General features: G+C 47.0%; 2 protein-coding genes across 2 annotated transcripts in view; one reads left to right on the top strand and one right to left on the bottom strand.

Annotated features, from left to right (window-relative positions):
• LOC140393694 (pepsin A-like) overlaps positions 1-5,892 on the bottom strand; it is a 16,082-nt gene extending 10,190 nt beyond the window's left edge. Inside the window, exons 1-2 of the mRNA XM_072479989.1 lie at positions 5,816-5,892; positions 4,144-4,303 (exon numbers count right to left, since the gene is read on the bottom strand). Coding sequence (XP_072336090.1) covers positions 4,144-4,303; positions 5,816-5,871 — 216 coding nt within the window. The 5' untranslated portion in view covers positions 5,872-5,892. The remainder of the gene's footprint in view (positions 1-4,143; positions 4,304-5,815) is intronic.
• A 28,980-nt stretch (positions 5,893-34,872) lies between these two features.
• LOC140393693 (pepsin A-3-like) lies at positions 34,873-50,703 on the top strand. Its single transcript, XM_072479988.1, has 9 exons — positions 34,873-35,005; positions 38,413-38,575; positions 39,811-39,928; positions 43,468-43,586; positions 46,160-46,359; positions 47,506-47,625; positions 48,701-48,845; positions 49,067-49,165; positions 50,248-50,703. Exons 1-9 carry the CDS (start codon positions 34,950-34,952, stop codon positions 50,404-50,406), a joined length of 1,179 nt encoding a protein of 392 aa, XP_072336089.1. The 5' UTR covers positions 34,873-34,949; the 3' UTR covers positions 50,407-50,703.
• Positions 50,704-72,089: the final 21,386 nt, after the last annotated feature.

Genomic DNA, 72,089 nt, shown 5'->3' with positions numbered 1-72,089 from the left:
CACCTGTAATATTCTAGATACTGCCAGACTAATACCGAAAATTCACAGAGACTGCTGAGTTAGGTAAAATGCTAACTTTTATTGGAACACATCTAACTGTGGCTGCAGGTTACCACGAGGTTGCACAAGAGAGAGAACAAGATCATGTGATCTTATATCACCTCATATGAGGATGCACACAGTAACTGATTAGCATAAAGCACAGTTAGAATGAACCCGTTATGCCACATCCCCACCCTATAAAGTGAGAGTACCCAATTCTTTTTTTCCCAATTAAGGGACAAATTAGTGTGGTCAATCCACCTAGCCAGCAGATCTTTGGGTTTGTGGGGGTGAAAACCACGCAGACACGGGGAGATTGTGCAAACTCCACACGGACAGTGACCCGGAATTGAACGCAGGTCCTCGGCACCCTGAGGCAGCAGTGCTAATCACTGCGCCACCGTGCCATCCATCCTTTGTGCTCACTCTGTGCAGGTCTCTTGCAAACAACCTGGAGGTGGACCTTCTTTCTGTATAAAATGGCAAGCTTTGCACTTATGTTTCGCTACTGAACCCACCATAGTTAGCTGGGGCTATCGATGGATGCCCTTCCTGATACTCTGGATTTCTCACAACTGCTATTCTGTGTTTAAATTTAACATACTCTTATTGAGGCAGCACCTGATCCCCCTGAAGGTTCAATTCACCGATCGATTTTGCTTCCTGACTTCTGCTTGTCTGCTCAGTTGGATTAACCTTTGTTAAGTTTAGACCATCTCTCGCCTGCAAGTGGTCAGACCAGGCCACATCCAACACACCACAAACAACTCTGGCTCTGATTCGGTCATCTTTTAAGTCACTGTAATCACAGTCTCTACACTTCCCTGCGTGTCTTTTTTAAATGCTCCCCCCTTGTTATTGTGTGCGCTCAACAATGGTATTCTCCCTCAGATTGGAGTGGTCAGTCCAAGTGCTCTGACTACTTCCTTGTATGTGGCCTTTTCCTCCTCGATACCCTGCCTGACTTGGATTTGTCCGCACAAGCACCCATCACATATAACAGCGTACTGCCCTGCTTACTGCTCGTCTTTGCAGCGAGGTTTGATGTGGTGCGATATCTGGTGATTCCTCAGCACCAGCTCAACCATGGTTCTGTTGGGCTGAGCCCCATGACCTGATGACGGGTTTCCCATTGGCACGGGGGTGCCCACAGTGGGAAACCCTATTGACTGGCTGCCGGGATGGAGAATCCCGCTGCCAGCGGGGGCACGCCGCACCAGAAAACGGGTGCGGCGGGACGGAGAATCCTCACCCAGAATCTTCGCCAAACTGCTGGGCTATGGAAAACACTAACTTTTATTGCAACACGTCTAACTGTGGCCATCTCTTACCACGAGGTTGCACGAGAGGGGGTATGTCCATGTGATGTTATCTCACTTTCTGTGATGATGTGCACAGTATCTAGTTAGAATTAACCCCTTCTACGAAGCCACCAACCCGCTGTCGCTTACTGCTAGAAATGGCCAAGCATCCGAGCGTCATCCAAATGTGTAGCACTCATTAAAATCCATCTGGCCCTCAATCCATACCTTTGCGCAGGATTGCCAACTATGCCCAACAGTTTACTGCCGAGGATTAACACCAGCCCGAAAGGATCTTCTTTCGATCCTTTTATTCCAGTTCATTGATGGTCTTTGCCCAAAACCTCTTTGTCTCCCTATCCCGCTCCCAAAAAGCAGCACGGAAAAGCTGAGCTCTTCCACTGTGACTTTGGCCCCCTGCTGTTTCTCTCCCTGTCTCAATTATTCGTCAATGTTCTTCTACGTCCTATGTTCTGGGGCTGGTTTAGCACAGGGCTAAATCGTTGGCTTTGAAAGCAGTCCAAGACAGGCCAGCAGCACGGTTCAATTCCTGTACCAGCCTCCCCGAACAGGCACCAGAATGTGGCGACTAGGGGCTTTTCACAGTAACTTCATTGAAGCCTACTTGTGACAATAAGCAATTTTCATTTTCATTTCATCTGTACACAGCTGTATAAATGCAAAATAATGTCACTGCCTTGATTATCGACTTCTAGAGATGAATTTATAAATATAGATTAATGGTCACTTGCCACAAACAAAACATATTCTAGCAGATATTAAAAGCTGTTTACCTACTCTCCTTTTTACAACCGTGAATTTTAATTTCAATTATATTAATGCAATATTTCATCCAACATTTTTATTTTTTATCCAATTCGTTTTTTTCCAATTAAGGGGCAATTTAGCGTGGCCAATCCACCTAGCCTGCACATCTTTGGGTTGTGGGGGTGAAACCCACGCAAACACGGGGAGAATGTGCAAACTCCACACGGGCAGTGACCCAGAGCCGGGATCGAACCTGGGACCCCGGCGTCGTAAGGCAGCAATGCTAACCACTGCACCACCGTGCTGCCCACGCCCTTCCTTTTATATGGAGAATCCCGCTGCAAGCGGGGGCACGCCGCACTGGAAAACGGGTGCGGCGGGACGGAGAATCCTGCCCAGAATGTTCGCCGAACTGCTGGGCTATGGAAAACACTAACTTTTATTGCAACACGTCTTACTGTGGCCATCTCTTACCACGAGATTGCACGAGAGAGAGCTGGATCATGTAATGTTACCTCATTTTCCATGAAGATGTGCACAGTACCTGATGAGAATTAACCCCATCTACGATGCCACCAACCCGCTGTCGCTTACTGCTAGAAATGGCCAAGCATCCGAGCGTCATCCAAATGTGTAGCACTCATTAAAATCCATCTGGCCCTCAATCCAGACCTTTGCGCAGGATTGCCAACTATGCCCAACAGTTTACTGCCGAGGATTAACACCAGCCCGAAAGGATCTTCTTTCGATCCTTTTATTCCAGTTCATTGATGGTCTTTGCCCAAAACCTCTTTGTCTCCCTATCCCGCTCCCAAAAAGCAGCACGGAAAAGCTGAGCTCTTCCACTGTGACTTTGGTCCCCCTGCTGTTTCTCTCCCTATCTCAATTATTCGTCAATGCTCTTCTACATCTGTACACAGCTGTATAAATACAAAATAATGTCACTGCCTTGATTATCGACTTCTAGAGATGAATATATAAATATAGATTAATGGTCACTTGCCACAAACAGAACATCTTCTAGCAGATATTAAAAACTGTTCACCTACTTTTCTTAATTTTCCTTCGGAATTTTTACAATGCTACATAATAATTTCAATTATATTAATGCAGTATTTTATCCATTTTTTTGACCCAATTTGTCTTTTTTCCAATTAAGGGGCAATTTTGCGTGGCCAATTCACCTGCGCTGCACATCTTTTTGGGTTGTGGGGGCGAGGCCCACGCAGACACGTATTTTGTCTATCATGACACATAACCTAACTGTGAGCCTGGAGAATTCCTCTGCGCTGACAATTGCCTTCAAGATCGTACAATGTGATGGTGGTACGACACTAATTTCAATATTGGCCGATAGTTTAAAACAATGTTAATTTCTATTGCCTTCAGCAGAATAAAGAATCAGGCGAGCTGTATAATCAGTCGCCGTGCTCTGAAGAACAAATGTAAAGCTATGGAGGTCGACAGGCATATGTGATCAAATGTTCGGGCATTCAAGGGCTTTGCAGCATTAAATGTCTATGGTTCCTTTGATTACATACGAATTAGGAGCTGGACAAGGCCATTCGGCCCCTCGAGCCTGCTCCGCCATTCAATGGGATCATGTCAGATCTGATTGTAACCTCAATTCCGGATTCCCGCCGTCCCCCGTTAACATTCCCCCCACTTGTTAGTCAAGGATCTTTCTCCCGCTGCCGCACAATATTCAAAGATTCTGCTTCCATACTCTTTTCAGGAAAAGAGTTTCAAAGACTCACAACCCTGGGAGCGGAAACATTTCTCCTCCTCTCTGTCGCAAATGGGTGGCCCCTCATTTTTAAACAGCGGCCCCTTCGTGCTAGATTCTCCCACGAGAGGAAACATCCTCTCCACACCGTCCCTGTGCAGACCCCGCAGGATCTTATGTCATATGATGTGATCACGTGTAATTTCCTGCATGATCCTGACTCCCACTGGGATTGGTGCAGTTACCCCGAGTTCTCTTCTTCAGTTTGGTCTTTTTGTCTCGCCATAAATCTTCAGGATTACTTACGTCCATGTAGTTTGAAAGTGGCTCTGAAGCCAAGGACTGGGTGTTGAGGAGTCCAGCATATTTCCAATATGGATTGCGTGGGTGATTCTTGAGGAATTCACCAAGAAGTCCACGTTCTTTCAGAGCCTGACGGGCAGATTTCCCTTTCCTCAAGGGGACCCTGCGAAGATCAACAAGACACATAGTAGGAGCGGAATCAACATTCTGAACAGCCCGCACTATCGGCTTTTTCATTCAAACAAAAAATGTAAAGTAGCATTGTAACAATGGTTAGAAATATCAGAGTTGCTTGCTTGAAAACAGTACGCGAGCTGGAATGTTTCCACCAAGATCAAAATGTTAAATTGGGGAGGAATCAGGGCATTGGACTGGGGGAATCTGAGGAGAGTGACAAGCCCTCATGTCGAGGCCTGGAGGGGGAGGAAGGGGGTCTGCTGGGTGGGGGGGGGGGGGGGGGGGTCATCAGTCATGTGGTGTTCAAAATCTGGAGAAAGGTTTCGGGAAAGCCCAGGGCAAGAGGGGGTCAAGGACTCTCGGTGGGAATTGGAAGAGCAAACTTGATTCTGGATCATGTGGACAGTTAACAGGCAAGACTCTACCTTCCTGGGCCTCTGCCCCTTGCTCCAGTTCATGGCAGGACTTGATCTGACCACTCACATCTGACCACCTCTCGCTCATTCAGACTTCAAGTTAAAATGGCCGATTTGACGGCCGATGATGTGATTGGAGTTCAGCCTGCATATTTAAACAGGATATCACCCGCTAGGGGAGGGCATCCTCGCCACTGGCATTTAAAATGGCATTTGGTCAGATTCGGACCAGCACTTTCCGTATTGACTACCCCACCACCAAAACTCAGTTTCCACCTGGCAGCAAAGGAGGGGTTAAAATCGAGGCACCGGTGGTAAAATTCCACAGCAGTTCACAAATACGGTGTCGGTGTGTGAAGAGCCATCACGGTTGTCCAACTGGCCAACACAGCAGTCCACTCTGCGCATAGCAAGAGCCCACAAACAGCAGTGGGAAAGAAGGCCAGTTATCCCATTTCTGATGCTGAAGGAACAATGCCAGGAGAACGCACTGCCAGAACCTGGCGTGTGGTTCAAAGCTGGCGAGGGGTTTCTAATTTAGTGCTCATGCTATACTTTTCTCTGCAACAGCTTTGGATGGAGGTTGTCAGAAGCAATAAATGAAAGGTAGGTTGATAAAGATACGTTGGATTATTTAAGAGGATAATGGGGAAATATTTAATCCGGAAATGATGAAAAGGAAATGGAACCAAAAACCATCAACTACTGGTCCTAGTGTAAAAGCAAAATCCTGCAGATGCTGGAAATCTGAAATAAAATTGTACAAAACATTTGATAGAAAATGCAAGAGAAAGAAACAATACATAAGAATGGAAATTTGGCTGCGTAGGTACAGGTGAAATGAATGGCCCAAATCTTCTGTTCTCCAGATGGTCGGACACAGAACGTATGACCGAGGATGCGCTTCGGGACTCTGTGGAATCTTCACACGCTGACCCACCTCAGCTTCAACTTCCAGTGGGCAACTCCCCCTACTTTCTGTGACCCTCCACCAATGTCCCCGGCTCTTGGCGAGAGTTGGAGATTTCGGGCAGTTGCATGGTGCATACCTGCCCTTTCATTCGAACTGCCCATTTGCCTACCTGATCAAGCATTCAGAGAGCTGGATGCAAGCGAGAGTAATCAGCAGCCACTTCATCTTGTCAGGTACCTGTCCAGGTGTCTGTGACATTTGTGAATGCTCTGGCTGTTTTTATACTGTTCTGCATCGACCTCTGTCACTGTTCAAAAGTCAAATAATGTAGATGGCTAAAAACATCACAAGATCATCGTAACTAAGTCCTGATGCAAGGGCACACAGATTGTACGTTATATTTAATAATCATCAGCTGATATTTTGACGATTAGACATTTTAGGTGTCAAGCTTAAAGAGTAAGAACTGATAAAAGGCCACGTGTATATTTGTAAAGCGAGATAACATTGAGTTCTTGTGGTCTGAACTTGTTCCATAAGCTGGTCACATTTAGCTCTTGGAATGTACGCCGATTATAGAAACCTGGAACATGTTTCAAGCATAAGGAACATGGATAGCAGATTGTTCCCTTATTTAGAAAAAGATTAAAAAGAAAAGGAGCTGCATTTTATAGCATCTTTTGTCTCAGCCAATTAATTACATTCAGCCAAAGTCACTGTTGTAATGTCAGAAACATGGGAGCCAATTTGTACACAGCAAGATCCAGCAAGAAATATTACAGAAAATGTTATTCCTGTCTCAGAATTACAAAGTCAATGTGCAGAGTGGATGGCAGGAAACCCGTCCGTTTCCTCTCCCACCATGCCCCTTAGATTGGAATTTGGACAATTATTTGGACATCCCCTGCTTGCTCCAGTTCAAATTCTACATGGAATCCACCTCATGGTCCCCACAAAAGAAACATACTTGGTCCAAGTTGACAAGGACAAGGTCTTGGCCTCTTAGCGGAGAGCAACATCTCAGAAAGATGGGACAACATGCACATTGACACGCATGCTGCAGCCTGGAGCTATGCATGGTGATAGAAATAGACATAGAATTTACAGTGCAGAAAGAGGCCATTTAGCCCATCGAGTCTGCATCGGACCTTGGAAAGAGCCAAATGATGGTAAAGGATCCAATTTCTTTTCAATACATGGCTGACCAGACATCTCTCACACTTTGCCTTTGCTGTGTGTCAGAAGGATTTAGCAAATTGATAATTGACCTGTTTGGCCACATTGTGAATGCACCGTCCTCAACCCTCACGCCCCGGAGTGGGAATTGACGCCAGAGCCTCAGACTCGGAGGCAGGGTCACTGCCCTCTGCCCCACACGGTCTCCATTCCTAGTCAGCTATCTGAAGTTATTTCCAACTCTAAAGTTCCCCGAAAAGAGCTGGATTGCTCACGATCAAAATTGTCCTCTCACAAAGTCATTCCACCAATTATTCACCCATGTTCCCGATGCACCTCGATAGACAAGTGATTTGCATTTGAGAGAAATTACCAATTCTCTTTTACATGTCTCCATTCTTATTAATTCTTCATTTTAATTTCACTTTCTAATCACTGGTCTGGGTGAGTTAAAGCAAATGAAGCCCAGGAAGGAAGGATTGATTATATTCCCCCAATAGTTTTTTTCAAATGACACAACTAACCAAAGTTCTATTTTAAAAACAAATTAAATCACAAAGAATGTAGAGTGTGAAATTCTCCTGGTGTCTTGATCAACATTCTTCCCTCAACCATTCCCATTAAAAATAGATTGTCCATTTGTTAGTTTGCTGTTTATGGGATCGTTCTGGGGCGGGATTACTGGCTGCACCTGTGTGAGTGACGACAGTGACTGCATTTCAGAAAACAATTAATTGGCTAAAGCACTTTGACAAATCCTGAGGATGTGATAAAATGGCAGGTAAATTTAAATTCTTTCATTTTGGGCAGTGAACCGTTTGATAAAATCTCCACCAGTAAAGTTAGTGGAACTTAGTGCAAGTGAGCACTGTACCCTCTTGCCGATAATTGTCCAAATTGCACTCTAAGGGGCATGGTGGGAGAGGAAAAGGACGGGTTTCCTGCCAGCTGCATTGGTGGATTTTGATGCTGTATTGTTCGTTGCAGAGCTCATTAAATACTCATCCATGGGAAAAATGTTAGTACGCTGGCAGGTCGCTTCTGATTGTCTCACCATGCTGGGACCTCACCACTGCATCGCTCCGGGCACCATACTTAAAGCTTAATCACGCGAGGGTGGCACGGTAGCGTAGTGGGTTAGCCCTGCAGCCTCACGGCGCTGAGGTCCCAGGTTCGATCCCGGCTCTGGGTCACTGTCTGTGTGGAGTTTGCACATTCTCTCGTGTTTGCGTGGGTTTCACCCCCACAACCCAAAGATGTGCAGGGTAGGTGGATTGGCCACGCTAAATTGCCCCTTAATTGGAAAAAGGAATTGGGTACTCTAAATTTATAAGAATAAAGCTTAATCGCGCGCACCAGGACTGAAGCAGAGCAAGGAAATGAAAATGAAAATCGCTTATTGTCACAAGTAGGCTTCAAATGAAGTTACTGTGAAAAGCCCCTAGTCGCCACATTCCGGCACCTGTTCGGGGAGGCTGTTACGGGAATTGAACCGTGCTGCTGGCCTGCCGTGGTCTGCTTTCAAAGCCACCGATTTAGCCGAGTGTGCTAAACAGCCCCTTAGTGCTAAACCAGCCCCTTTACAGTGCAGAAGGAGGCCATTCGGCCCATCGAGTCTGCACCGGCTCTTGGAAAGAGCACCCTACCCAAGGTCAACGCCTCCACCCTATCCCCATAACCCAATAACCCCACCCAACACTAAGGGCAATTTTGGCCACTAAGGGCAATTTATCATGGCCAATCCACCTAACCTGCACATCTTTGGACTGTGGGAGGAAACCGGAGCACCCGGAGGAAACCCACATACACACGGGGAGGATGTGCAGACTCCGCACAGACAGTGACCAAAGCCGGAATCGAACCTGGGACCCTGGAGCTGTGAAGCAATTGTGCTAACCACTATGCTACCGTGCTGCCCTAACTTGTTCAACAAAATACAACAAGTCCTGGGTGAACATAAGCTTTCACTTGAAAATATCCGTGGTCAGTCCTACGATAATGCATCTAACATGAAGGGCTCGGAGAAAGGTCTGCAAGCACTCTTTAAAAACATTAACAGGTATGCAGACTATGTACCATGTGCAGTTCTCTAGCAGTATCGAACCACAATTACCAGCTGGTCAACATGTGTCACGTCAGGCATAGAGTCAACAATAATAGAGTAGTATTTGGTGTCTAGGTTGTTGATTTGATTCACAATTTCATCTTGCACATGTTTTCCCATGATTTCTATCAATTCTTCATACACGGGTTTGGATAGGTAAGTAGCATTTACGTTTTTATTTTTACATTTCTCGAGATGTTCATGTAAAAATGGGTCGAACTCTGCAATAAGTTCAATGGCCCCCATGAAATTTCCATTATTTGGTGAGCCCCACATCTCATGATCTCTAAATGCCAAACCTCTTTCACTTAAAAACTTTATAACAGCTACAACTCTTTTCAGTACTTCAAAATAATACTGTATGGTTTCTCTCATCTGTTCTTCAAGTTGCTGATCCACAGTATTTTTATTTGACTTTCTTGTTATCCAACACAACATCGCCCTCTTATGTTCCATGCTGTCTTCATGATTCTCCAGAGTTCTGAGTACATTCATCCAGCCAGAAAACCCACCTGTTGTAAGTGATGTTTGGCATTTAGAAAAGAGTTTGCAAACAAAACAATTTGTACAGTCTTTGCTCTTTGAGTAAACTAACCAGGATCTCATCACAGTCTGGCCATTTTTCAATCATTTTTCAAAATATTTGTTTGAGAAACTTCTGTTTTTTTGCTCCTTGTAAACCCTGCTTGATTCGGTATATACATCATCTGGTTTTATATTTTGAAAAAACCTATGTCTTGCATTAAACAATTCTGTAGGAAATCATTATCAACTGTTATGGGCCAGTTTTCGAGGTCACTGTAATCTTTGAAATCACTGAATTTGCTTCCTGTTTCATGGTTCTGCTCAGTCTCTGCTTGTTCCGCGGTACTTTCATGTTGACCACTGTGATCGTCATCTGTATCAAAAGCGTCAACAGTGGGTTGAATATTGCTAGAAAGAGCTCCCATGGTTTGTGCACTATCACTGGCTTCAGTGGTGTTTGCTTGGCTTGTTTCAACTGTAGGTGTTGACAAACTTGACATTGAAAAATAGTTTGCTAGTTTTTGACATTTAGAAATTTCATCAGATCGCTTTTCATTGAGTTTGCGTTTTTGGTATCCACTTAAGTACTTTCGTGAACTCATTGTTATTCCTCTAGGGTCTTGACCTCTGTTAAAAAGGGAAACAAATTACATTAGCCACAGCAGAACAGCCAACTTACCGCAACACTCCACCTTTACAACATCTGTGCGACTGACTCGCAAACTTTGGGATTGTTGAAGTATATTCAACAAAAAATTAAGCAATTTGAGTGGTACAACTATTGTCGCGTGCTTTGAAAGGAAAAAATTTTAGGTCTACTTTCTGAGAAAGGTTTTTTTTTAAAAACCCTTCTCAAAAAGTAAAGCGCCATTTTTTAAGATTTATAATAAATAAGCTAAATAGGCTAAACTAGGCTATGTTCAAGCTAGCCTACGCTAGGCTAGACTAAGTTAGGCAAGACTAGACCACCAAAACTCATAGGCTAAGGTAATGTAACACAATTTTACCATTATTTCTACACTTTTCATAATAAACATCTGGGGCGAAATTCTCCCCCAACGGCGGGATGCCCGCCGACTGGCGCCAAAGCCGGCGCAAATCAGACGGGCATCGCGCCGGCAAAAAGGTGCGGAAGTCTCCGCATCTTTGGCGGCCTAGCCCCAACATTGAGGGGCTAGGCCGACGGCGGAGGGATTTCCGCCCCGCCAGCTGGCGGAAATGGCGTTTGTTGCCCCGCCAGCTGGCGCGGAAATGCGGCGCATGCGCGGGAGCGTCAGCGGCCGCTGTCAGTTTCCCCGCGCATGCGCGGGAGCGTCAGCGGCCGCCGAAAGTTTCCCGCGCATGCGCAGTGGGGAGAGTCTCTTCCGCCTCCGCCATGGTGGAGGCCGTAGCGGAGGCGGAAGGGAAAGAGTGCCCCCACGGCACAGGCCCGCCCGCGGATCGGTGGGCCCCGATCGCGGGCCAGGCCACCGTGGGGGCACCCCCCGGGGTCAGATCGCCCCGCGCCCCCCCCCAGGACCCCGGAGCCCGCCCACGCTGCCTGGTCCCGCCGGTAAATACCAGGTTTGATTTACGTCGGCGGGACAGGCAGTTTCTGGGCGGGACTTCGGCCCATCCGGGCCGGAGAATCCAGCGGGGGGTCCCGCCAACCGGCGCGGCTGGATTCCCGCCCCCGCCCAATCTCCGGGAGCGGAGACTTCGGCGGGGGCGGGGGCGGGATTCACGGCGGCCAACGGCCATTCTCCGACCCGGCGGGGGGTCGGAGAATGACGCCCCTGTAGTTTAACACAAATTCACCCTTTTATTACTTTTTCATAAATACTTGTAATATAGTATTAGCCTCGGCTATGCGGTCGGAGCCTACCTTCCGTTCACCTCTTCATAAAAACAATAGGCTTAGGCTAATCTAACCCTATTTCACCTTTATTACTTACCTTACTTTTCTAAATATAACATTTATTTTTGAGTAAGGGTAATTAAAATATTGCATCCTTATGAACACTTTATTGAAAAAAAAGTCTTGTCTAGATCGCTATCACCGAGTGCTATTAAGTTGAAAATTCACGTTAGCATCGTGATTGCCTTTTCAACGGCTCCCCTTTGTTGTTACAACACGTCATCTACTGTTTGTATTTCTGTCATAAATGTTAATAGTGTTTTAAATTATTTATAATTATTTTATATTAAATATATTTAGAATGAAACATCCTTAATTTGAATGTTTTTTCGTTTACGGCTAGCCTACATGATACTTTAATAACCTTAAATTTTTTATTTTAACTGCTATTTTATATTGAATTACACTATATTATTAATATTATTATTTTTTTAAAACCCCTTCTCATTCTGTAGACCTCAAATTTTTAAGCAATGTGGACTAAAGCCGCTTCTGGGGCCCTTCCGGGATTAGGGGCCCTGAAGCTTAAGCTTCATTAGTTTCATAGTAGATCCGCCCCTGCTTGAAGCTGGTGCTGCTGGACTACAGAGCCACTGGTCAAAGTTGGTAAAGTGTAGAATATACAAATAGCACAAGTAAAAAAAGGAACATTTATGTAACATTGACCTGCATGTTAATTGTGTTTGATGCTGCATGACCTGATCGGTATTTCCAGAATTTTCTATTTTTATTGGTTAAAAGAACCATCTCCGGTAGAAAAGGTTCAGCTGCCAAGAGCTGATCTGAAGCATTTCTCTGCCCTTGGTGGGTCAGGTAAATTACACTCAATGCATTTGAGCAAGAAACAGTTCAATAATTTCCACCCCATAATGGGACCACAGGTTATGAAGCAATAAACAGTTGATAGTCATGAGTAAGGGCAATTGTTCCTCCTATAGGAGGCAGCACGGTAGCATTGTGGATAGCACAATTGCTTCACAGCTCCAGGGTCCTAGGTTCGATTCCGGCTTGGGTCACTGTCTGTGCGGAGTCTGCACATCCTCCCCGTGTGTGCATGGGTTTCCTCCGGGTGCTCCGGTTTCCTCCCACAGTCCAAAGATGTGCAGGTTAGGTGGATTGGCCGTGATAGATTGCCCTTAGTGTCCAAAATTGCCCTTAGTGTTGGGTGGGGTTACTGGGTTATGGGATAGGGTGGAGGTGTTGACCTTGGGTAGGGTGCTCTTTCCAAGAGCCAGTGCAGACTCGATGGGCCGAATGGCCTCCTTCTGCACTGTAAATTCTATGATAAATTCTATGATAATCTATATGGGAAAAAGGAACTGCTCAATGGGAAAAAGGCACGGCTAGGGCAACAGAATCAAACAATGTCATAAATTGCATCCCAAGTAGATGGTTTATATCTGAAGAATCAGGAGCAAAACTGAGATTGAAAACTTTGCTACATCTGTACATTTGCCTGAATGGAATGTGATTGGAGATACCATCCAATCCCCTATGGTTTTTTTGTCAATGAGCCCATTTTCCCTTTAAATCTGTGGAGCATGGGAGTCACGGTGGCACAGTGGTTAGCCCTGCTGCCTCACAGCGCCAGGGACCTGGGTCGATTCCGACCAAGGGTGACTGTCTGTGTGGATTTTGCATGTTCTCCCCGTGCCTGCGTGGGTTTCCTCCGGGTGCTCCGGTTTACTCCCACAGTCCAAAGATGTGTAGGTCTTGCTAAAATTACCCCTTAGTGTCCAAAGTTAGGAAGTTAGGTGGGGTTACAAGGATGGGGCGGGGGACTGGGCCTGGGTGGTGTGCTCTTTCAGAGGGTCAGTACATACTCAATGGTCCGAATGGCCTCATTCTGCACTGTAGGAACTCTATGGTTCTATTCTATTCTATGATTCATGTCAACAAATTTTGGGTTTCGCTTCCATTGGCAACTGATGAATTCACCCAAGTGGCCATTCTTGGCTTGAACGTTTGCGATGAAAGCAAATAGATATTCACAACTGAGCCTGTCCTTACCCAACATCCACACAGATACAATCTCACAACATAGTCTATTGGATAATGAACAGGAGTGGGAATCCTGTCATTGTTCCGTTGCATAGACTGGGAAATGCTGGAATCAGCATGTTTGAAATCAGCTGATGTTCAAGTGTAGACACAATTGTCGGGTAGACATATACAGCAGTCAGTTTGCAAGTCAAAATGTCCCACAAACAACGATGAAATGAATAGCCGGTTTGGGGCGGTTTTGATTGATAGATGTGAATATTGAAGGGTACCCTTGTGAAAGTTTACTTGAACGGGCAGAAAGCCCATGAATTAATATAGCACTGAAAGGCATGATTTACAAAGCAGCAGTCCCTCAATGCTGCACTGAAGTGTAAGTCAAGGTTAGGCACTTAAGCACTTGGATAGAGGCTTTTGAAGCCAGTCATGGCTCTTTACCAATATCTACACTTGACAAACTGTCTTCTTGCAGTCAAATGGATCTGCTAGGTCAGCAGAACATTGCCCTTACTGAATTACCTCAATTAAGGTGTCATATTGCACATTCCAGATATTCAATGAAGATGTTTCAGACTTTGTAGCAGCGAGATTTAAATGTTGTATCCAGCAATGAAACAGTCAATTTACTTTCTGGTACACTGGTGATATTGCTATCTTGTGATTCTGATTGGAATGTTTATAGCTTGATTTGTAAGCATGTTTGTCATTGTTTTATTAGTCATGAGACTAATATTTAATACTACGATAGTGAATAACTTTTATTATAACCCAAATGTTCTCAATTGCTTGTCACTGCAGTAATCTAGTGCCCTTACCAAAAGCGATTAAGTTTGAGATAAACAAATCAGGAGTACATTAATATTTACTTCTTGAGGGCGGCACGGTGGCGCAGTGGCTAGCACTGCTCCCTCACGGTGGCGAGGACCCAGGTTCGATCCTGGCCCTGGGTCACTATCCGTATGGAGTTTGCACCTTCTTCCCGTGTCTGCGTGGGGCTCACCCCCACAGCCCAAAAAGATGTGCAGGGTAGATGGATTGGCCACGCTAAATTGCCCCTTAATTGGAAAAAAATTTAGTTCTCATATTGAATGATCTGATCTGATGTGACAATCATTGGGCGTCATTCTCCGACCCCCCGCCGGGTCGGAGAATGGCCGTTGGCCGCCGTGAATCCCGCCCCCGCCGAAGTCTCCGCTCCCGGAGATTGGGCGGGGGCGGGAATCCGGCAGCGCCGGTTGGCGGGACCCCCCGCTGGATTCTCCGGCCCGGATGGGCCGAAGTCCCGCCCAGGAATTGCCTGTCCCGCCGGCGTAAATCAAACCTGGTATTTACCGGCGGGACCAGGCGGCGTGGGCGGGCTCCGGTGTCCTGGGGGGGGGGGGGGCGCGGGGCGATCTGACCCCGGGGGGTGCCCCCACGGTGGCCTGGCCCGCAATCGGGGCCCACCGATCCGCGGGCGGGCCTGTGCCGTGGGGGCACTCTTTCCCTTCCGCCTCCGCCACGGCCTTCACCATGGCGGAGGCGGAAGAGACTCTCCCCACTGCGCATGCGCGGGAAACTGACAGCGGCCGCTGACGCTCCCGCGCATGCGCTGGGAAACTGACAGCGGCCGCGGACGCTCCCGCGCATGCGCTGGGAAACTGACAGCGGCCGCGGACGCTCCCGCGCATGCGCCGCATTTCCGCGCCAGCTGGCGGTGAAACAAACGCCATTTCCGCCAGCTGGCGGGGCGGAAGTCCCTCCGGCGTCGGCCTAGCCCCTCAATGTTGGGGCTAGGCCGCCAAAGATGCGGAGCCTTCCGCACCTTTGGGCCGGCGCGATGCCCGTCTGATTGGCGCCGGCTTTGGCGCCAGTCGGCGGGCATCCCGCCGTTGGGGGAGAATTTCGCCCATAGAGTCATACAGCACAGAAGAACCGTTCGGCCATTGAGTCCATAGAATCCATGGAATCCCTACAGTGTAAAAGGAGGCCATTCAGTCAATCAAGCTAGCACCAACCCTCTGAGAGAGTACTCTACATCGGCCCATTTCCCTGCCCTATACCCATAACCCTAACCAACCTGTACGTCTTTGGACACAAAGGGGAGATTTTTGCATGGCCAATCCACCTAACCTGCACATCTTTGGACTGTGGGAGGAAACCGGAGCACCCGGAGGAAACCCACGCAGACACGGGGAGAACGTGCAAACTCCACACAGACAGTCACCCAAGGCCGGAATTGATGCCGGGTCACTGGTGCCGTGAGGAAGCAGTGCTAACCACTGTGCCATCGTGCCGCCCGTAAAATCTGCACCAACAAAACTATAAATCTACACTAATCCCACATTCCAGCACTTGGCCCATAGCCTGGAATGTTATGCTGTTTCAACAGCTCATCCATGTACGTTTTAAACCTCTACTCCCCTCCCAGGCAGTGCATTCCAGACACCGACCTACCTCCAGGTGAAACTTTTTTTTTTCCAATTGCCTCGAAACCTCCTGCCCTTCACCTTAAAATTATGTCCCCTCATTATTGACCCTTTAACAAAGGGGAACAGCTGCTTCCTAGCCTCCCAGCACCCTATCCCTCATAATCTTATACACCTCAATCAGGGCCCTCCCCCCAAACTTTCCTAGTCCAAGAAAACAACCCGAGTCTATCCATCATCCCTTCGTAGCTCAAATGCTCCATCCAGGCAACATCCTGGTGAATTTCCTCCGCATCCTTTCCAGTGTACTCATCTCCTTCCTATAGTGTGGCGACCAGAACCACAGTACTCCAGCTGTGGTCTAACCAAAGTTTTGTCCAGCTCCAACACAACCTCCCTCCTCTTATAATCCATGCCATGACTGATAAAGGCAAGTATCCCGTCTGCGTATCCTATTAGCCTGTCCTGTCGCCTTCAGGGATCTGTGGACAAGCACCCCAAAATCCCTCTGTTTCTTTCAGCTTCCTAGTGTCCTGCCATTCATTGAGTACTCCCTTGTCTTGCTACTCCTTCCAAAGAGCATCATCTCGCACAGTTCACGGTTAAATTCCATCATCCACTGATCCGCCCAACTGACCAACTGTCTGTATCTTCCTGTAACCTAAGACCTTCTTCCTCACTATTAACAATCTTGCCAATCTTGTGCCATCCCTAAACTTACTTCCCCGCACTCTCAATGGAATGGTTTGGTCAGCGTGAGTCTAAACGGGTGTTCGTTAGACCACAAACATTGGGTTCTGAAGAGTCTAGGAACCGATCAAGATGAAATGGCTGTTCAACACTCTCGCTTGCATTCAGCTCTCTGAATGTACAATTAGGTCAGAAGTCATCACAGTCAAAAGAGAAAAAGAAATGTCAGCAAAGGACAGTAAAACATGATGGAATTTCTAACTTAATTTATTTCTTTGCAGAATGCCCTTGTTTAAGGGCAAATCTGCTCGGGATGTTCTTCAGGAGAAAGGGTTGCTGGAAGACTTCCTGAAGAATCACCCACATGATCCCTGCTCCAAAGTTTGAAGGACCCTTATTCAGCCAAGCCCTGGATACAAAAAAAGCAATGATTAACGACCTGGATGTCAGTGACCTGTCAGTTTGCCAAACAAAAACTAAAGAGAAGAATGCAAAACACGTTGACATTACATGAAATTGCTTCAGATATACAGCTCAGACACAGGCCCATTGGCCCTACCAGTCCACTCTGCCAATTATGCTGCACTTGAAGATTCTCCCATCATTCCTCATTTAAATTTGTCATTGTAATCTTTTCTTCCCTTCTCCATTCAAATGCTCATGTATATTCCCCTTAAATACATCTATCCTATTTGCATCAAACACTCCCTGTGGTAATAAATTCCACATTCTCACCACTCGCTGGGTAAAAAATGAAATCTTCACAATTCCCTATTGCATTCCTCGGTGACTCTCTTATATTGACGGCCTCTCGTTCTGCTCTTACCTACAAGAGGAAACATTCTCTCTGTAAATACCTCTGTCAAGACCTCTCATAATTTTAAAGACCTCTATAACTCACCCCTCAGCACTTCCCCTTTTCAAGAATAAAGACACACAGGGCCCGGTAGCACAGTGGGTAGCACTGCTACTTCACAGTGCCAGGGTTCCAGGTTCGATTCCTGGCTTGGGTCACTGCCTGTGCGGAGTCTGCACGTTCTCCCCGTGTCTGCGTGGGCTTCCTCCGGGTGCTCCGGTTTCCTCCCACAAGTCCCGAAAGACGTGCTGTTAGTTGAATTGGACATTCTGAATTCTCCCTCTGTGTACCCGAACAGGCGCCGGAATGTGGCGACTAGGGGCTCTTCACAGTAACTTCATTGCACTGTGAATGTATGCCCACTTGTGACAATAAGTATATATTTTTTAAATATGTGTGCCCGCACATTTCTGGTGTTATCTATGTAAATCCTCTCTAACCCCTCTATAGTGGTCAATATTCTTTTTACAACTTGGTGACAAGAACTGCTCATAATGTGGTCTAGCAAGGGCAGCATGATGGCACAGTGGCTAGCACTGCTGCCTCACGCCGCCGAGAACCCGGGTTCGATCCTGGCCCTGAGTCACTGTCTGTGTGGAATTTTCACATTCTCCCCATGTCCCCGTGGGTCTCACCCCCACAACCCAGGTAGGGTAGGGCGCTCTTTCAAAGGGCCGGTGCAGACTCGATGGGCCAAATGGCCTCCTTCTGCACTGTAAATTCTATGGAATCTATGAACCCAAAAAGATGGGCAGGATAAGTGAATTAGTCACGCTAAATTGCCCTTATTTGGAAAAAAAAGAATTGAGTACTCTAAATTTATGAAAATATAAATAAAATAATGTGGTGCAGCTAATGTTCAGTACTGGTTCAGCAAAACCTCTCTACTTTTCAATACCATTCCGCTCAAAATAAAGATTATTGTTTGGTTTACTTTTCTTCCGTGACACCGTTTATTTCATGTTGTACTTTGAGGTCCCTTTGTTTCTCTACCTCATATAGACTTGTACTTTCTAATTAATGAGTGACCTCTCTATTCTTCCTATTAAAATGCGTTCCCTTATTAAATAAAAGCAAAATAGTGTGGATGCTGGAAATCTGAAATAAAAATAGGAAATGCTGGATTTGTGGGGGTCCCTTGTTCTCAGGCACTCGATGCCCGGTCGATGGACCAGGCATTGGGAAGGAGGAGGTTGCTGAAAGCTACCCCTCTGCTCTTGCCTCTGATCTCCCTTCCACCCCCTCCATTCTGATGGCCTCCTCCATCTCACTTGTGTCTAGCGATCCAATGACAATCCTCGGGCTGGACGTCAGAGCTGAGGCAAAACTGGCAGGACGCGCTGGGCATTTTCAAAAGGCATGGGAGACGCACCCGAGTCCCGTTCAGTCCCTGAGCCCCGACTGAATTACAATGGGCTCAGGGATAATGTGGCGCCTTCGGAAGCCGTAGATAGTGGGATGGATTCCCGAGTCAGGCCCTTCTCGCCTCGAAATCAATCGGGGAAAGTTTTCCTGATGTCTGAAATATGACGTGGATACTCTTCGGATACAACCCCCCCCCCCCAACCCCACCCCCCCCAATTCTCCCTTACCAGCCCCCCCCCCCCCCCCCCACATGATGCCCACTCTGCTGATATCCTGATTTCAATTAAATCTTACCCATTATCTCTCTTACATTTAAATGGCTGCAAACTTCAGCTCAGGTACCATGTTATTTGACAAGAGGGTGTTAGCGAGATTTACATTCTCCGATGGATCTTGAGAAAACTAAGCCTCATAACACCTGATGCACTGATACATTTCCACTTGATGTATTTTGGTCTTATCGTTTTTTCTGACGGGTGTCATACTACGGAAGAATCAGCATTGGGAGCCCACCACAGAGTTTCACTGTCATCTTTGACACTGGCTCATCCAATCAATGGGTCCCCATCAATTTACTGCTCTGAACAATCATGTAGTAAGTAAATATTACCCTGCTGTTAAACACGCTTTTCCTCCTGATTATTCTTATTGTGAAGGGCAATTGTGTAACTAGAACAGGAAGAGAGTAATATTTCTGGGCCAGTAACAGCTGGATAATGTGCTCTGTGAGAGATCAGATCAACCCCGAAGATTTCACTGCGAGATCTCCAGGTTTGGAGAGGAATTTACAGAGTTCTGATTGCCACGCGTTTTTAGCTGTGGTCTTTGTCTCCCCCTGGAGGTGGGTGAATCTTAGGGTGGGTTCACACTGCAAGTTTTACCATTCGGGTAAAACTATCGCTAACATTAAACCTGTGACGGTGTGTTACAGATCATTGAGTTACTGCAGCAACATGCACTTCTCTATACATGTTATCTTGCAACACCAGGTTAAATTCCAACAGGTTTGTTTCAAATCGCTAGCTTTTCGGAGCACTGCTCCTTTCTCAAGTTCCTCATTCACCTGAGGAAGGAACAGTGCTCCGAAAGCTAGTGATTCGAAACAAACCTGTTGGAATTTAACCTGGTGTTGTAAGACTTCTTACTGTACTCACCCCAGTCTAACGCCGGCATCTCCACATCATATACATGTTATGACATGGAGCTATGGTACAGTCCCATCACATTGTTGACCAGGACCTCTGCCCTTAGTGATGAATACTGATATGTATTGGAAGGATCTGCTGGACAGGCTGCAGGGTTGCTGGGAGAGGTGAGTGCATATTTAAAAGAGACTTCAGTTCCTGGAGCAGACCACAGGCTGCAGGGTTGCTGGGAGAGGTGAGTGCATATTTAAAAGAGACTTCAGTTCCTGGTGCAGGCCACAGGCTGCAGGGTTGCTGGGAGAGGTGAGTGCTTTTTTAAAAGAGACTTCAGTTCCTGGAGCAGGCCACAGGTTGCAGGGTTGCTGGGAGAGGTGAGTGCATATTTAAAAGTGCTTAGTTTACAGGTCAAGTGGCAGTTGGAGACTTCAGTTCCTGGAGTGGGCCTATTGGCTCATTGGAAATCAGGCAGGGTACAAAAGGTGTGGCAGGAGTGCCTTTAGACATGAAGTGCTGATTGGAACAGAGTGCATCTGAGTTTAGGTGAGTGACTGAGTTCGGGTGAGTGGCGAGAGAGGGCTGTGTTTTTGTTGGTATTCGGGTTTATCCTTGAGGTTCTATTAAAAAAAAATGTTTGTAATTATTTAAATTAATTAACTAGTTGAATATGGCTGGACAGGTGATGTGCTGTTGCTGTATGATGATGGAACTGGTGGATCCCATTGAGACCGATAGTGACCACATCTGCAGCAAGTGTTGGCTGCTCGAGGAACTTCGGCTCAGAATTGATGAGCTGGAGACCGAGCTGCACACACTGCGGCACATCAGGGAGGGGGAAAATTACCTGGACGCTTTGTTTCAGGAGGCAGTCACACCCGGTAGAATAAGTACTGTTAATTTGGTCAGTGGTCAGGTGTGAGTGGTGTGACTGCAAGGGAGGCAGGTAGGGGGATCCTGAGTTTAGGAGTTGAGGAGCCTCAGCCCTTGACCTTGTCCAACAGGTATGAGGTACTTGTCCCTGTGTGGATGAGGAAGAGGGCTGTAGGGAGGATGCGTTGACTGACCACTGCACCGTGGTACAGGAAGCCATTCAAGAGGGGGGAGCAAAAAGACAAGTGGTAGTTGTAGGGGATTCTATAATTAGGGGGATTGATGGCATCCTTTGTAAGCCAGATCGTGAGTCCTGCATGGTATGTTGCCTGCCCGGTGCCAGGGTGAGGGACATCTCTGATCGGCTTGAAAGGATTTTGGAGAGGGAGGGGGAGGATCCAGTTGTTGTGGTCCACGTTGGGGCTAACGACATAGGTAAGACTAGGAAAGTGGACCTGTTTGGGGATTATCAAACATAGGGACTAAATTAAAGAACAGGTCCTCCAGGGTTATAATATCTGGATTACTACCCGAGCCACGTGCCAATTGGCATAGGGTTGAGAAAATTAGGGAAGTTAACACGTGGCTAAAAGACTGGTGCGGGAAAGAGGGATTCCATTTCATGGGGCATTGGCATCAGTACTGGGGCAGGAGGGACCTGTACCGTTGGGACGGTCTTCACCTGAACCATTCTGGGACCAGTGTTCTAGTGAATAGGATAAATAGGTTGGTCACAAGGACTTTAAACTAGCATGTTGGGGGGAAGGGAAGGGTAAAGCTATGGACAGTATAATGGTTAATGGAGAGCAAGGCAGCAGGTTGCGTGACAGGTTATTATGTAGAGGTATGGGTTCAAAGACAAGGAAAATTAGGAGAAAGGGTAAGAGGAAAAATAATTTGCGAAAAGTTACTGATCAAGGTGTTAGGATTCATAACAAAGGCATAAAAAACATCATAAGTGTACTTTACCTGAATGCTCGTAGTATACGGAATAAGGTGAATGAGTTGATGGCGCAAATCATCGTGAATGACTATGATTTAGTGGCCATTACTGAAACATGGTTAAAAGATGGTCACGACTGGGAGTTAAATATCCAAGGGTATCAGACTATACGAAAGGATAGAATGGACGGTAAGGGCGGTGGTGTAGCTTTGTTGTTTAAGGATGGCATCCGTGCAATAGTAAGGGATGATATTGGTGCTATGGAGGACAAGGTTGAATCAATTTGGGTGGAAATCAGGAATAATAAGGCAAAAAGGTCACTGATAGGAGTAGTCTATAGGTCACCAAATAGTAACAGGATGGTAGGGCAGGCAATAAGCAAAGAAATAACGGATGCATGTAGAAATGGTACAGCAGTTATCATGGGAGATTTTAATCTGCATGTTGATTGGTTTAACCAGGTTGGTAGAGGTAGCCTTGAGGAGGAGTTTATAGAATATGTCCGAGATAATTTCCTGGAACAGTATGTAATGGAACCTACAAGGGAACAAGCGGTCCTAGACCTGGTCCTGTGTAATGAGGCAGGATTGATTAATGATCTCATAGTTCGGGATCCTCTTGGAAGGAGCGACCACAATATGGTGGAATTTAAAATACAGTTGGAGGATGACAAGGTAAAATCAATTAGTATTTTGTGCTTAAACAAAGGCGATTACAATGGGATGAGAGAAGAACTAGCTAAGGTAGACTGGGAGCAAAGACTTCATGGTGAAGCAGTTGAGGAACAGTGGAGAACCTTCCGAGCGATCTTTCACAGTGTTCAGGAAAGGTTCATACCGACAAAAAAGAAAGACGGTAGAAAGAGGAAAAATCGACCGTGGATATCTAAGGAGGTGAGGGAGAGTATCAAATTGAAGGAAAAAACATACAAAGTGGCAAAAATTAGGGGGAGGCTAGAGGACTGGGAAGTCTTTAGGGGACAACAGAAAGCTACTAAAAAAGCTATAAAGAAGAGTAAGGTAGACTATGAAAGTAAACTTGCTCAGAACATAAAAGCAGATAGTAAAAGCTTCTACAAATATATAAGACAAAAAAGAGTGGCTAAGGTAAATATTGGTCCTTTGGAAGATGAGAAGGGAGATTTAATAATAGGAGACGGGGAAATGGCTGAGGAGCCATTATAGGCCGCTAAGCTTAACTTCGGTTGTAGGGAAAATGCTGGAATCTATCATTAAGGAGGAAATAGCGGGGCACCTGGAGGGAAATTGTCCCATTGGGCAGACGCAGCATGGGTTCATAAAGGGTAGGTCGTGTCTGACTAATTTGGTAGAATTTTTTGAGGACGTTACCAGTGCAGTAGATAACGGGGAGCCAGTGGATGTGGTATATCTGGATTTCCAGAAAGCTTTTGACAAGGTGCCACACAAAAGGTTGCTGCATAAACTAAAGATGCATGGCATTGAGGGTAAAGTGGTAGCATGGGTAGAGGATTGGTTAACTAACAGAAAGCAGAGAGTGGGGATAAATGGGTGTTTCTCTGGTTGGCAACCTGTAACTAGTGGGGTCCCTCAAGGATCAGTGTTGGGCCCGCAGTTGTTCACAATTTACATCGATGATTTGGAGTTGGGGACCAAGTGCAATGTGGCAAAGTTTGCAGACGACACTAAGATGAGTGGTAAAGCAAAAAGTGCAGAGGATACCGGAAATCTGCAGAAGGATTTGGATAGGTTAGGTGAATGGGCTTGGGTCTGGCAGATGGAATTCAATGTTGCCAAGTGTGAGGCTATCCATTTTGGGAGGAATAACAGCAGAATGGATTATTATTTAAATGGTACGATGTTAAAACATGCTGCTGTGCAGAGGGACCTGGGTGTGCTGGTGCACGAGTTGCAGAAAGTTGGTGTGCAGGTGCAACAGGGGATTAAGAAGGCTAATCGAGTTTTGTCTTTCATTGCTAGAGGGATGGAGTTCAAGACTAGGGAGGTTATGCTGCAATTGTATAAGGTGTTGGTGAGGCCACATCTGGAGTATTGTGTTCAGTTTTGGTCTCCTTACCTGAGAAAGGACATATTGGCACTGGAGGGAGTGCAGAGGAGATTCACTAGGTTGATCCCAGAGTTGAGGGGATTAGATTATGACGAAAGGTTGAGTAGACTGGGACTGTACTCATTGGAGTTTAGAAGGATGCGGGGGGATCTTATTGAAACATATAAAATTATGAAGGGAATAGATAGGATAGATGCGGGCAGGTTGTTTCCACTGGTTGGGGAAAGCAGAACTAGGGGGCATAGCCTCAAAATAAGGGGGAAGTAGATTTAGGACCGAGTTTAGGAGGAACGTCTTCACCAAAGGGTTGTGAATCTCTGGAATTCCTTGCCCAGTGAAGCAGTTGAGGCTCCTTCTTTAAATGTTTTTAAGAAAAAGAAAGATACCTTTCTAAAGAATAAAGGGATTTGGGGATATGGTGTATGGGCCGGAGAGTGGAGCTGAGTCCACAAAGATCAGCCATGATCTCATTGAATGGCGGAGCAATCTCGAGGGGCCAGATGGCCTACTCCTGTTCCTAGTTCTTATTTTCTTATGTAAGCAGCGTGCTTGGTCATACTACCAATACCCCCCTCCTTGGCTATCAACTCCTGGGGTGTGAACTGAGCCCAGACCTTCTGACTGCCAACGCTACACACTGCACCACAAGACGGGCACAGAGCCAATCTGTCCCTTAGCCCAAAGTGACTCTGGAATGAAATATCTTGATGATGGTAGTCTCCGATCACTTTGATTATTGATATCCAATGTGGTGTCAATCCTAGTTATAACGTGAGAGCTGTTTGAAAATCTATATTATTCAAATTGGAGTATGTAAAGAACCGTGATTCTACCTAGCTTGAAAGCACAATACTGCGGATGCTGGTACTCTGAACTCAAAGAAAATGCCGCAAAAACCCCAAAAAGTAAATCTCTTGTTCCTACTCCCAGCAGAAGCTGTTCAGTCCCCTCATCACAAAGCAGTACATCCATATGTGAACATGTTTGACATATCCATGCTGGGGGTCGTTTAATTCAATCACTTATTGTTCCTCCTCGGTAAAAATGTCAGGCATGAGAATTAACAAAGTAAAGAAAAAATTACTTTCATTTCTATAGTGTTCTTCTCATAGCAGGACAATCCCCTTCATATTGCTAACACTCGCCCCCCCCCCCCTCAACCCCACCCCCCCCACCACCACCACCCCCAACCCACCCCCACACTACACTAGCCACTAGCCTCCACCCTGCACAACTACCCCCCCCCCCCCAACTATGGTGAATGCATCTCAAAAGCTTTTATTCAAATAACTCACAACTAAGGGGGAATATAAGCTTTTCAAGTTCAAACTTTATACCAACATTGCCTAAGATAGAGAAATAAAAGTCATGTGAAGCTATTTCAATATTCTTACACCACTGAGCCTTGGCTGACACTCTCGAGCAAGTTTGAGGTTTCGGAGATGAATCCTGCCTCAACCGGCTGCATTGCTAAAGTCCCAGATTCACCAGCCCACCAGAGTGTTACAATTTCCGGCAATATCTTGGAGGCCTGTGCTCCCGCCCTCACAAAACCCACTGTCATGTTTGTTATGATGACAGGAATTGCATGATTTGCCCATAAGAGCTTGTGCAAACACGTTGTGGGGCCATTTATTAATTCCAGGCACATGTGTACAGATAAACGTGGAGAGAAAGGTGGAAAACACTAACTGCAGTGCTGCCTGTGTTCTCTACTTAAATAGAAAAGTTACGCTGAAACTGGATTGCACGGTACACTTGCTTTTCGTGATGTGATATTGCAATCTCTTAAAGGCATATTACAACATTCACTGACCTTCGAATTAGCCCCAACAGGAAAGTGGTTCATAAAGAAGTGGCCACAGAACCTCGGGATGATTGGACACCGTGGGTTTCAGGAAAATCATGACAAGTGTATTCATTCCAAACAGCCAGAAAATTACAGGTTCAACTAACTTTGTAACCATGGAATTGGAGACATTTTCTTTCTTAGGAGCTCTGCATTGAATACTACCCGATAAAAATATGGGTCATAATTGGTCAGGATTAACGCTGACAACAGCAGTCCCACCGACACTGCCAAAAACAGTGAGTTGACCGGCTTCAGTGGTCAGCAGGAGCTGTGGCCACATTTGCATGCAGTAAATTCACTGTCACTGGGCCCGTCACCCCCATGAACAATGGCCTCCTGGACCCATGAGCTGCTGACCAATCGTAGGACCGGAATTTCAGCATTGAGCAATGGAGTGGTGGCCACGGCTGGAGTTGTGCCTGGGAGAAGAGGACTCACCGATGGATGTGCACCTCACTGCCAGCAATGTAGGGTAAGACAAGCCCCAGATAGGAAGTGGGAGGGGTGGGGTGTGGACTCCAGGATGCGGCATTACCAGTGGGAAGCCCCTGCATGGGCCAAATAGTGCCTGAAAAGGAAGGCCGCCCCCCGGGGGCACACTGAGAGGCTGGCACGATTCCCCTGGCAATCCCCCCACAAGATGGAAGGTGCGCCACTCCTGGTTAAATGCCACCGGAGGTGCTGGTAGACTCTTTGCATGAAAGTGGCTCAATTGGACCCTTGGGCAAGAGGGCTGGGCAATACTGTCCCCGTCGTTGCCAAGATGGTATGGCATGGAGAAGATGTTGGGCACTTCACCCGCCCCCTCCCTGTGCCAATTTTCCAGCGCATCCTCCCCCCCCCCCCCCAGACAATCACCAAAGCGTTGGGAGAATCCAATTAATCAGATTCAGTTTAATTTCATAATAATTTTTATTTCACGTGTCCAATCAAGATAACATTTTCACACCTTTGACAACTTTATTTTCGGCATCGGTTTTAATAATAATAATAATCGCTTATTGTCACAAGTAGGCTTCAATGAAGTTACTGTGAAAAGCCCCCAATCGCTGCATTCCGGCACCTGTTCGGGGAGGCCGGTACGGGAATTGAACCCGCGCTACTGACATTGCTCTGCATTACAAGCCCGAAAGCATCTGGTTAATTGGCATTGAAGTTAAGTGCTGTTTTACTTGTCCAGGAACCCAAAGGCTCAGACTATTAATTCAGAGGGGGTGTGTTCAAATCCCTGCATTATAAGTTTAAGAATTTGAATTCAGCTTGAAAAGAAACTGGTCACAGAAAGTTGGTGTCAGTGAAAGTGACAAAAAAAGCGATGGCGCTGTCACAGAATATGTAACCTGTTCACTGATCTCCTTTAGGGAAGGGTACCTGTCTGTGTTATGTGACTCCAGTCTCCCGCTAACAGGGTTAGTAGTTATAAGACCACTGAAGAAGCCCAGAAAGCCACTCAACTTTCTCAGACACACAGACAGCACACACAGGGGCTGCTCCCTCATTGTGCTGCTCGTGGAGTTTTCAGAGATCATCAAATCAGCCCAACTCTCCGTAGTCCTGAAAATTTAAGAAAATCAAAACCACTTTTTAACAAAACTATTCAGTTTGGCAAGGGCACCGAATTCACTCAGCTGAGGGATTTCTATGTTCATCAGCAGTAGTGGCTTGTAGCAGTGTTTCAGACTGAGTTGGCTCGGTCCTGACGATATTGCCTCACTCGACAAATCACTCATTCAGCATACCCCTCACCCGCCATATCCTCACTCTGCATACCCCTCTTTGGCATGTCCCTCATTCGGCATACCCCTCACTCGGCATATCCCTCACTCACATACCCCTCACTCGGCATACCCCTCACTCGGCATGTCCCTGACTCTGCATTTCCCTCACTCGGTATATCCCCTCACTCAGCATACCCCTCGCCGGCATGTCTCTCACTCGTCAGTAACAGGAAACAAAGGGTAATGGCCGATGAATGCTGTTATAACCTACCCGGATCCTATTGGTTGGGGGCAACTGGTTACCCTGTGTATTTGAGTAATATGAGCTCCCCCAATGAGGGGAGGGGGGGCGGCAATCATTAGCCGTACAGCTGGAAAAATAGGGCTGGCCAGTGTGGTGCCGGCTAGAGAGAGGAGCAGTAGTGAATGACTGGGCCTGTGTACATATTTTTGTAAATAAAGTTACTTTCCGTTTGACTTTACAAACTCGTGCTGGATTCTTCCTGACCCTCACAGAAAATGCCCTTGTGAATGGAAAGTTGTTTCAAGTTGTGTTCCTCAGGACTCGGTGATGGGACCCTAACTGTTTGTGTTATATATTAATGATCGATTTGTACAGCAACATGGGAGCAGGATTGGGAAATTTGCAGTTGACACAAAGATGGTGGATAGTGTAGAGGATAGCAATAATCTCCCAAACGATAGAGATGGGTTGGTGGAATGGGCCATTAAGTGGCAGATGGATTTTAACACAGAGAAGAGTGAGGTCCTGCATTTAGGGAGGCCAAACAGTTGTAGTGAATACACAATAAATAGGAATATACTAAGAGGGGTGGATGAAGTGAGAGATGGTGTACAAGTCCACAGGTCCCGAAAGGCAGCAGTTGCAGTAGACAAGGTTGTTAAGAAAGCATGTGGAACGCTCTGCTTCATTGGCAGAGGTATAGAATATAAAAGTAAGGATATAATGTTGGAATTTTATTTACACGGGTGAGGCCACAACTGGAGCATTTGTGGGTAATTCTACAGGAAGGACCTAACGGCTCTGGAGAGAGTGCAGGAGAGAGTCACAAGAATGTTGCCAGGGCTAGAAAAGTGTAGCTATGAGGAGAGGTTGGATAGGTAATAATAATCTTTATTGTTACAAGTAGGCTTACATTGCAATGAAGTTACTGTGAAAATCCCCTAGTCGCCACATTCCGGCGCCTGTTCGGGTACACAGAGGGAGAATTCAGAATATCCAAATTATCTAACAAGCACATCTTTCGGGACTTGCGGGAGGAAACCGGAGCGCCCGGAGGAAACCCCCGCAGACACGGGGGGAACGTGCAGACTCCGCACAGACAGTGACCCAAGCCGGGAATCAAACCTGGGACCCTGGCGCTGTGAAGCCACAGTGCTAACCACTGTGCTACCGTGCTGTCCTTATTATCCTGGGATCAAAGAAGGCTGAGGGGTGACTTAATTGAGATGTGCAAAATTATGAGGGAAAAGATAGACTGGACCAGGTCAAATAGTTTCCCTTGGCGGAGAATTCTAGAAGGGGACATGGATTCAAGATAAGTGGTCGAAGGTGTAGAGGGGACATGAGAAAGAACGTTTTTATGCAGAGAGTAGTGGGAGTCTGGATTCGCTGCCAGAGTTGGCGGTGGAAGCAGAGAGCCTAAACTCTTTAATAAAGTATCTGAATCTGCACCTTAAGTGCTGTAAGATCAGGGCTACAGACAGGGTGCAGGAAGGTGGGATTGGAAATGGCATCTGGGTGTCCTCGGGCTGGCATGGACAAGATGGGCCGAATGGCCTCTTTCTGTGTTGTAACCTTTCTTTGGTGTTGTGGTCAATGGATGAGAAAGCTGTCCATGACAATGTGGTACATTCAAGTGGGAGTTAATAGGAATGCACTCGTATTTGAGGGCGCTAGACCAGGGATTCTGTGCAACCGAGGGTATGAGTCCAGATGGTTCTGTTGCCTGTGCAGTGGAAGGTTGCAGGATATCTGCTCTGGGCTGGGGAGGAACATGTTGGCTGTGTTACACACTGGCACCAAAGGCATAGATAGGACTAGGAAAGAGGTTCTGCTCAGGGTGTATGAGCAGCTAGGGGGTCAATTAAAAAGTAGAACCTGAAAAGAAATGGGACGTGATTCTCCATCCCGCTGCACCCTTTTTCTGGTATGCGCGCCCCCCCCCCCCCCCCCCCCCGGCAGCAGGATTCTCCGTCCCTGCAGCCGGTCAATGGGGTTTCCCATTGTGGGCAGCCCCATGCCGTCAGGAAATCCACGGGCGAGTGTGTGTTACCGGCGAAAGGGAGGATCTCGCCGATGTGAATCCTGCCCATGATCTCTGGATTATTACCTCGGCCACCAACAAACTGGCGTTGGGTAAATCGGATTAGAGAGATGAATGTGCGGCTCAAAGATTGGTGTGAGCAAAATGGGTTTTGATTCATGAGGCAATGGCATCAGTCCTGGGGATAATGGGAGCTGGACCATTGGGACAGTCTTCACCTAAACCAGGCTGGAACCAGCGTTCCGGTAAGTCATATAACCAAGGTCATAGAAAGAGCTTGAAACTCAATACTAGGGGGAAGGAATCATGCCAGAGGCAGTGTAGTAAATCAAAGGGACAGTGATTTGGATAATGACAAGTAGAGTATCCAGGGGAGGGACAGAACATACAAACTTAAGAGAGCATCAGCAGCCAAGGCCAGAGAATTCAAAAATGGGAAAAGGACAGAATTTCTGGCTCTGTATCTGTTGGAGAGGAACGTGCAGATGGTGGTATCCAACTCATCACTTGCCTTTGTTCTTCTAGGTGGCAGAGATTATCAGTTTGGAAGATGCCCTTGAAAAATCCTTCATGAGTTGCTGCAGGTCAAGTTATAGCGGGAAGACAACGTGGCCACAGTGCACAAGTGGTGGAGACAGTGTCCACCATGGTGTTTGGGTCATCTGCTTATCGCAGCAATGGCTTTCCACAACGTGTATCAACTCAATCCAATCCTTAACAAAGGATTCTGGTGATAAAGACAGCATGCTCATTCCATTGTTGCAGCAACATTCAGAGCCAACCATTGCATTTCTGACCCTGACAGAACAGAAAAGAGGCTATGAAACTACGTGTGGCCTAATCCAATACACGAATCATCAAATCTTAAATGATTGTTGATTACAGACTGTGTGCTCTGTGTTTATACCGTCCTGGTGCCATCTCCACACTAGGAGTTTTTCCCACTCAATGGACAACTTACACAGCAGCTGACCTACCATATACAAATAAGCTCAATGTCACCCAGACATTAATTCATTGCTTATCAGTACCTGAGGCAAAATGCACAAGCTCCAACACCCCAAGTAACTACACTAATCATTTTTCATGGGTTTGTAAATAGTTTTAATTTCTTTATCGGTTACAATTGCATTAATTGTTTTTTTTAAACACATTTTATTCAAACTTGTATCAAAGTAGGTTACAGCAAATAAACACCCCGGGAGTTTGTACAGATTTTTCTCCTTTTTCATTCCCCCCCCCCCCCCACTGCGACGAACAGCTCCTCAAACACGGTCACAAACATCCCGCACCTTTCCTCAAACTCCCCTGCTGAGCCGCTTAACTCATACTTTATCTTCTCTAACCACAGGTAGTCATACAGGTCACCCAACCATGCTGCTACCCCCGGTGGCGATGCCGACCGCCACTCCAGCAAAATTCGCCCACCGTGCAATCGGAGAGGCGAAGGCTATGACATCGGCCTTCCTCCTCTCCATGAGCTCCGGCTTCTCTGAAACCCCAAATATCACCACCAAAGGGTCCGGGTCCACTCCCTCCTCCACTATCCTGGCTAAGACTGCGAACACTCCCACCCAGAATCTTCCCAATTTTTCACAACCCCAAAACATGTGCGCGTGATTCGCTGGCCCCCGCCCACACCTCTCACACTCATCTGCTACCCCCTGAAAGAACCCACTCATTCTCGCCTGAGTCATATGCACCCTGTGCACCACCTTAAACTGTATCAGGCTCATCCTTTCCCAAGAGGAGGTCCCGTTTACCCTTCGCAGTGCCTCACTCCATACTCCCCAATTGATCTCCATTCCCAACTCCGCTTCCCATTTCTCCCTGATCTTCACCACCCGCTCGCCTCCCTGCTCCCCCAGCCACTTATATATATCCCCAATTCATCCCTCCTCTTCCACATCCGGAAGCAGCAGTCACTCCAGCAGGGTGTATCCCGGCAATCTAGGGGACCCCTTCCAGACCTTTCGTGCAAAGTCCCTAACCTGTAGATACCTGAACTCACTGCCGCTCAGCAGCTCTACCCTCTCCCTTAGCTCCTTCAGACTGGTGAACCCTTCCTCCAAATACAAATCCCTCACCTTGACCAGCCCCACTTTCCTCCACCTCCTGTATACACTATCCATCCCCCCCCCCCCCCCGGCTCAAACCCATGATTCTCGCACAGCGGCGTTAGCACCGACATCCCTTCCACCCTAAAATGCCTCCTCAGCTGATTCCATATCTTCACCGTGGACTGCACCACTGGGCTCCCTGAATACCTACTCGGAGCCATTGGCAATGCTGCCATCACCATAGCCCTCAAACTAGACCCCTTACAAGATTCCTCCTCCATCCTAACCCACTCTACCCCTTCTCCTTCCCACCACCACCGCACCTTGTCCACATTCGCCGCCCAATAATAATGAAACAAGTAGCACAGTCCTCCCCACCCTCAGCACCTTCCCCGCCCATACAAAGTCAGAGATGATTGTTTCCACTTTCCGAAAAAAGGCCTTTGGTGTAAAGATCGGGAGAGCCTGAAAGATAAACAAGAACCTCGGCAGAATATTCATTTTCACCATTTGGACCCTCCCCGCCAATGTTAAGTGCAGTGATTCCTACCTCTAAGACCCTCCCTGGCCTCCTCCACCAGCTTCGTCAAGTTCCACTTATGGAGCCCCGTCCATTCCCTCGCTACCTGAATCCCCAAGTACCTAAACCTATCCCTCGCTAACGTAAATGGCATCCCCCTCAATTAGCCCGCTGTGCCAGCTCATTCACCGGGAATACCTCGCTTTTCCCTACATTCAGCTTGTATCCCGAGAACCCTCCAAACCTTCCCAACAGGCCCATAATCCTTCCCATACTCTCCAACGGATCCGAAACATACAGCAAGAGGTCATCGGCATAGAGCGACACCTGATGCTCCCTCTGTCCCCTCATTATCCCCTGCCACTCTGCCGACCCCTGAGAGCCATCGCCAATGGCTCTATGGCCAGCGCAAACAGCAGCGGCGACAGCGGGCACCCCTGCCTCGTACCCCTGTGTAAGTCAAAACTTTGTGAACTCATATCATTCGTCCTCACCCTCGCTCTTGGTGCCACATACAGCAACCGCACCCATGCCACAAATCTCGACCCAAACCCAAACCTTCCCAAAACTTCGAACAAGCACCGCCACACCACCCGATCAAATGCTTTCTCCGCGTCCATGGACACCACCACCTCTGGTACCAGAGCTCTCGACGGATTCATCACCACATTCAACAACCGTCTTATATTACTCGCGAGCTGCCTGCCCTTCACAAATCCTGTTTGATCTTCTGCAACCACCCCCGGGACACAATCCTCCATCCCCACTGCCAACAACTTAGCCAATACTTTCACATCCGTGTTCAATAGTGATATGGGTCTATACGACCCACATTCCACCGGATCCTTCCCTTTTTTGGGGATTGGTGTGATTACCGCCTGCTTCATCGTCTCCGGCAACTCCCCCTTCTCCAGCGCTTCATTAAACGCCCCCAACAGATGTGGTGCCAGGTCTGCCGCAAATTCCTTATAAAATTCTGCCGAGTACCCATCCGGCCCAGGGGCCTTCCCCGACTTCATACCCCTGATACTATCCAGCACCTCCCTCAGCCCCAGGGGCTCCTCCAACGCCTGCCTTTTTGCTTCCTCCACCTGGGGAAATTCCAGCTCATCCAGAAACCACACCATGTCCCCCTCCTCTCCTCCTGGGTCTGCCTCATAAAGTCCCTGGTAATACATTCTAAATGCCTCATTTATCTTCCCTGGCTCTGACACCACATCCCCAGCCCCAGTCCGGATCTTCAATATTTCCCTGGACGCAGCCTGCCTCCGCAGCTGGTGCACCAGCATGCGGCTCGCCTTCTCCCCATACTCGTATTGCCCCCCTCTTGCCCGACACAGTTGCCCTACCGCCCTCCCCGTTGTCAGCCTGTCAAATTGCCCCTGCAACTTTTTCCTCCTCGCCAATCCCTCCACGGCGGCACCCTCGAATATTCCCTGTCCACCTCCACTATCTCACTCACTAGACGGTCATGTTCCGCCCTCCTTTCCTTATTCGCACAAACCGTAAATGGGATAATTTCTCCCCGGACCACTGCCTTCAGTGCTTCCCAAAAAATGCCCGCCGACACCTCCCCATTCTGATTGAACTCCACATAACCCCTAATCGCCAACTGCACCTTATCACAAAAACCTCCATCCGCCAACAACCCCGAGTCAAACCTCCACCCCAGCCTCTGCTCTCATCCCGTACTGAACCGAATATCCAGCCAGTGGTCCGAGATAACTATCCCCGCATACTCTGCCCCCTCTACCCCAACCAAAATCTCACGACTCACTACAAAGTAATCAATCCTCGAATACACCTTATAGACGTGTGAAAAGAAGGAATACTCCCTTCCCCCTGGGTTCTGAAAGTGCCATGGATCCACCATACCCATCCTCTCCATAAACCCCCCCCAGCTCCCTTGCCATTCGTACCCTACCCAGCGACCTGGGGCTCGATCTATCCACCCTCGGCTCCAGGACACAGTTAAAATCCCCTCCCATGATCAACTGGTTCGTGGCCAAATCCAGGATTGCTGCCATCAACCCCCTCATAAAACCCACATCATCCAAATTTGGGGCATACACATTTACCAACACTACCGGTGCCCCTTCCAATACCCCACTCACAATCACATATCTCCCACCTGGATCCCTCACCTCCTTCGCACTCACGAATCCCATTTTTTTGCTCATTAAAATTGCCACACCCCTCGATTTCAAATCAAACCCCGAGTGAAAAACCTGCCCGACCCACCCCTTCTTTAACCTAACCTGGTCCTTCACACGGAGGTGTGTCTCCAGCAAAAAGACAACTCCCGCTTTCAAGCTCCTGAAGTGCGCGAACACCCGCGACCTTTTAACCGGCCCATTCAGTCCCCGGACGTTCCACGTTCCCAACCTTACCGGAGGCTTGCGCCTCCAATCCCCTATACCGTCCGTCATCTTCCCCACTTAACTCCTGCCCCTTTAATTCCACTCTCTACCTAGCCCATCCCAGATGGCTCCTTTCTTCGCCCTTGACCATGTCACCTCTCACCCCCTGCCGCATCGCAAAAATACAATTGCATTAATAGGTGCCAGGGACATTTAATGATGTGATAAATTGTAACTTTCCAAAGTTTGACGTTACTTAAATTGGAAACGATATCTGTTTTTCTAACAAGGTCATCATGTTTGACATTTTCAAGACATTTTCCATAATGGAAAAACTTTCATTTACCTGATCTGTTATCCAAATCTGTAAACGACTGAATGGATTGATCCCGATGACTATAAAAGTAGCAACAACCAGAACCCATTCACATTGGAATTTGACATTTCCTTGTGGTGTCCTTCAACTACTCGAAGAGGCAAAAATGAAGTGGTTGCTCATTGCACTTGCTTGCATTCAGCTCTCTGAATGTTTAGTCAGGTAAGATTTTTTTCTATTATAAATTTAGAGTACCCAATTGTTTTATTCCAATTAAGGGGCAATTTAGCACGCCCAGTCCACCTACCCTGCACATCTTTTTGGTTTGTGGGGGTGAGAGCCACGCAGTCAGGGGGTGAATGTGCAAACTCAACTTGGACAGTGACCCGGGGCCGGGATCGAACCCAGGTCCTAGACGCGTGAGACAGCAGTACTAACCACTGCGCCACCGAGCTGCCCAGTCAGCTAGGTATTTGTGATTGCAGTCTTGGTTTTGAAGTTTGGATATGTGTTGAATGTACCCTCACAGAAGACGATAATGCTAGCAAAATACTTGGTGTTTGGTTTGAACGTTTCAATTATGTATCTCTCTCTTCCACCATTCGGGATATCGGAACAGGAGTGGGCCATTAACCCCTCGAGCTGGTTCTGCCAGTCAATGAGGTTGTGGGTGATGTCCATACAGCAGCCTTTGACTTATTCCCTTTGTATCTTTGGAGAACACAAATCTCAGATTTAAAATATATCGTTGATCTAGCAGCCACGGCCAGTTGTGGAGGAGAGTTCCAAACGTCTACCACCCTTTGTGTGTCGAAGTGTTATCAACTTTCACTCCTGAAAGATTCAACAGCTGTAATCTGTAGACTAGTCCCTTAGACCGTGACACCTCAAACAACGGAACCAGTTTCTCTCTATCTAACCTATCTTTTCCCCTTAATATCCTGTAAACTTTAATCAAATTGCTTCTTAATCTTTTAAATTTAAGGGAATGAAACCCTGCTGTGTGCAAGATCCTCTCATAATTAATCACGCAGAATGAAGGTGTCATTCTGGTAAATCTACGGTTATTGGTGAAGGCCCCGACTTCTCAACCTTGCCCCTCGCCTGAGGCGTGGTGATCCTCAGGTTAAATCTCCACCAGTCAGCTCTCCCCCTCAAAGGGGAAAGCAGCCTATGGTTATCTGGGACTGTGGTGACTTTGTCTACCTCTACCTAGAACACTCCGGGTGTGAGGGATGTGAATAGTCGAAACATGACTTCTACCCCCACGTATTCTAGTCCTATAGACATAAAGGTCAACGCGAGCCTTTTAGATTATTCTCTGTACCTGCTTGTGACTTGTTCACAACAGTAACAATGCCTGGATTCGTAATGGGCCGATTTGCTGTCGGGCCCAATGTTTCACTCAGATGCCTGGTTGCATAGTTATAAAATGGCGACGAAAGCTCAGGAAATTGGGTGAATAAGCTTCCATAAGCTTTACCCTCAGTCCCTTCTGCCTGGGATGTTGCAACCAGCTGCTTCTTGGCGACTAGATTGTATGCACATTATCAATGTTTTAGCCTCACTAAGGCACCATAACACACAACATATATAAAATCTATCTATTCTAACTTCAGGTAGAAATGTGCTTTTACAAACAAAGTCCATTTTGAGTTGGTGCAAGGTGGTTTCCCTGTGCAATGGAACTCTCAGTGGCGAACAGGATTGTTTTTCTTTCTGCACCATTATGGTTTTTGAATTTATTAATAGTTGTGGCCAATATTTCTTAAATTTGTAATGTATATGGAGACAATTTTGATGTAATTATTATATTGCGAAAAGGAATGAAATGCTCTTTCTCAATGCGATGCGCACAATCAGCATGCATCTCAAATCATGAGAGATGTTATTTAAATGCAGATTGATCCCTCCTGGTCTATCTTGAAAATAGTTGTGCTCACTGTGGCCTACTCCCACTCGGAATTTGTATGTTGACAGAATCACAGACAATACAGTGCAGAAGAGACCCTTTGACCCACTGAGTTTGCATCGGCACATGAAAAACACCTGACCTACCTGCCCAATCCCATTTTTTTTTAGAGATTTAGAGTACCCAATTCATGGGCAATTTAGCGTTTTCAATCCACCTACCCTGCACATCTTTAGGTTGTGGGGGCAATAACCACGCAATCACGGGGAAAATGTGCAAACTCTACAGTGACCCAGAGCCGGGATCGAACCTGGGACCTCGGCGCCGTGAGTCTGCAGTGCTACCACTGCGGCACGTGCTGCCCTAACCCAATCCCATTGGCCAGCACTTGGACCATTGCCTTGAATGTTATGACGAGCCAAGTGCTCATCCAGGTACTTTTTAAAGGATGTGAGGCAACCCGCCTCTACCCCCCTCCCAGGCAGCGCGTTCCAGACCCTCACCACTCTCTGGGTAAAAAGTTTCTCCTCAAATCCCCCTTAAGCTTCCTGCCCCTCACCTTGAACTTGTGTCCCCTCGTTACTGACCCTTCAACTAAGGGGAACAACTACTCCCTATTCACCTTTTGCATGCCCCTCATAATCTTGTACATCTCAATCAGGTTGTCCCTCAATCTTCACCGCTCCAGCGAAAACAACCCGACCCTGACCCAACCTCTCTTTATAACTTAAATGTTCCATCCCAGGCAACATCCTGGTGAATCTCCTCTGCTCCCCCTCCAGTGCAGTCACATCTTTCCTGTAATGTAATGACCAGAATTGCACACTGTGTGCCAGCTGTGGTCTCACCAGAGTTTATGCAACTCCAACATTACCTCACTGCTTTTGTAATCTATGCCCCAATTGACAACGGTAAGTGTCCCTTATGCCGTTTTCACCACCCTATTAAGCTGCCCTTGTGCCTTCAGAGGTATATGGTCAAACACTCCACTGATCCTTTGTTCCTGGAGCCTCCCAGTGTTACACCGTTCGTTGAATATTCCTTGTCAAATTTCTCCTTCCAAAGTGCATCACTTCACACTTTTCAGGGTTAAAGTACATCTGCCACTTAATCTGCCCATCTGGCCATCCTGTCTATATCCTCCTGTAACCCCAGACACACATCCTCACTGTCAGCCACCTGGCCAATCCTTGTGTCATCCGCGAGCTTACTGATCTACCCCTCACATAGTCATCAATGTCGTTTATATCAATAATGAATAATCGGGAAGCCAGGACAGATCCCTGGGGTACGTCCCTGGGCACTGGCCTCCAGTCACTAAAGCAGCCGCCTGTCATCACCCACTGTCTACTGCAACTAAGCCAACTTTGGATCAGTTTGTATGTGTACCTTCATTCATCGATCTCTGGTTTTTGTAAATGCTTCTTTTGTTTACCAATCACAACATAGTACATATAGGGTTATACCTTGGGCTGGATTCTCTGCCTCGCCCCGCCATATTTCTGCCCCGACTCGCCTGCGGGATGCTCCGTTACGCCGGCTGGTCAATGTGGGCTTTCCCATTGTGGGGCAACCCCACGCCGTCGGGAAACCCGGCAAAACGGAGAATCCCACCCCTTGTACACATGAAACTGCAAGGTGTAGAAAAAGATATTTGGTTAATTTAGAAGGACGTTTCTGCCTGAATGTTGATCCATTTGCATTCCGCTCCTTGCAGAGTGAAACTATTTAAGGGTAAATCTGTCCGCGATGTCTTGGAGGAACGTGGTTTACTCGAAGAGTTTCTGAAAGAACACAAAGACAATCTCTACTCAAGATTCCGTGGAGCATCCAAGGGGCAGTCGTTGGGTTCAACAGATTCACTAGTAAACTACCTGGATGTAAGTAATCTGTACTCGTTTTAAAGAAGATCAGCATACAGAATAGAATTGAAACAGTCACATCCCATCCCAGTCACTAAAGCAGCCGTCTGTCATCACCCAATGTCTCCTACAGCTAAGCCAATTGTGGATCAGTTTGTCTGTGTACCTTCATTCATCAATCTCTGGTATTTGTAAATTGTGGTTTTTATTGCATTCTGCCCTTTATTAACACAGCCACGTGTATCTGAAACCCAAAAGTACAAGTGTTGAAGTTGGTTATTTTGCGATGGATATATATTAGCACAGCGCTGAGGGAGTGCTGCATTGTCAGGGATACCCTCTATTAGAATGGACATTAAGCCAGGACCATGTCTGCCTGTGCAGATCCAGGTAATTTTTAAAAGAGTTTAGGGTCTCTGCCTCCACCACCAACCCGGGCAGCGAATTCCAGACTTCCACTATCCTCTGTGTAAAGAATTCTTCCTCATGTCCCCTCTACACCTTCTGCCTCTTATCTTGAATCTATGTCCCCTGGTTCTAGAATTCTCCACGCCGGAAAGCAAATTATTCCTGTCCACTCTATCTCTTCCCCTGATAATTTTGTACACCTCAATTAAGTCACCCCCTCAGCCTTCTTTGTTCCAAGGATAGTAACCCACCCTATCCAATCTCTCCTCATAGGTATTCTGTCCTGATGGTCTGATGGTCATCATGATTCTTAAATCATGATAGTGACTACACTTCATAGAGTACTTTACTGGTTGTTAAGTGTTTCGGGATATCCTGAAGTTGTGAAATGTTCTATTTAAATAAACAATTTATTTTCTCATTACCAGAATCATAGAACAGGTAATGAATCTGATTAATTCAGTTTCAAGATCTCTCATGAAACTGACGATAGCCACTCACCATTCCTACACATTTATGACAAAGTTTTTAAGCCGCCTCACTACGTGAACCTGTGGAATATTTGCTAAAAGTGGCAGCGCCATCTTTAAAAATCTTAGTTTGACATTTGCAAACCTAAGGAGGTTGTTTTAATGAAACTCTGAGGACAGTAACATTTTAGCTTGTTGGAAAATAGATGCAAAACTCGTTCCCATTGGGGTTGGTTAGTATGAACTCCCTAAATTATTCTGAGAAAACTCCAAAAGCTTAAGCAGGTCTGACCTGTAACGCATCTCAACTGTACTTTACTATCTGAGAAACAGACACACTCCTAATTATACATTTTCCTTTTAATTTCCTGACAGCTATCGTACACTGGAACAATCAGCGTTGGGACTCCACCTCAGAGTTTCATTGTCATCTTTGACACTGGGTCTTCAAACTTTTGGGTTCCATCGGTTTACTGCTCCAGTTATGCCTGCAGTAAGTACTTCTAGATAATAGCAGTTCTCACAATGGCACGTGTTGTTTTTTTTTGAACGCATAAAGGTTCACAGAAGCTTGAGGTGATACAGTTATTCTTCTTGACTTGGATTTGCTTCATTATGAGCTGATAGTGCAATTGTTAAACACTGAATCCCCGCTTGGCTTTGTTACATCATGTTGTGTATTTCGAATGATTGGCTAATTAAAGCCTCTGAAATATCAGGAATGACTGGTGCCCGAAAGAAGCTGGGAGCTGGATTGATTCAGGATCCAGCTGTTTGGTCAGAATATTCCAGACGTTCTACCCAGCGGGATCTTGTGATCCTGTTGACGGTAAAACCCCCGCTGCGGGTCTCGTGGCGGCGCGGGCATGCATAGAACGACAAACCCCATTGACAGCGGTGGGACCAGAATATCCAATGTTGGGCCACGTCCGTCACTGTGAGGCACGCCATGGAGCGGGGGAGGAGAATCCAGTCCAGTCCAGAACCTCATACATTTTGTTGACCATCGCCCATGTGCAGGGTCACCAAATTCTGCTGATTTCGCCTGCGTAGTTGTTCTCCTATTGGTGTGGCTGAAGTGATCCACATGGGCGAGTGAAGTGAGGTGTGTGCTTACTGGTCACAACACTGACTGTGAGAGCCGTGCACTCTGCGTCCAAAGTGTAAATATTTATGTTCTTTTTACCATTTGAAGTTGGCGATAATTTAATTAATGTGTAAATGATTAAACATTTTCTACAACTCATTATTGAATATTCGGTTTGTATTAAATCTTATTCATGGGGTCACGGTTAATGACCAAGACCAATTTCGACCTTGTGGCCCACTGAGATGGAGGAGGGTCTCTCATGCGGCCCACTCACCAGCACAGGTTGCCCATCACTGATCGTAAGCAACAAGCCCCCAGTCTCTAACCTCCCAGGCAATTCAGAGAATCATAGAATTTACAGTGCAGAATTAGGCCATTCGGCCCATCGAGTCTGCACCGGCTCTTGCAAAGAGCACAAAACTTGAGCCGCCACCACCACCCTGTCCCCGTAACCCAGTAACCCCAACTAACCTAAGGGCAATTTTAATGTGGCCAATCCACGTAACCGGCCCATCTTTGGACTGTGGGAGGAATCCGGAGCACCCGGAGGAAACCCACGCAAACGCGGGGAGAACGTGCAGACTCCGCACAGACAGTCACCCAAAGCCGGAATTGAACTTCGGACCCTAGAGCTGTGAAGCAACTGTGCTAACCACGGTGCTACCATGCTGCCCATTGTATTCATCAATGTCTTAACGAACAAAAGAGATACAGAGAGATAAAGGAAGAATGTAAATAAATTCCTCCGATCATCAGTTTTTGATTTCCAAATGAATAAGCTGGACAAACAAAAAGGTTTCTGAGTGAGAACTACCTCCTGAAATGACCCGGAGCTGTCAGACCTCAGTTATACTGTTTGTCCAGTATTAATGTTGAAACAGGGAGGGGAAAATGGGTTCTTCAGGCAATCCAGTTGTTTTATAGTCACCACGAGGGTAATTGGAACTTTCAAAAGGGCAGCAAGCGAAGGCCAGAGGCACAGAGCACCTGAGGCTGGAGAGAGAGTGAACCTGGGGGGGGAGCAGCTGATCGGAGAGGTGGGAAAACGTCAAAAGAGCAACACAGAGAGCTCCTGAGAAGATGTCAGGATTCAGTAAGTGACGCAGGACAAGAGGAAGCAGCTGATTGGTTTGGAGAGAGGAGCAGCAGCGGGGGGAGAGGAGCAGCAGCGGGGGGAGAGGAGCAGGGAGAGATGAGCAGCAAAGGGGAGAGAGGAGCAGCAGCGGGGAGAGAGGAGCAGCAGCGGGGGGAGAGGAGCAGCAGCGGGGGGAGAGGAGCAGCAGCGGGGGGAGAGGAGCAGGGAGAGAGGAGCAGCAGCGGGGGGAGCAAGGGAGAGAGAAGCAGCAGCGGGGAGAGAGGAGCAGCAGCGGGGGGAGAGGAGCAGCAAAGGGGAGAGAGGAGCAGCAGCGGGGAGAGAGGAGCAGCAACGGGGGAGAGGAGCGGGGAGAGAGGAGTAGCAGCGGGGAAAGAGGAGCAGCAGCGGGGGGAGAGGAGCAGCAGCGGGGGGAGAGGAGCAGCAGCGGGGGGAGAGGAGCAGGGAGAGAGGAGCAGCAGCGGGGGGAGCAAGGGAGAGAGGAGCAGCAGCGGGGAGAGAGGAGCAGCAGCGGGGGGAGAGGAGCAGCAAAGGGGAGAGAGGAGCAGCAGCGGGGGGAGCAAGGGAGAGAGGAGCAGCAGCGGGGAGGGAGGAGCAGCAGCGGGGGGAGAGGAGTGGGGAGAGAGGAGCAGCAAAGGGGAGAGAGGAGCAGCAGCGGGGAGAGAGGAGCAGCAGCGGGGGAGAGGAGCGGGGAGAGAGGAGTAGCAGCGGGGAAAGAGGAGCAGCAGCGGGGGGAGAGGAGCAGCAGCGGGGAGAGAGGAGCAGCAGCGGGGGAGAGGAGCAGCAGCGGGAGAGAGGAGCAGCAGCGGGGAGAGAGGAGCAGCAGCAGGGGGAGAGGAGCAGCAGCGGGGGGAGAGGAGCAGCAGCGGGGAGAGAGGAGCAGCAGCGGGGAGAGAGGAGCAGCAGCGGGGGGAGACGAGCAGCAGCGGGGAGAGAGGAGCAGCAGCGGGGAGAGAGGAGCAGCAGCGGGGGGAGAGGAGCGGGGGGAGAGGAACAGCAGCGGGGAGAGGAGCAGCAGCGGGGGGAGAGGAGCAGCAGCGGGGTGAGAGAAGCAGTGCTAACAGGGGTGAGACTGCAAGGCACGAGGGAGAGGGAAATGACAACCCCCTTTAGAAGTGACGTCACTGACAGACAGGCAGGTGAATGGAGGATGATGGGTGTGTGTTAGACCCTGTCCTATAGCAAAGCCCGGTCTCGAATCATCTCAGATTTCCCTCCCATTGGGTCAAGACCTCGCTCTGTTGGGACCGTGTGGAGGTTGTAACGACCACCCCATGTTAAACGAATCCACACACAGGCATCATCACCCCAACCCAACTCCACCCACCCAAAAACTCATCCTTGACCCTGAGGCACAGACCAAGAAGAAATCACCACAACCAATGCTAGTTTTTTATTCCATATCTATTTTTAATTAATAATAATCTTTATTATTGTCACAAGAAGGCTTAAATTAACACTGCAGTGAAGTTACTGTGAAAATCCCCGAGTCGCCACACACCAGCGCCTGTTCGGGTACACTGAGGGAGAATTCAGAATGTCCAATTCACCTAACAAGCACGTCTTTCGGGACTTGTGGGAGGAAACCGGAGCACCCGGAGGAAACCCACGCAGACATGGGGAGAACGTGCAGACTCCACATACACAGCGACCCAAGCCAGGAATTGAACCCGGGACTGTGGCGCGGTGAAGCAACAGTGCTAACCACTGCTAATTGAATTTAAATTCCTCAGATGCTCTGCTGGGATTTGACCATAGCTCTGTACCATTAATCCCGGCCAACTTGTTGTACTGAAATGAACAGAATCATCTACTGAAACTGAGTGGATACAATGTGCTTTTCTTGTAGGGGATCACACCAAGTTCATTCCACAAGACTCCTCAACATTTCAGATGGGCAACAAATATATGTCCATTCAATATGGCACAGGCAGCATGACTGGTGTTCTGGGATATGATACTCTCAGAGTAAGTCAAACTCGCTGATTACCCATCTCTGAGGGGCTCATTGCCCCAGTTGAAGTCAGCGTCGCAGATTGTGTTTTTAAAATTCTTTTGTTGGATATAGGCATCGCTGGTTAGGTCAACATTTATTGCCCATCCCTAATTGCCCTTGAGCACCTGACCAAGGGTCTACAAAACCGAAGAACAGCTTCCTGTCCTTTGTATTTCATCGTCCTTGAGTTACACACCAGCAATCGATTGGCTTTTCTGATTGATTTTTGTACCTACCTACTGGCTTTTAATGATTTGTGTTGTTGGGCTCCTGAGTCACTCTCCTCGACCATTCTTAATTCCTCACCATTTGGGAAATATTCTTTATCTTCTTCCAAAGTGGATGATCTCACACATGCCCACATTGAACTCAGAATGGCCATTCACTTATTCTATTTGTGTTCCTTTGCAAGAATGACCTTCCATCTGCACTACGTACTATCCCTGCTAACTTTATGTCATCAGCAGTCGTATACAATGCTCAATTCCTTCATCTGGGTCATTTTTGTAAGGGGGCAACGAAGAATCCACACTGTGTTTTAGAGAGAAACATCACTTATTTTATTTAACACGTTAACTATTATGTACAGCTGCCATAGTCCCCTACTGGGCCTTCTGTAGTCGGTGCCTAACTGATCGACTCTATTTATACAAAGACACATGGTCCTTGTTAAGGGTCCGCTGTCCTCTTATCGAGGGAGCTCATATTGTACAAGCTCCACGGGACGGTCGATCATCCCAACCCCGTGAGACCCGTGTGGGTTATAACCAGTCATCAAAAAATATGGCAAAAGACTGAGGTCCCAGAGCAGATCCCTACCACATTCCACCTTCCACATACCTATCCTTTATCTCCACTCTCTGCATCCTACCTCCCAAACCATTTCTAACCAAAGCCCCATGTCCATCTCCAAAGAGTGGTCTTACTTTTGCCAATAATCATTTGTTTGGAACGTTATCCAATGTCTTTTGAGGTGCCTCTGATGTAAAACCTCCATGGACGTTCCTTTGTCTACCCTTATGGGTGACCTCCTCAAAAGATTTGGCAGGTTTAGACAGACATGCCTAACCTTTAATTGAGTCACATTGGCTCTCTCTCTCCAGTTTATATTTGATTAAGTGCTGGGTCCACGCACCATAGTGACAGACAGTAACTGGGTGCACTTCGAAAGTAACTCATTGGCTGTGAAACATTTTGGGACATCTAAACAATGTCTGAAGATGCAATTTGCAAACACTGTCAAGTCCAAAATCTTTGTCAAGTTGACCCACTCGAGCTTTTGAGGCTAGTGTAAGAGCACCTAATTAGAATTGCCGAATTCAGTGCAACTGCCAACTATGGGTGCACACCTGAGCCATGTGGTCAGGAAATCCGATGCCCACCTGGGAGTTTGGAAGGTTTCCTCTGACATCTTCTCCGTATGTTGTGGGTCAAAAGCCAGTCAGAGACCAGAAATGGTTCGTCAGAAAATATTTTATTTAGAGTGACAAAATCTCTCACTGAGCAGTTACAATAACGGACATGTATACACAATACAGCTTTGTGTGGGTGCGTGCCAAAGCTTATTTTGACTGCTCATGGCCTTCAATACGCCCCCATTGTGCACATCCCATCATATTCTCACAGCTCGTGGGAAATTGCGAAATGTTAAAAATAAACAAAAACAGCTACAGTAACGTCATCTCTAACAAAACACCTCAGGAATAATGAGCCAGATGTGTGAGATAGGAGCAGCACGGTATCACAGTGGTTAGCACAGTTGCTTCACAGCTCCAGGGTCCCAGGTTCAATTCCCGGCTTGGGTCACTGTCTGTGTGGAGTCTGCACGTTCTCCCCGTGTCTGCGTGGGTTTCCTCCGGGTGCTCCGGTTTCCTCCCACAGTCCAAAGATGTGCAGGTTAGGTGGATTGACCATGATAAATTGCCCTTAGTGCCCAAAAAGGTTCGGTGTGGTTACTGGGTAACAGGCACAAGGTGGAGGTGTGGGCTGAAGTAGGGTGCTCTTTACAAAGGCCGGTGCAGACTCAATGGGCTGAATGGCCTCCTTCTGCACTGTAAATTCTCTGATTCTATGATAAAACTTATGGAAAAATACAGCAAAAGAAACAGCTTTCAAAAATGTATCTCACTTTATAACTCAAAGTAATTGTGCTAACCCTTTATTTCTCACATCACATATCTTCCTCAGCTCCTGGAGGAAGACACAATGTTCCGGAAACTCTTTAAAAACTCTTCAGTGGGATGGGTTAGTGGGGCCCACATCTGCCCATTTAGAGACTGCAGTGCCTCACCTCACTAGATACATTAGTGCCCAATGACTGAGACATTGCAGCAGAAACTTTCAGAACAGAGTGTTTATATCCCTATCTTCACATTCCGAAGACATTCACCCAGTGAGGAGCAGCCGGAGGCTCGATACCTTCCAAGGGCAATTTTAAACAGCAGAGACCAAGAAACTAGCAATACCCTAATGTGTTCATATGTTAACTTGACCTTCTTACAGGACGACCGACTGTAAATATTTAAACTGTCTTCTTTTCGATTAGGTCGGCAACATTGATATCACCCATCAAGAATTTGGTTTAAGTATCACTGAGCCTGGCAATTTCCTTTACTACGCTAATTTTGATGGAATTGTGGGATTGGGATATCCAAATTATGCCGTATCAGGTGCCACAGCTGTTTTCGATAACATGATGTCCGAGCATCTGGTGGAGCAGCCTCTGTTTTCCTTTTACCTGACCAGGTGAAGTATTTTTTAACATTCACTAATTAATCTCTTCATAAAGAGCATCTAACATAACCTGCACCAAACTTGCCCTTTTCTTCAACCTCTCTTTATCAACACCTGGATTTTTCTCTGGCATAATTCAATAGGCGATACAGCATTGGGAAATTAAGTAAAGTAAGGATGGGATGCCTGTGGACAGAACTCCACTCCCCATCTGCACTGCAGCAAAGTTTCTTCCAGTTCCCTGCCCCATCTGACAGGGATTTTAGCCACCTGACTGTCCGGCACTCCGTGTATTCAAATGATGGTGGGAGAGGCCAGGGTCAGGGAAGCCAGCCAATTTCCCTCCGTTCTGCTTTGGGACCATCACAAACAGGGGATCCAGATGCAGCAGCAGTACATGGGGTCAGAAATAGGAAGCAATAAAAGCTCTGTTGGCAGTGTGAGGGCTAGCAGTGGTCATCGCTACATCCCTTTAAGCTCATTGTTTCTCCTGGAGGGCCACAGCTCATGGAAAGCCTCACTTGGAAAAAATATTTGATGTCTTTGAATTGCTTCTGCCCCCTTTAAGAATCCTCTTCTGTTCTGCTCCAGTTTTCCTCCCTGGCTTTGCTCTGACAATCATTCCTCGGCCCATCCTGCCACCCTAGGCAGTGAACCCACTCTAGATTTGATTCCAGCCCTGTAGACTTTAATGAATAGAATAACATGCAGCATAGAAAGAGGCCATTCGGCCCATTGTGCTTGTGCTAGCGCTTTGAAGGAACTATCCAATTAGTCTTACTCCGCTGCCCTTCCACCATAACCCTTTCCCCAACATATACCCAATTCCCTTTTGCAATTTACTCTTAAATCCACTTCCATTTTCTGCCCAGGCTGTTCCCCATTCCCGATCGCAACAACAAATCAAATAAATCTGACTAGATCACGATGCAAACATTTAAAACCATGTGGATTCACACTGCTGTGGTAGGATATAGTTGCACTCTACTCATTAGTTACCACATTCTCTAGACTTTACAGAAAGTTTTCCAGCAGGTTAACAACTATTTTCAGGCACATATTTGACAAAAGGCTAATATGATGTGATCGCAGAAGCTGACAGAAATTCTGAACCTGCACAATTCCAGATTTAATTCATTTTTAACCTTGGATTTACAGAGAGAATGGTCAGTCTGGAAGTGAAGTTATATTTGGTGGAGTTGATCCAAACCATTTCACAGGTCAAATTAACTGGGTTCCCATCACCGTAGAGGGATACTGGCAAATCCATTTGGACAGGTAAGTTAATGCCTATTAACAAATGTTACATGTTCGAGATAGAATTCAGCTGCAAAGATGTGTTTTGTGCCGGAATAATTCATAATGAAAAAGAGGTTAATGTTGCACCGTGCTTGCTGGGTAGTTTAACATTACAGCCGTGTCAAAGAGAAATATCAGGAATCAGCTGGGAAATGCATAATCCAGAGTTATTCAGGTTCAAAGCAGGAGAAGCTCACTTGGCCTGTACTCCCTGCTCCATTGTGCTCTCATGGTCTTCTGCCCCATACCTCCTGATGATTCTCTACATCTTCCCTATCCACCTTATTGGAAGATCACGCAGCATGATCAATACCTCTCTAACCCTAACCCCCCCCCCCCCCCCCTGCTCAACAGATATTGATCCAACTCCTTGTAAAGACAACATCCCCAATTAATGTTGGGGCTGCTTGAATGCACGTCAACTGCAACCAGGTTTGTTGTGCACTTTTCCCATAACTGCAACATCCAAAAGCACTCTAAAGGTTAAACAGTGGATGAAACAGGGATTAAGGGAGTGCAAAGAGGGAAGGAACTAAAGGCACAGTTAAGGAATTGAGGTTTGCAGAGCCTTTTGAGGATGAAGAATGTTTTGAAACAGAATTCCCAGCAAAAAAAACCTACAACGACTGGCTCCAGAGAGCAAACAAGAATGCAGAGTAACTGGGAGGCAGAGCTGACGGCATGTGCTGTTATTTAGAGTTGGAGAAGATCACAATGATTGAGATTACCAAGCCAGTTGAGGAACATGAACAGGAAGAGGGAGGTTTTGAAGCCAATACACTGGATGACAGAGAGTCAAATGCAAACCAGAACAGTGGGAATCAACTTACATGGACCTGGAAAAACATTGCAAGACAATAGTTGCAAGTGTACTAAAGACAGAGCAGCCAGACTGAGAGATTCAAAAACACAATCCGAGTGTCATGTTTTATATTTACCGCACGTATAATAATCATCTTGATGCACAATGCACACATTTGCACACATTAATCTCAGTTGTCAATTAGATTTACAAAACAGGTCACCTAACTATGAATGTCCTTTTACTTCCTAGTGTGAAAATAAATGGCCAGGTGGTGGCTTGCCAAAGTGGTTGTCAGGCCGTTGTCGATAGTGGAACCTCTGTGATCGTTGGACCTACTGCACCTATTCAGAAAATACTGCGTGCGATTGGCGCTGGCCCATTAAATGGCCCATGGGTAACTTGCACTGTATTTTATCATGGGAAGGAGATAATTTCATCTCAAATCTTAAAGTACAGAAGTTTCTTATATTAAAGGAGGTTCAGATGCATTGATAACGATATTTAATTAAATAAATTCTCAGAGCTAACGTTTGGTCAATAATTCAATTTAAACATAGATGAGAGCTGCTCCTTCAGATTATATCACTGTTAACTTCTTCTTTCTCTGTTCTACAGTATTACGTCTCCTGCAATTCCGTGTCCAGCATGCCCGATGTGACATTCGTCATCAATGGAATTGACTATCCCGTTTCTTCTTCTGCTTATGTGCTCAAGGTATGTTTTAACCCTTAGGCTGCCGGAATTTCCACAGCCCCGTACACCATCTCAGGGTTACTGGTTTTAGAACAGGTTTCAGTGCAATGGCATGGCCCAGTTTTTACACTGAGCCCTAATGTCAGCTGACTATGAATAATGTTCAGGAAACGTGTGTTTTTTTTAAATAAATGTTATTCAAACCAGAATGTACATGAATGTTCGGTGGGGTTACTGAGATAGGGTGTGGGTGTAGCCTTAAGTAGGGTGCTCTTTCCAAGGGCCGGTTCAGACTCGATGGGCCAAATGGCCTCCTTCTGCACTGTCATGATTCTTCTTCACTTTTGGCCATTTTCAATTTGTAGCCTGAAAAAACGCCAAACGTGTCCAATGTGCCCATTACCCGATCCATACATTCTAACAGATTGGAAATGTACAGCAACAAGTCATCTGCATGCAGAGAGACTCTGCTCCCTGCCTCTCCTTACAATGCCCGACCAATGGGGAGGCGGTGGCGTAGTTGTACCGCCAACAAAATGGCGAACTGTTCATTATCTATTTGCCAAACGTGCGACGTGGTGATGTGAATGTTTTCAGCGGGGGCGCGGTGGCGCAGTGGTTAGCACTGCTGCCTATGGCGCTGAGGACCCGGCTTCAATCCATGCTCCGGGTCACTATCTGTGTGGAGTTTGCACATTCTCCCCGTGTCTGCGTGGGTTTCACCCCCACAGCCCAAAGATGTGCAGAGTAGGTGGATTGGCCGCGCTAAATTGCTCCTGAATTGGAAAAAGAAATTGGGTATTCTAAATTAATTTTTTTAAAGTGAAGGTTTTCTGCTGGATTTTCTCTTACCACAGACTCTTTTCCTTCAAATTAATCCATTGTGCAAAGTGCTTTGGTCTTTTTTCCAAGGAAACATCAGGGTGTTCTCCTCATCATGAGGTTTGGGGCAGTTACTTTGTTTCCTATCTGTCAATTAAGTATGGTTGTATGTAACGCAATATGTTTGCGTGTAATACCATATTCTGCAAAAGCAAATGTAATCTTAGAAGCAACAAATGTAGGAAAATCTGCTGATTTGTTCTTTATTCCTTTGCTTGCAGAGAACTTCCAATGGAAAGCACTATTGTATGAGCGGATTTGACAACATGGCTCTTCCTACTACTGAAAAGCTCTGGGTTCTTGGAGATGTCTTCATTGGAGTCTACTATTCCATTTTTGACCGAGGAAACAACCAAGTGGGTTTCGCCAAGGCTGCCTAATTTATTCATCCATGATGTTGTTTCCTTTTCCTCGCCCCAAATCACAACTACCAACATCGCCTGAATTCCTCACAATTTCCAAATGCAATGGCCAACACAGTAGCAGCAAAATGGTGAAAAATATTATGAGTAATGATTTGTACAGATGAAGATGACATTTGTTATTAAACCGAACAAGATAAAGATTACCTGTTTAGCTGTGAATCTATTTAGAGTTTTACATGGCAGATGATTATTGGAAAGTATTAATGGAGAATATTAAAAAATGAACATTACAGTATCAAAAATTCATTAATAGCTCTGATCTCCTTTTTGATATAAGACCATAAGACATTGGAGCAGAATTAGGCCAGTCAGCCCATCGAGTCTGCTCCGTCACTCAATCATGGCTGACATTTTCTCATCCCCATTCTCCTGCCTTCTCCCCATAACCTCTGATCCACTTATTAATCAAGAACCTATCTATCTCTGTCTTAAAGACACTCAGTGATTTGGCCTCCACAGCCTTCTGCGGTAAAGAGTTCCACAGATTCACCACCCTCTGGCTGAAGAAATTCCTCCTCATCTCTGTTTTAAAGGATCGTCCCTTTAGTCTGAGATGGTGTCCTCTAGTTCTTGTTTTTCCTACAAGTGGAAACATGCTCTCCACGTCCACTCTATCCAGGCCTCGCAATATCCTGTAAGTTTCAATAAGATCCCTCCTCATCCTTCTAAACTCCAACAAGTATAGACCCAGAGACCTCAACCGTTCCTCATACGACAAGCTCTTAATTCCAGGGATCATTCTTGTGAACCTCCTCTGAACCCTTTCCAAGGCCAGCACATCCTTCCTTAGATACGGGGCCCAAAACTGCTCACAATACTCCAAATGGTGTCTGACCAGAGCCTTATATGAGTATTGGAGGTAAATGAGATGCCGCCCAGTTTCTGCTCACACTGGACAAGTGTCTGATCTCTGATATTTCTTCCCAAACCAAGTACCCACTGAATCCAGCTTTCAGCCAAATTAAAATTTCTTGGGCCAGAATTTCCGTCCCGGGACGCCCGGAATGCGTTCCCTGATGGGACGGAGAATCGGACGTTGGGGGAAAATCAGGATCAGCAAAGGTGCCCAATCCGAACACCATGATCCGAACCCCGCTGGCGGTGTGAACGAGGTCCACAATCCACACCAACAGGGGGGAACGTAAATAAATGTAAATAAATCTTTATGCTCCGTCCTCCCATGATTCCCCTGTTTACTCGGTTGTGAATCAAGTGCACGCGGATCACTTGTGGTCTCAGCAAACCGTGAAGCTGACGTGGTTGTCATGATATGCAAACATGCAGCTAATGAACACATGGAATAGTTCACGATCAATGAGCAGTCAGGACACTCAGGGGTGGTATCTCACTATAAAAGGGATGAGGCACTCACACCCCGCCTCTTTCCACAGACCAACATCTACAGAGTGAGACAGGGTGTATCCTCAGCATCACACCCCAGCACGTGGCTTAGAGCAAGGCTGGTTCAGTTAGACTGAGTTACTACATTTAGATTAGCAGAGAGTAGAACTCATTGAGAACTGTGCTAATAGTCCAATAAAACACATTGAGCCCACTTCAAACTCTGGAGCATCTTTTACTCAAAACTGCATCAAGTGGCAGCTTGTGTTATTCCAAATTACAGAACACAACAGTGGTGGACCTCACGCAGGGCCAAGGGGGCAACGGTTGCCACCTTGAACCACCGCAAGGTCCACCATACCAGGGCCATGCTGGTAGAAACCATCCGAGCCCGTCCGAGGGCCAATCCCACCCCCCACCCCAACAATGCACCACCTGCCGACCGTTCCTCCAGCAGAACGCTCCCTCACGGCGCTGACAGCGACCCCTCGAATAGGGGGACCCCCAGGACCCCTGTAATAGGGAAAACCCTTTCCCCCCAGGGACAGTCTCCCTAAAGGAACACCCTGCACAGACCAGTGTGTGTGTGGCTGTGCGTGTGTGGGTGAGTATGTGTGGTTGTGTGTGTGTGTATATGTGTTTATGTGTGTATTTGTGTTTGTGTGTGTATGTAAGTGTGTGTATGTGTGTTTATGTGTGTGTGTATATGTGTGTTGTGTGTGTATGCCTGTATATGTGTATTTGCATGGGTGTATATATGTGTGTGTGCATATATGTGTGCTGTGTGTGTGTGTCTGTGTGTGTATATATGTGTGTTGTGTGTGTGTTTGTGTGTATGTGTGTGTGTGGGTGTGTGTCTGTGTGTACATGTGTGTTGCATGTGTGTGTATATATGTGTGTGCATATATATGTGTTATGTGTGTGTGTATATATATGTGTGGTGTGTGTGTCTGTGTGTATGTGTGTGCGTGGGTGTGTGTCTGTGTGTATATGTATGTTGCGTGTGTGTGTGTGTCTGTGTATATGTGTGTTGTCTGTGTGTGTGTGTTGTTATGGGCCAGGGTTTAGAGAACCCCAAAGTGTAGCATGGAGTTCACCTGACCCACAATTTTTAATAGATTGTGGTATGGGGAGAACAGTGCCCACTCTGCAGGTGTGGTACAGCAGAAATGGAAAAGTATTGTTTAAAACAAAACAATGTTTATTCTATGAACTCAAGTTAACCTTTTTGAAACATACAGCGAACAGCTTAGCAACCATCAGTTCAAATACAACCCCAAAGAATACAACACTAAGTAATCCTTAATAACTTCCCAAACAACATCCAGAAGACAAAAGAAATACCTTTTAACAGAAGCACATTAGGTTACATTCACTACTGAGATCATTTATAATTCTGAATTCACCAAATGATCAAGAGGTAGTCTTTTCATGGCAGGGAGATCAACAATATACCTGCTCTGTCCGGCTTCAGCTCCAACACTGAAAACAAAACTCAAACACACCCTGCAGCAAACAGACTAAAACAAAAGTAAAAAGCTGACAGACAGCCCAGCTCCACCCACACTGACATCACTGATAAACACCCATTTCTTCAAGGTACATTTCTTAAACATCCATTTCTTAAAGGTACTTTCACATGACACCTCCCCCAAGAAAAAAAACAAAAACTTCAAGATGGTTTCATTGTTCACCTTTTCACTATCCTTTGACAAATGCACACTGTAAATATACTTTTTCGTTTCAAAAAAACAACAAAGCAAACAAGTATAATAATATAGTCCATTTTTTTTGTCGTTCCTCTTCCTCCAACTGAAATTGCTTCCGTTCATCACATTCGTGACAAAGCATCAGCTATCACGTTTTCTCGTCCTGCCACATGTACTATTTTTAAATGAAATGGCTGTAACAATAAACTCCAGCGAAACAGCCTTTCATTGTTATTCTGGAATCGCTCCAAAAACGTCAACGAATTATGATCAGTATATATAACGGTGTCAGACGGATTGCTGGTCACATAAATGTGAAAATGTTGCAAAGCCAGCACCAAACTCAAAGTCTCCTTCTCAATCATGGAATACTTTTCCTGGTGAGAATTCAATTTCTTTGAAAAATAACCAATAGACCGCTCTAGCCCTTCGTCGTCATCTTGTAGAAGCATTGCACCTACACCCACATCACTCGCATCAACAACCACTTTGAATGGTTTCGGTTAATTTGGGATGACTAACACAGGAGCAGTGGTTAACACAGCCTTCAGGCCGTCAAATGCCTGTTGACACTCCGCTGTCCACTGGAATTTGTTATGCTTCTTGAGCAAGTCGGTCAGTGGAGCGACCACACTGCTAAAATTCGGTACAAAGTTCCGGTAAAATACACTCATACCAAGAAATCACATTATTTCCCGTTGTTTCAAAGGTATCGGAAACTCCCGAATAATTTTTGTTTTCACATCCCGTGTGACCAGTCGACCCTGTCCGATTGTATGGCCAAGGAAAGTGACTTGGGCTTTTCCAAATTCACTTTTGGCTAGGTTTCTCACCAAACCCACCTCCTGAAGTCGATCGAATAATTCCATCAGATGTTTTAAATGTTCTTTCCATGTCTGGCTGAAAATTACCAGATCGTCGATGTATACCGCACAATTGGGTAGTCCTGAAACAACTTTGTTAGTTAACCGTTGAAATGTTGCTGGTGCGTTTTCATGCCAAATGGCATAACTTTGAATTGGTATATACCATCTGGAGTCACAAAAGCTGAAATCTCCTTCGCCTTTTCGGATAAAGGTACCTGCCAGTAATCTTTAAGTAAATCCAGTTTGGAAATAAAAACTGATTGTCCCACTTTCTCAACGCAATCCTCCAAAATTGGGATAGGATAAGAGTCCATTCTTGTAACTGCATTAACCGATCTATAGTCCACACACAACCATTGGGTACCATCTGGTTTTGGTACCATCACTATGGGTGAGCTCCATTGTCTGCAACCCACTTCAAAGGGGGGTTTAAGCATACTCTCAATCTCTTTGTTAACCTGTGCCAATCTTAAAGGGTTAAGTCTGTATAGATGTTGTTTGATTGGAACAGCATTTCCCACATCTACATCATGCATAGCCATTTTAGTACTTCCCAATTTATCTCTACAAACTTGTCCACGTGATATCAATAACTCTTTCGGGTCGGATCGTTTTTCCTCTGGAAGGTAACTCACCAATTTATCCCAATTTTTAAGAACATTCTCATTTTCCAATTTAATTTGAGGTATGTCAAATTCACAGTCATCTGGATTTGGTTCGCCACTTTGAGTTAGAATCATTAAAACCTCCTCCTTTTTCTCTCCTTCCCTTTCAAAGTACCTTTTAAGCATATTCACATGACACACTCGGTGAGTTTTCCTTCTATCTGGTGTTTTTACCACATAATTCACCTCATTAATTTCCTTTCAGTCTGATAATGTCCACAAAACCTAGCTTTTAAAGGCTCACCGATCACTGGTAACAACAATAAAACCTTATCTCCACTGGCAAAACTACAAACTTTGGATCTCTTGTCCGCTACCCATTTCATCACATTTTGTGCAATTTTCAAATGTTGTCTCGCCAATTCACCTGCTCTATTTAATCGTTCCCTAAAATTTGACATGTAATCCAATACTGTAATTTCCGATTTCTCACTCGCCAATTTTTCCTGAATCGATTTAAGTGGTCCTCTTACCTCATGACCAAAAATTAGTTCAAAAGGATTAAATTTGGTTGACTCATTATTCCTAATTGCAAACAATACGAATGGAATTCCTTTATCCCAATCCTCTGGATAATCTTGACAATAATCCCTCAACATTGTCTTTAATGTCTGATGCCACCTTTCTAAAGCTCCCTGCGATTCTGGATGGTACGCAGTTGATTGAAATTGTTTTATTCCTAAGCTATCCATAACTTCTTTGAATAACTTTGAGGTAAAATTTGATCCTTGATCCGATTGTATTTCTGTGGGTAGACCATATCTAGTAAAGAATTTAAGTAACTCCTCCACAATCTTTTTAGCTGTAATGTTACATACTGGAATGGCCTCTGGAAACCTAGTAGACACGTCCATTATAGTCAAAAGATATTGATTCCCACTTTTTGTTTTAGGAAGCGGTCCTATGCAATCAATTAGGACCCTTGTAAAAGGTTCCTCAAATGCTGGAATGGCTATTAAGGGCGCTGGTTTTATCACTGCTTGAGGTTTCCCTATCACTTGACATGTGTGACATGACTGACAAAATTTAATTACATTTTTATGTAGTCCAGGCCAATAAAAATGTTTTTGTATTTTATATTGAGTTTTCCTTATTCCCAAATGACCTCCCACTGGTACCTCATGTGCAACTCGCAACATCTACTTTCTATATCCTACTGGCAATACTACTTGATAAACTTCTGCCCACTTTTCATCTGCCTGCATATGTAAAGGTCTCCATTTTCTCATCAAGACATCACTTTTACGGTAATAACACTCTGGTGTACACTCAGATTCCTCTTCCGTGTATGCTTTCTGATCCATCCATTTAATTTCTATATCTTTCTGTTGGAACTCCGCTAATTTTCCTGAACTAAAAATATCCGCCTCATCCTCCACCTGTTCTTGTTCTTTTTCAACCATCTGATCAAAAATCGTTTCTGATAATTGCACTTCAACTTCATCTTCACTCTTTGATTTCTCCTCTTGTCTTAACCTGTGACTTTGCGACCTTGTTACTACACAATCCGGAAAAATCCCAGGATATTCGTCCTTCAACACTTCAGTTGTCTGATTTTTCACTGGCTTATCAATCACAGTAGGCATCACTCCCACCTGCGATCCAGCTATATCATTACCCATGATAAACTGTATTTCTGGACAAGATAGCTTCTCCTACTATCACTTCACCACTCTTCACTGGACTTTCCAACCTTACCTTATATAATGGAACACTACTCCTCTCACCCTGAATTCCACATATTACCACCTTTCCTGGCAACATTCTTCCCAAACTACATAACTCCTCATCTCTTGCCATTAAAGATTGACTAGCTCCCGTATCTCTTAAAATTGTGACTTCTTTACCTGCTCTTCCTGATACACATGAGTAAACTTTACCCACACAAGTCAATTCTTTAAAGAGATCTGGCACCTTATTATCAATCACCTCTTGATCAGGCTGCATAATCCTTTGCACCTCCTTCGCTTCACTTGGGCTTTCCTTTACCACTTTAAGAAGCCTCACTGTCTTATCCTGTTTTACCACATCAGCCTTCCCAGTGCTTTTCTTCAACCACCAACACTGTGACTTTACATGGCCTAGTTCATTACAGTGAAAACATTTGAAACTTTTCATGTCTTTTCCACCCTCCTGGATTTCTTTTTTAGTCTGAAGTGCGCTCTCCTTATTATCTCCCATCAGATCACCTTTGCCTCTACCACTTGAGTGTTTCTCATGTCCCCAGTTTCTATCCCTCACAGCTGAAACTGATGTCGGAAACCAAGTTTTGATTTATGAACTAATTCATAATCATCTGCCATTTCTGCTGCTAATCATGCAGTTTTAACCCTCTGCTCTTCCACATGAGTTCTCACTACATCAGGAATTGAATTTTTAAACTCCTCCAAAAGTATAATTTGTCTGAGATCTTCATACGTTTGGTCTATTTTCAAAGCCCTTATCCACCTCTCAAAATTACTCAGTTTGAGCCTTTCAAACTCCATGTATGTTTGACCAAATTCTTTCCTTAAATTTCTAAACCTTTATCTGTAAGCTTCAGGCACTAGTTCATATGCACCTAAGATGGATTTTTTCACCTCCTCATACGTACCAGATACCTCCTCCAGTAGTGATGCAAACACTTCACCAGCCCTACGTATCACCTTTGCTTGAATCAGTAATATCCACATGTCCTATGGCCATTTCATTTGTTTAGCTACCTTCTCAAATGAAATGAAAAAGGCTTCCACCTCCTTCTCGTCAAACCTTGGCAATGCTTGGACATATTTAAATAGATTCCCACCAAGCCTTCGACTTTGACGCTCTTTCTCACTGTCCTCATCACTATCATCCAACTGTACGTTTCCCTTTACGTCTGCCAATTTTAACTGACTGTCATGTTTCATGGCCATTTTCCGAAGTTCAAACTCTCTCTCTTTATCTTTTTCCCTGATCTGTATCTCCCTTTCTCTTTCTTGTTGTTCTGCTCGGGCTATTATTTCTTTTCTCCTTTCTTCTCTCTCCTTTTCTTTTTCCTCTCTATCTCTTTCTCTTTCCGCTCTCTCTTTCTTTTTCCTCTCTTTCGTATTCAAGCTGCTTTAACTCTTTCTCATGTTCTAGTTGCTTAAGCTGCAACTGGATCTTAGCCATTTCTAATGAGTTAGACTGCATCTCAGGCAACTTTAAATGCTTAGCCACTGCCATAATTACCTCATCTTTTTGCATTTTGTCAGGTAATGTTAACTGCAATGTTTTTGCCAAATCTAACAGTCTGCTTTTAGTCTCTGTCCGTAAGGTACTGCGTGTGACCGCCTCCACCCCCAAAAACCTCAGAGCCTCTGAAAGAGCCATTGTCCACAACACACTCCCTACTTAAACTAGAATACTACATCAGAAAATCAACCACAATATGCTCACTCCTCACTGACTTTACGTTCACTGAGCCAATCCAATAGATAGATTTTTATCCCCTCGAGCCCCCAATTTGTTATGGGCCAGGGTTTAGAGAACCCCAAAATGTATCATGGAGTTCACCTGACCCACAACGTTTAATAGATTGTGGTATGGGGAGCACACGGTCCACTCTACAGGTGTGGGACAGCAGAAATGGAAACGTTTTTTTTTAAGCAAAACAATGTTTATTCTATGAACTCAAGTTAACCTTTTTAAAACATACAGTGAACATCTTAGCAACCATCAATTCAAATACAACCCCCAAAGAATACAACACTAAGTAATCCTTAATAACTTCCCAAACAACATCCAGATGACAAAAGAAACACCTTTTGACAGAAGCACATCAGGTTTACATTCACTACTGAAAACATTTATCATACTGAATTCACCAAATGATCAAGAGATAGTCTTTTCAAGGCAGAGAGATCAACAGTACACCTGCTCTGTCTGGCTTCAGCTCCAGCACTGAGAATGAAACGAAAACACACCCTGCAACAAACAGCCTAAAACGAAAGTGAAAAGCTGACAGACAGCCCAGCTCCACCCACACTCTGACATGACTGATAAACACCCATTTCTTAAAGGTACATTTCTTAAACACCCATTTATTAAAGGTATTCTCACATGACAGTGTGTATATATGTGTTGTTTGTGTGTGTTTGTGTGTGTGTGTATATGTGTGTTGTGTGTTGTGTGTGTTGTGTGTGTGTTGTGTGCATGTTGTGTGTGTGTGTTGTGTGTGTTGTGTGTGTGTATTGTGTGTGTGTGTGTTGTGTGTGTGTGTGTGTTGTGTGTGTGTGTGCTGTGTGTGTGCTGTGTGTGTTGTGTGTGTGTTGTGTGCATGTTGTGTGTGTGTGTTGTGTGTGTTGTGTGTGTGTGTTGTGTGTGTGTGTGTTGTGTGTGTGTTGTGTGTGTGTGTGCTGTGTGTGTGCTGTGTGTGTGCTGTGTGTGTTGTGTGTGTGTTGTGTGTGTGCTGTGTGTGTGTGTTGTGTGCATGTTGTGTGTGTGTGTGTTGTGTGTGTGTTGTGTGTGTGTTGTGTGTGTGTTGTGTGTGTGTTGTGTGTGTGTGTGTGTTGTGTGTGTGTGTGCTGTGTGTGTGCTGTGTGTGTGCTGTGTGTGTGTGTTGTGTGCATGTTGTGTGTGTGTGTGTGTTGTGTGTGTGTTGTGTGTGTGTTGTGTGTTGTGTGTGTGTTGTGTGCATGTTGTGTGTGTGTGTGTTGTGTGTGTGTTGTGTGTGTGTTGTGTGTGTGTTGTGTGTTGTGTGTGTTGTGTGTGTGTGTTGTGTGTGTGTTGTGTGTGTTGTGTGTCGTGTGTCTGTGTTGTGTGTGTCTGTGTTGTGTGTGTGTTGTGTGTGTGTTGTGTGTGTGTTGTGTGTGTGTGTGTGTTGTGTGTGTGTGTGCTGTGTGTGTGCTGTGTGTGTGCTGTGTGTGTGTGTTGTGTGCATGTTGTGTGTGTGTGTGTGTTGTGTGTGTGTTGTGTGTGTGTTGTGTGTTGTGTGTGTGTTGTGTGCATGTTGTGTGTGTGTGTGTTGTGTGTGTGTTGTGTGTGTGTTGTGTGTGTGTTGTGTGTTGTGTGTGTTGTGTGTGTGTGTTGTGTGTGTGTTGTGTGTGTTGTGTGTGTGTTGTGTGTTGTGTGTGTTGTGTGTGTGTGTTGTGTGTGTGTTGTGTGTGTGTTGTGTGTGTGTGTGTGTTGTGTGTGTGTGTGCTGTGTGTGTGCTGTGTGTGTGCTGTGTGTGTGTGTTGTGTGCATGTTGTGTGTGTGTGTGTGTTGTGTGTGTGTTGTGTGTGTGTTGTGTGTTGTGTGTGTGTTGTGTGCATGTTGTGTGTGTGTGTGTTGTGTGTGTGTTGTGTGTGTGTTGTGTGTGTGTTGTGTGTTGTGTGTGTTGTGTGTGTGTGTTGTGTGTGTGTTGTGTGTGTGTTGTGTGTGTGTTGTGTGTTGTGTGTGTTGTGTGTGTGTGTTGTGTGTGTGTTGTGTGTGTTGTGTGTCGTGTGTCTGTGTTGTGTGTGTCTGTGTTGTGTGTGTGTTGTGTGTGTTGTGTGTGTGTGTGTTGTGTGTGTTGTGTGTGTGTGTTGTGTGTGTGTGTTGTGTGTGTGTGTTGTGTGTGTTCTGCTTGCCAATACTTTTTCTCAGTTCTGATGTAGGGTTTGGACCCAAAGAGTTCACATGTCTATTCATGCTCTAGTTACTGACTGATCTGCCGCGTGTTTCTAAGATTTATTGTCTTTCTTTGAAATTAATAGCACTTCTTTGTTGTCTAAATTGTCTTGTTAAAAAGGTGAAGTCACGGGTTTACAGAGTAGGCTGGATTCTCTTAGTTACGAAGATGGACTCTTTTATTAAAATATTTTATTCAGGCATTTTCATAAAAACAAAGCAAAGCAGAAGAAAAATGGTACAAAGTGTAAATAACCAACACCCATTCCCCCCCCCCCCCCCCCCGCTCCACACCATCACCCCCTTTCTCCATCCTGCCTTCCCCATTTTCACCCCCTTACCTCCCTCCCTCCCCTCCGCCCTTAATGACCCCTCAATCCTCCTTAAAGAACGGCCTCCACTTCCGAGCGAACCCATCAGCCGACCCCCTCAAGACCAACTTGACCTTCTCCAGCCTCAGGAATTCCGCCAGCTCACTCACCCACACTCCCGCTTTCAAAGGCTCCGAGTCCCTCCATCCGAGCAAGATCCGTTTCCAGGGCTATCAGGGAGGCATAGGCCAAGACATCGGCCTCTCTCGCCCCCTGGACTCCCGGGTCTTCCGACACCCCGAATATCACTACGTCTGCCTCAGCGCCACTTTCACCCCCAGCACCTCAGACAAACCCCTGCCCGAACCTCTTTATCTTCGGACATGCCCAAAACATGTGAATGTGATTCGTGGGCCTCCCCGCAAATTGCCCACTCCTATCCTCTACTCCCTGAAAAAACCTACTCACCCACGCTACCGTCATATGTGCTCTAAGAATTACCTTAAACTGAATGAGGTTTAGCCTCGCACACGGCGAGGACGCATTCACCCTCCACAGGGCCTCGACCCACGGCCCGGCCTCCACCTCCCCACCCAGCTCCTCGTCCCACATACACTTTATGTCCTCCACCAGGGCCCCCTCCCAATCCATCAGCTTCTTGTAGACCTCGGACACCTTCCTGCAACCCCCCCCCCCACCCACCCCCCATCTCCTCCTCCCACAGAACTTTATCCTGCAACCCCAGGGGCGGCAGCCCAGGAAAAGAGGGCACCTCTCTCCTCATGAAAACCCAAGCCTGCAGTCACCTAAAACCGTTCCCCCGGGCAACTCATCGTCTCCCTCCAGGTCCTGCAACTTCACGAATCTGCCCCCTATTAACAGGCCACTGAATCGTTCAATCCCTGCCTGCTGCCACCCCAGAAATCTCACATCCGGCCCCCCCCCAGCGTAAACCTATGGTTGTCACAAATTGGTGCCCACACCGAGGCCCCCACTAGTCCCAGATTCTGCCTCCACCGTCCCCAGACCCTCAAGGCCGACACCACCACCGGGCTCACGGAATGTCTGGCCAGCAAGAACGGCAGAGGTGCTGTTAACAATGGCGTTAAGTCCGTTCCCCTACAAGAAGCTGCCTCCATCTGCCCCCACGCCGACCACACCTCCATTACCCATTTCCTAACCAGAGCAATATTCACCGCCCAGCAGTAGTTCACTATATTCAGCAATGCCAGCCACCCGCACTGCCCCCGCCCCCCCCCCCCCCTCACCCTCACTCCACAAAAGCCCTCCTGACAAACCGGGTCTTCCACGCCCACACAAACCCAGAAATCAGCGCATTGACCTTTTTAAAGAATGCCTTTGGGACAAAGATTGGGAGGTTCAGAAACACGAACAGAAACCTTGGCAGCCCCGTCATTCTCACTGTCTGCGCCCGTCCCGCCAGTGACAGCAACTGCACATCCCACCCCTTCACCTGCTCCACCAACCGGGTCAAAGACAACTTGTGCAACTGCGTCTAACCCCGCGTGAATGCCGAAGTATCTAAAACTCACCCCCACTACCTTATACAGCAGCTCTCCGAATCTCCTCTCCCACCCTCTAACCTCAGTCGGGAACACCTCGCTCTTTTCCATGTTCAACTTGTACCCAGAGAACCTGCCCAAATCTTCCAGAACCACCATAAACCCCCCAATACCACCCAGTGAGTCCGAAATGTATAATAACAGGTCGTCTGTATACAGCGAGCCCCTGTGCTCAGCCCCCCCCCCCCCCCCCCCCCCCCCCCGCACAATCCCTCTCCAATCCCTCGACGGCTTCAGCGCCATTGCCAGCGGCTCGATTGCCAAGGCAACGGGGAGAGCAGGAACCCCTGCCTCATCCCCCAATGCAGCCCAAATTATCCCCAACTCACTCGGGTCACCGCACACTGTGACCGGTGCCTTGTACAGCAGCCGGAGCCAGTCCACACACCCCTGCCCGAACCCAAACCGCCCCAGCAGCTTCCACAGATATTCCCACTCCACCCGGGGCAAACGCCTTCTCCGCGTCCATCGCTCCCACCACCTCCACCTCCTGCCCCTCCGAAGGCAGCAGAATTACATTGAGTAGCCTCCACACAGCTGCCTCCTTTTCACAAAACCCGTTTGGTCCTCGCCTTTCACCCCCGGGACACAGTCCTCAATTTGCGAAGCCAACACCTTCGCCAACAACTTGGTGTCTACATTCAGTCACGACATTGGGCGGCACGACCCACACTGCTCCGGATCCTTGTCCTTTTTCAATCTCAGGGACATGGAAGCCTGTGATAGTGTCGGGGAGAGTTCCCCTCACTCCCTGCCTCGCTGGATACCCTCACCAGCAGAGGCCACAGGTCCCCTCAAAATGTTTTTAAACCTCGACCAGAAACCCATCCAGACCCAGGGCCTTCCCTGCCTGCTTCACCCCCATGCTTTCCATCACCTCCCTCAGCCTGATTGGGGCCCCCAATCCCTGCATCAACTCCTCGTCCACCCTGGAGATTTCCATCCTGACCGCATATCTTTTCCCCCCCGGCCAGGGCTCCAAGTCATATAATCTCCTATAAAATGACTCAAACACACCATTCACCCCCTCTGGGTCCAACATCACCCTTTCATCACATCCTTTACTCTGCCACCTCTCGCTTCTTCAACTGGTGGGCCAGAATCCTGCTCACCTTCTCACCGTATTCACATACTGTCCCTCTGGCCCTCTGTAGCTTCCCCACTGCCTTCCCCATGGGCACTAATCTGAACAGCATCTGGAGCCTCTGCCTCTCCTTCAACAGCCCGGCCCCCGGGGTCTCTGAATACCCTCTATCCACCTTCAGGATCTCATCTATCAGCCTTTCCATCTCCACCCATTCTGCCTTCTCCCTATACGGCCTAATTGAGATAAACTCCCCCTGATCACCGCTTTGAGAGCCTCCTACAGTGTAGCAGCCGTGAACTCCCCCATGTCGTTTAGTTCCACATTCCCACGGATGGCAGTCCTCACCTACCCGCACACCTCCTCATCTGCCAACAGCCCCACATCCAGCCTCCACTGCACACAATGCCCCCCCCCCCCCCTCCACCCCCGGTCCACTCACCAATCCACCCAGTGCGACGGGAAGTCGGAGACCATGATCTGCAAATACTCCGAGCAAACCTTCCTACACCTACACCTACACCGCCGCATTCTGCACAAGAAATTCGACCCGAGAGCAAACCCAGTGCACATGGGAGAAGATTGAGAATTCCTTCGCCCTCGGCCTCCAAAACCTCCATGGGTCCAGCCTCCCCTCCAACCCCCCACCTCGAATGCCACTTGCTTATTCGCCAGCAGCGCCACCTCCCTTGCCTACATATCCAGCCCCGAATGGGATACCTGCACCACCCATCTCAGCCTTGTCTGGTCCCCTATCTGCAAATGCATATCCTGCAAAAAGGCCACGTCTGCCTTCAGGCTCCTCAGGTGCACGTGACCAGACTGGCCTGGGGCTCCCCACGCTCCCTTGTTGGCGGGCACCCGGCCCATGTCACGCTACCCTCCAGGCCCACCCTTGGATGTCCACTGTCCGCGATCCTTTTCCAACTGCGCCACATCAACCAAACCCTTGTCAGCAACCGTCCCCCCTCCACCCCCGTCTCCCAAACAAAACATCAACCCATTCCCCTCCTCTGCACCTACCTCCTGACAACACCCCACTGCACTACCGTTACCTAGCCTGCCCAGCTAGCATGGTGCCCCCCCACGCCCAGGCCTCCAAACTCCCTACCCCCCTGGTTCCCTCCACCTGCCCACATTCCCCTAAAATGCAGCAAAATAATACGCACGTTTCTGGAAAGTCACCCAGAGATGGGCAAGGCACAGCACACCAAAGGCACCCACTTCTTAAGGAGGGCAGCCTTGACCCATTTAAATCCGACCCTCCTCATCGCCAGCTCTGCTCCCAACTCCTGATCCACTCACAGCTCGGTCCATAAGACGATAAGACATTGAATTAGGCCACTCGGCCCATCGGGTCTGCTCCGCCATTCAATCATGGCTGATATCTTCTCATCCTCAATCTCCTGCCTCCTCCCCATAACCCCTGATGCCCTTATTAATCAAGAACCTATCAATCTTGTCTTAAAGACGCTCACTGATTTGGCCTCCACAGCCGTCTGCAGCAAAGAGTTCCACAGATTCACCAGCCTCTGGCTGAAGAAATTCCTCCTCATCTCTGTTTTAAAGGATCGTCCCTTTAGTCTGAGATTGTGCCCTCTGGTTCTAGTATTTTCTACAAGTGGAAGCATCCTCTCCACGTCCACCTTATCCAGGCCTCGCAGTATCTTGTAAGTTTCAATAAGATCCCCTCTCATCCTTCTAAACTCCGAGTACAGGCCCAGAGTCCTCAAACACTCCTCATACGACAAGTTCTTCGTTCAGATTCCAGCGGGATATAGGCAGCACTTCGTCATCTGCCTCGCCCACCGGCGGATCTTCTCCCTATCCAGAAAGTGGTGCAACTGCACCACCATCGCCCTTGGAGGCTCGTTTGCTTGAGGCCTCCTCATCCGTGCTCCACCACTTTGGCCAGGTCCTCCAGGGCCTCCTTCCTCAGCTGGCTGAACTTTGAGTTCCAAAACTCCACCAGCTGCTCTGTCGGCCACTGGGTGGGCAGAGCAATCCCTTGGCACTCCGCCGTCTTACCCTGTCGCGCACCACAAAGACTCTTCTGTTCCAGCAGCTCTTTACCTCTCTCCCCTCTCCTGGTGCGTGGATCCATCCACCAGCCACACCAGAGGAGCAGCACCTTCGACAGATACTCCTGCACCTCCTGCCATCAAAAAGCTCACCCCTTCAGATGGGGAAAAAAATCAGAAACCCCCGCCTTGGGTGGGAGCCACCAAATGTGTGACTGCTCACTCCATGGCCGCCACTGGAAGTCTCGCGGATGGACTCTGAGAGTTAGGGACACAATCAGTGTTGGTGAAAATAGAGCAGGATTTCCAGTCCATAATAGTCGGGAACATTTAGATGGTAGAAACTGGGGACTGTGCCACTAACAGCACAACATGGGCACATTCCAGAGCGGGCAGGGTAAGAAAAGCACCATGAGCCAGTCACTGGTGCAGCAATGTGCTGCCTATACCATGCTCAGGCCCAGTTGGTTCCCGTTATGAAGAAGACTATTTCTTTGACAGTATAGCTGACTTTTCCCAGTCCAGACCAGGAGCCCGACTGACCCGACTTTCAGCAATGAGTCTGTCTGTAAGTCAGGTTCACCCTAGTCTGATGTAGAGAGGTCACGATCAAATAAATTCTCAGCATCAGCTCTACCCTCACTAAACATAGATCAAGGTTGGTTTGTACCACAATCCCATTTACCCTCTGATATCGAGGGCCATTGGTGAGGACGATGAATATTAAACCGCAATCCGGCGCTGGGGCAATCTCAAAGCTCAGTGAGTGGCAGGTGAATCTGGGCTTTGAATCCATGGTCCACCCTCCCAGCTGACTGATGCCAAACTAATCCCTGGAAATATGGGACCAGGGCATATTCTTTAGAGGAATGTTGGGTTGGATGGGTTATAGCTCCGTTTGACTGATGGAAATGAGGCTATGACAGGTGAGGACCTTGAGAGGATTTTTATCACCAAGGAGGTAGTGATGGGCAAGCTAATAGGGCTAAAGGTAAACAAGTCTCCTGGACCTGATGGAATGCATCCCAGAGTGCTAAAAGAGATGGCTAGGGAAATTGAAAATGCACTAGTGATAATTTACCAAAATTCACTAGACTCTGGGGTGGTCCCGGCGGATTGGAAATTAGCAAACGTGACACCACTGTTTAAAAAAGGAGGTAGGCAGAAAGCGGGTAATTATAGGCCAGTGAGCTTAACTTCGGTAGTAGGGAAGATGCTGGAATCTATCATCGAGGAAGAAATAGCGAGGCATCTGGATGGAAATTGTCCCATTGGACATACGCAGCATGGGTTCATAAAGGGCAGGTCGTGCCTAACTAATTTAGTGGAATTTTTTGAGGACATTAACAGTGCGGTAGATAACGGGGAGCCAATGGATGTGGTATATCTGGATTTCCAGAAAGCCTTTGACAAGGTGCCACACAAAAGGTTGCTGCATAAGATAAAGATGCATGGCATTAAGGGGAAAGTAGTAGCATGGATAGAGGATTGGTTAATTAATAGAAAGCAAAGAGTGGCGATTAATGGGTGTTTCTCTGGTTGGCAATCAGTAGCTAGTGGTGTCCCTCAGGGATCAGTGTTGGGCCCACAACTGTTCACAATTTACATAGATGATTTGGAGTTGGGGACCAAGGGCAATGTGTCCAAGTTTGCAGACGACACTAAGATAAGTGGTAAAGCAAAAAGTGCAGAGGATACAGGAAGTCTGCAGAGGGATTTGGATAGGCTAAGTGAATGGGCTAGGGTCAGGCAGATGGAATACAATGTTGACAAATGTGAGGTTATCCATTTTGGTAGGAATAACAGCAAAAGCGATTATTATTTAAATGATAAAATATTAAAACATGCTGCTGTGCAGAGAGACCTGGGTGTGCTAGTGCATGAGTCGCAAAAAGTTGGTTTACAGGTGCAACAGGTGATTAAGAAGGCAAATGGAATTTTGTCCTTCATTGCTAGAGGGATGGAGTTTAAGACTAGGGAGGTTATGCTGCAATTGTATAAGGTGTTAGTGAGGCCACACCTGGAGTATTGTGTTCAGTTTTGGTCTCCTTACTTGAGAAAGGACGTACTGGCTCTGGAGGGTGTGCAGAGGAGATTCACTAGGTTAATCCCAGAGCTGAAGGGGTTGGATTACGAGGAGAGGTTGAGTAGACCGGGACTGTACTCGTTGGAATTTAGAAGGATGAGGGGGGATCTTATAGAAACATATAAGATTATGAAGGGAATAGATAGGATCGATCCGGGCAGGTTGTTTCCACCGGCGGGTGAAAGCAGAACTAGGGGGCATAGCCTCAAAATAAGGGGAAGTAGATTTAGGACTGAGTTTAGGAGAAACTTCTTCACCGAAAGGGTTGTGAATCTATGGAATTCCTTGCCCAGTGAAGCAGTTGAGGCTCCTTCATTAAATGTTTTTAAGATAAAGATAGATAGTTTTTTGAAGAATAAAGGGATTAAGGGTTATGGTGTTCGGGCCGGAAAGTGGAGCTGAGTCCACAAAAGAACAGCCATGATCTCATTGAATGGTGGAGCAGGCTCGAGGGGCCAGATGGCCCACTCCTGCTCCTCGTTCTTATGTTCTTATGTTCTTATGTTATGGAAGGACCAAAGGCTTTGAGCGGGATGAAGGACTCAGTTAGGTTGGAAAGATTATTTGGACCGGAGGCATTTAGTCGGACTGGAGACAATGAATATAAAACCCATTCGCATATATGTATACATTCAACATCAGGAAGAATTTCACTTTGCAAAGAAGCATTTGGAACGAAGTGATGAACTATGCAGTAGATAAAGTCCATTAGATTACAGGACAGTAGCAGCGTGGAAATATAATTGACTAAGGATCAGACAGAGATAATAAATGGTTGTTTAACAGACTGGAATGAAGAGGATACAATGGTTCCCCATGGACTACTCGGTAGCACATTCATTAGCACATTGCTTCACAGCTCCAGGGTCCCGGGTTCGATTCCCGGCTTGGGTCACTGTCTGTGTGGAGTCTGCACGTTCTCCCCGTGTCTGCATGGGTTTCCTCCGGGTGCTCCGGTTTCCTCCCACAAGTCCCGAAAGACGTGCTGTTAGGTGAATTGGACATTCTGAATTCTCCCTCAGTGTACCCGAACAGGCGCCGGAGTGTGGCAACGAGGGGATTTTCACAGTAACTTCATTGTAGTGTTAATGAAAGCCTACTTGTGACACTAATAAAGATTATTATTATGTTGTCTTTTGGATTACTGTGTCTTTTTTGATATATAAATGACCTGGGGGTGGCACGGTAGAACAGTGGTTAGCACTGTTGCTTCACAGCTCCAGGGTTCCAAGTTTGATTCCCGGCTAGGGTCACTGTCTGTGCGGAGTCTGCACGTTCTCCCCCGTGTCTGCGTGGGTTTCCTCCGGGTGCTCTGGTTTCCTCCCACAGTCCAAAGATGTGCAGGTTAGGTGGATTGGCCATGATAAATTGCTCTTAGTGTCCAAAAATATTAGCTGGGGTTACTGGGTTACGGGGATAGGGTGGAGGTGTGGGGCTTAAGTAGTGTGCTCTTTCCAAGGGCCGGTGCAGATTTTATGGGCCGAATAGCCTCCTTCTGCACTGTAAAGTCTACGATTCTATCACTCAGTATTATCGCCCATAAATGCAAAGTCTACAAACTCGGAAATATGGGGCCAGATATACCGGCTGTTTGTGTCGGCAGGAAATTCCGGTCCAACACCGGCGCATGGATTTCTCGGCAGTGAGGGGTGTAGTCACCTGGAAATCCAGTGGACAACGGCGGGACTGGTAGATCCCGCTGGCAGGCCGCCACCCCGATGAAAAACACACGGCGGATTGGTCAATAAATCCTGCCCGTAGTAAACAATGGGGGGAATAGGGGCAGAAACATCCCAGATGAGATTTAATAAAGGAAAATGTGAAGTGATGCATTTTGGTCAGAATCATAAAATCCCTACATTGTAGAAGGAGGGCATTCGGCCCATCGGGTCCCCTGCAACCCCCATAACCCCACCTCACCTTTGGACACTACGGGACAATTTAGAAATGGCCAATCCAACCAATCTGCACATCTGTGGATGAAGAGGATCGAGGAGAGACAGTATAAAATAAATGGCCGAATCCTAAAGGGAGGCAAGAGCAGAGTGATCGGGGATAAGGCAGAAAATGCCGCCAAATGTGCTGAATTTTCCCGCATTTTCTGTTTTTATTTCAGATTTCCAGCAATCGCAGGATTTAGCTTTTATCGGAGTGATCTGGAGATGTCGATATACAAATCTGTGAAGATAGTGGAACAGTTTGGACAGGACAGTCAATAAAAGTAGGTGGGATGCTTGGCTTTATTATTAAGGATTAGAGCACAAAAAGAAGGAAGTTCTACGTTTTAAATGGGTTTAATTTAATGTTTTTGTAACTGGAAGGGTGACACCTATAGTTAGATTCATGTTGGGCAAAGGTGTTTGCGAGTGGGGGGGTTGATTTTAATTTACAACTGAGATTCTATAGTGCTTAGAGAGGGTGACAGTATGAAAAGTAAATAGAATTAGCAGGCGTTGCTTAGCAACTGGGACCTTGTGAGGCAGAAAAGCTTTTAAGTTTTAGTTTTGGCTGAATTTCTGGGAGGTTGGAGATGGGTAATGAGAGAGAAAGCAGCTCTCACAGCTGTGCTAGAAGCAGTTGGTTTTAGAAGTCTAAAGAGGATAGAAGAAAAGAGGAGAGGGTGGGGGTGGGGCACTGGAGCGGTGAGCTCTGGCTGAACAGGGGTCCCTGGCCCATGCCCATTCCCAACGTCTGGCCATCTCTCCCCCCGCCCCCAGTGCCCCCTCTGCAGCCAGCCCAGCCTAGCCCAGCCCATCCCTCACCCTTCAGCAGTTCACACCGAGGCAGGTTGAAACATGGTGAACATGTTCGGGCGGCACGGTGACATGGTGGCGAGCACTGCTGCCTCACAGCTCCAGGGACCCGGGTTCAATTCCAGCCTTGTGTGACTGTCTATGCGGAGTTGGCACGTTCTCATCATGTCTGCGTGGGTTTATTCCCTCAGTCCAAAGATGTGCAGGTTAGGTGGATGGGTCCTGCTAAATTTCCCCTTAGTGTCCAAAATATTAGGTGGGGATACTGGGTTACGGGGATAGGGTGGAGGTGTGGACTAAAGTCGGGTGCTCTTCCCAAGGGCTGGTACAGATTTGATGGGCTGAATGGTCTCATTCTGCACTGTAGGAATTCTATGATTCTACGATTCTATTTGTTTATTGTGCGACGGTGAACATAAATATACAGGTTTGTGCCCTAGCACCTAACACTGTACTGTGTGCTGCACCCGTGCCAACTTAACTGGTGTCTATCTTTCTGGCCTTATGGGCCCTAACACTTTACCTAGGTAGATCCTCAGGTGGTACATCAGGAGTGGAGATGGCCTGTTGCAATTCCCGCTCTGCGACTCGCGACCCCTTTGGCGGGAATCTTCTTGGGCGACGTGGGCTGGATGGGCCCGGCTGCTGCCCAGGTGTCCCAGGTGGCATGGTGCCGCCATTTTCAGTGCACTGCCCATCAGATGCACCAGGGACAGGTGGCGGGAAGTCCGAGGTGCTGCAGTGTTCCGGCACCTCCCCTGTGGGTGTCAGCAACACAGACCCATCACCTCCTCCTCCCTCGGGGTGTCCGATGGCCCCCGGGCTACTCCATGGGATGGGGGTGCGAGTGGAGGTATCCCCAGGGGCTCCCCCACGTGCTCTGGTTGCGAGCAGGGTCTCGATGCTCACGGCCATGGAGCACAGGGAGTGGACCATCTCCTTCTGGGTCTTGCCACATCAGCCAGTGACTGCATCACCTCCCTCTAGGTCGGTGCCACATCAGCCAGCGCCTCGGCAATGCCACCAATGCCCTCACCATAGCCCACTGTAACTGGGCCACACTCTGGAGTGACTCTGCAATGTCCAGGTGGTCCTGGTACATGGCTCCCTGTGACAGGGCATCCCTGTCCTGGGCCTCGGCCATTGCCCGTACAGACTGCCGCAGGCATTGGACATCTTGACCCATCGCCGGTACCTTTGCCCACAAGGCCTCTGGCGCAGACGCCATCCTTGAGGTGGCGCGCATGGTCGGCACCATGCTCTCCTTCTCCTTTTCCTCGTTGCTATCTGTGATATGCGCAAACATTCCTGTATATAATATTGTACATGGCCTCCGACCACAAGGTGTCAGTGTAAACCTACTATGCGACTCTGTGCCTCGGGGAGTTGGGAGTAGGTTGTGTTGGTGGACAGACGTATTTTGCAGTAGCTCCAGAATAGGTAGTTAGTGTCAGTAGTTTGTTATAAATGTATTCCAGTTATCTTTACCAGTAATTGTTTCATAATAAATTATTTTAACTAGTCAAGAACTAGATGTTCAGCAGTGCATCATTCACACCGGCCAGTCTACAGAACATGTCCACTTGGGATTGGGGTCTGGGGCGAGGGATGAAAGAGGAGTCCGCTT

Source organism: Scyliorhinus torazame, chromosome 17 (assembly GCF_047496885.1).
Source record: "Scyliorhinus torazame isolate Kashiwa2021f chromosome 17, sScyTor2.1, whole genome shotgun sequence".
NCBI lineage: Eukaryota > Metazoa > Chordata > Chondrichthyes > Carcharhiniformes > Scyliorhinidae > Scyliorhinus > Scyliorhinus torazame.
Note: the sequence above shows the minus strand (reverse complement) of the source record. Positions and strands in the feature narration are given on the sequence as shown.

What these genes read in the sequence shown, in the direction of transcription:
- LOC140393693 (XM_072479988.1), top strand. Translation starts at nt 34,950, where the DNA reads ATGAAGTGGTTGCTCATTGCACTTGCTTGCATTCAGCTCTCTGAATGT. An exon ending in CTGCTCCAGTTATGCCTGCA is followed by an intron (nt 39,929 to 43,467) that starts GTAAGTACTTCT and finishes CTTTTCTTGTAG; the next exon opens with GGGATCACACCAAGTTCATT. An exon ending in TGGCAAATCCATTTGGACAG is followed by an intron (nt 47,626 to 48,700) that starts GTAAGTTAATGC and finishes TTTACTTCCTAG; the next exon opens with TGTGAAAATAAATGGCCAGG.